The sequence below is a fragment of the Danio rerio genome, chromosome 22 (assembly GCF_052040795.2).
Source record: "Danio rerio strain M-AB ecotype USA chromosome 22, GRCz13ab, whole genome shotgun sequence".
NCBI lineage: Eukaryota > Metazoa > Chordata > Actinopteri > Cypriniformes > Danionidae > Danio > Danio rerio.
Window position 1 is genome coordinate 28,678,480 of NC_141042.1, and position 72,089 is coordinate 28,750,568.

The window sequence follows — 72,089 nt, forward strand, 5'->3', positions numbered from 1 at the left end:
ACATTATGCATTTCAAAACAACGAAAATCTGAAGGGTGACACAACGGCTGAAGCATTTCTTTTAGACAGGTATGTTTTAAAACTATTTTAGCCACACAAAGATTATGTACTGTAGACTGTGTTCTTGTTTATAAATGGATTTATATGTACAGAGGAGTTGTTCAGCCACTGAAAACGTCCAGCAAAAGTTTGGCTATTGTTCAAGTTAATGGAAAACCTTTTACAGCATCAATAATATAGTCGGTTAAATAGACCTGAGTATTGATTTAGTTGTTCAAGTGTAAAAAGAGCTGAAAACAAGCGACAGGATATTTCTGTTTTTAACAGATCTAACCTTTATTCTGATCTAACTTTTATTTAGTTTAATAACAAAACGTAAGTAAATGTGCCCTTCTGCCAAACCAGCTTTACTGAGGTGAGGTTTGATTTATATTCACACATTTGTTCATTTTTGACCAGTAACAGCCGGTGATACAGTTTTGGAGATATATAATTCCTGCACCCTCTGGTCTGTCAACAACTACGCTTGATAAAGTGCGTGTCTCCATAGAGTTTTCTAACTGGTAAATGACATGATCTAGTGTTATATATAATCAGTGCGAGTTCACGTGTCCATGACTTAGGGAGGCGTACATGCGGACGGCAGGGGAGGGTCATAAAATTTCTAAGCTATTACGCTAATGCTAGCATACTGGCAGATCTCCTACTGCACCTTTAACAGAGCAAGGAAATTTTGACAGTATGTTTGATAATATTTTTTTTCTTATTTATTTTATTTTGGCTAGAATAAAAGCAGTTTTTAATTTTTTAAAAGCCATTTTGAGGTCAAAATTATTAGCCACTTTAGGCTATTTTTTTCGATAGTCTACAGAACAAACCATCATTATTCAATAACTTGCCTAATTACCCTAACCAGCCTAGTTAATCTGATTAACCTAGTTAAGTTTTTAAATGTCACTTTAAGCTGTATAGAAGTGTCTTGAAAAATATATAGTAAAATATTATTTACAGTCATCATGGCAAAGATAAAATAAGTTAGAAATGAGTTATTAAAACAATTATTTAGAAGTGTGTTAAATAAATCTTCTCTTCGTTAAACAGAAATTAGAGAAAAAAAAAGGGGGCTAATAATTCAAGGGGGCTAATAATTTTGACTTCAACTGTATATCCATAAATAAAAGGGATGCTCTGATCGTTCGGTTGAAAATCGGTATTGTCACGTAATCAAATTTAATGACTCGATCAGTACTCATAAACCAATCGCAAGTGTTTGTTTATGAGTTTACAAGCAGAGGAAGACGCACATGTGCTCCCTTATTTTATATATAGCAGCCGCCACAACATGTGAGGAGGTAAATGATGTGTGGAGTGGTGAGCAATCGATGGCTCACGTCACCACAGCTAAAATACATATAGATGCGGTGCAAGTTGTTTATACAGTCTATTGGTGTGACTCGCCTGAGTTATGGTCTCTTTGTTGCAAGTGCAGCAATTGAGCTGCTGTGACGTGAGTGGAGCGATCGCCCCATCTTGTGTTATTCAACCTTATGACCACCCCATCTCATATATATATATACATACATACATACAATTAAAGTCAGAATTATTAGCCCTCTTTTGATTTTTTTTCTTTTTTAAATATTTCCCAAATGATGTTTAACAGAGCAAGGAAATTTTCACAGTATGTCTGATAATATTTTTTCTTCTGGAGACAGTCTTATTTGTTTTATTTCAGCAAGAATAAAAACAGTTTTTAATTTTTTAAAAACAATTTTTGGGACAAAATTATTAGCCCCTTTAAGCAATTTTTTTTCGATAGTGTACAGAACAAACCATCGTTATACAATAACTTGCCTAATTACCCTAACCTGCCTAGTTAACCTAATTAACCTAGTTAAGCCTTTAAATGTCACTTTAAGCTGTATAGAAGTCTATTGAAAAATACCAAGTAAAATATTATTTACTGTCATCATGGCAAAGATGAAATAAATCATTAAATCATCTCCATTAAACAGAAATTGGGGAAAAAAATTAACAGGGGCGCTAATAATTCTGACTTCAACTGTATGTATGTATGTATGTATGTATATATATATATGTATGTATATATATATATATATGTATATATATATATATGTATATATATATGTATATGTATATATGTATATGTATATATATAAATATATATATATATATATATATATATATATATATATATATATATATATATATATATATATATATATGTGTGTGTGTGTTAGGCAGCAAGCTAACTAATCTAACCAGCCTTGAAGGACACAAATTTCAGTGTTTAACATAACATCAGTATGAAAGAATGCATTCCATGAAACTAAAACTGCTAGTAGGTGGCAGTAAATGTTTCAATCATTAACTTATTGATTCCTTATTGAATTATTGCAAATGGTTGAATCATTTGGATATTAATAATAAATTGTTGTTTTAAATGAATGACTGAATCATTTGTTAAAAACACAGATTCATTCATGCATTATTTCTCAAATATAACAGTACTAATTTATATTTAACGTGCATATAAAATGAAGACAGAAAAGATAAAAAAAGAAAAAAAAGTAATAATATAAAAAATATTTGTAAGTATCTAGCTAGCCACAATTACCCGTTTTATGGCATTACTAGGAAGGAATATTTGGAACCTTTATTTTTAATTGCAATAATAAAATATAAAGCATGAGATGAAACTGCCAAGAAAAATAATACAAGAAGAAAAAAATAATCATTAAAGTGGTCAGAATGTCAGTCCAAACCCAATTTTTTGTGCATATCTGATATTTGTAAGCTGATCATACTTATCAAACTTGAACACCCAAAAAGAAAACTAAATTAAGCTAACTTTACAATGTTTGTGGTTTGAAATTCTACTTGAATTGCATTTCTAGAAATGTTTCAGTGTAATCACTTGGATATAGATAGCACTTATATTATATTTAAGCAGCAAAATGAATCAAGTTCTGCCACAGTAATTTAAAGGGGGAAATGTCAGTCAAGTTTACATTATTTTGTGCATTGGATTCCAATTTAATAAAAAATATTTAAAAAATTCGATTAATGTAATAATTTAGAAAAAAATGGCATGTTTTATTTTGTTTTAATTTTAGAGCTAGGGTTCTGCCATCTTGGAATGTTGCAGTGTCTGCTGGTGCAGTTCCCTTAGCTGAAAAGATACAGTGGAAGTAATGGACTAAACACGGAAAGCCTAATTTAACTCAATGCGTGAAGTTGTGGTTGTGGAGCTGGCGCAAATACAAACATCAGATGTGTGTCTAATATAAAAGAATAAATATTTATTATTTTTTTCTTTTTTTCGCTTTCAATTACAGATCAGTTGATGCACTTTGGTCCACTATACGCTGCCTGACTGCCTGTCTGGGTTTTAACCATGCTAGTAACACTGAACACAGAGACTAACTTAACCCAATGCGTGAAGTTGTGGACATGCATCGTAGAGCTGGTTTAAATACAACAAATACAAGCATTTAAGAGTCTTCAGTTGTGTATTTTTTTTGTTAACACTGTTCATTTGATGCGCTGTGGTCTACTCTCTCACAATACTCCAGCGCTGCCTGACGAGGAGATTTCCATTTAGACTAATGCAGCAATTAAAATGATACATAACTTCATGCTTTACTAAGTCATGACATTGTGGATTATGTCAACACATATTCCCTTTTCAAGTCGATCAAGTCGAATTCTCAATGTGTATGAAGGACAAAGAACTGCCATGTGAAAAAAGGCACCAATCGTAGTTTGGTTTGAATACGAGATGAGGTGAGGGCTGTAGTAGTGAAAAGTGAAAGTAGCTGCCTCCATTATGTCAGCACCGGACCTGGTTGAAACCCAGACAGGCAGTTAGGCAGCGTAATACAGAGAGTTGACCAAAGCCAGTCAAATGATCCGTAATTTAAAAAAAAATACACACATCTAATGCTTGTATCTGCACCAGCTTCACGTCCACTACTTCACGCATTTAGTTAAACTAGGCTTTCCAGTCTCCGTGTTTAGTCCTTTACTTCCATTGTATCTGTTCAGCTGAGGGAACAAACCAATCCAGAACAAACCACTTTAACATGAAATGTTTTTTTTTTACTCAGCTCTGCTCTGTAATACAGTTTTAAAAAGAGACTAACGTGAGAGTAGGTGAAGGTAAATGTTTTTATGAAATTACTAAATCATTCAGTCAATTATTTCAAAAGTTTAATTAATTCAGAAATTATTATGGTCCATTAAATAGATTTTGGTTCAAAACACAGATAAAAATGCTTTAACATCGCTCTTATCAGTAATGTCATGCAGGTAGTGAAGTGATAACTTTTGCTAATTAAAATGTTTTGAGATCGAAATAAAAGTAAAAAAAAATTAAATTAAATAACTCATTGGATGAACTCTATTTAATTGAGGGCAGGATTTCCATCAAATAAATTTGTTTAGCACCAACTAAAGAAAAAAACTATTTACACAACTAAATGCAATTGAGTTGGTCTAACATAATTTTATCAATTAAAAGTTTAAACACATTTGTATTTTATTTAACTTAAACTCAAAGGTCTCATAGTATAATGTATGTCTATTATATGTTGTACATTTCGAAGTATAAAAGTTTTATTTGAAGTTATCTTAAATTAACTAAAAGAGCCGTTTTAAGCATATTTCACAAGTTAAGTATACAGTTGATTGAGACTGATCTCTGAACTAATTTTAGGGCAGGTATTGCTCACTGAGCAAAGCAACAAACTGCATTTTGCTAATTAAGCTGCCAACACCCAAAGCATGGGTGCTTCTGCAAAGTGGTAATCTCGAAACTTTACAGTAAAATCTTCTAAATCTTCAAACTAAATTAAAGATTAAACTATAACAAGTCTTTCTATTAACTTTAAACACCTAAGACTACTTTTATTGTCAACATTTCCCTTTCTTTATTCAATACCATGCAAAGTATGCTGGGAACTACAAATACAATAGCTAGCACAAAACATTTCATTTAAGTGGACTGAAGATAAAACAAATAAACTGGCCAAAGAAATTACAAGAATCGTGTGGTTTTAGCTAATTTTTAAACAGGTAGTTTGAACAAGCAGCAGTAATCATTTTTTAAGTATAAATAATAATGACCACCCCAGCTGTAATACTAAAGCACATTAACACTTGCACTCGTGAAAGCTCTTTAACTCTCCTAATAAACTAAAAGATGCAGAATGAAATGTATGATGTGAAATGAAAGACACTATATTGCTTGTAAGCTTGCTTATAATTGACTATAATACCCATGTATATTTAAAAAGCAATAATTATATGGTGCAACCAGATAATTCTGTTTGTGAATGTTTGTTGAAATGTTTTTTTTTTTTTCATTGTTGGCAAAAAATGCTTTTGAAAAATGCATGTTCATATCCTTTTAAATGCGTTAATAAGCTGTCCTTCCACCTCATTAAAACAGATGTGCTCAGCTGTAAATTTGACACAGCCCAGAGCAGTGGTGTTGTAGCGTTGCCAGCAGCACTAAGTGACAACAGAGCAAATATAAAAGTTAAATAAACAGTGCTTTGTGTTTTTTTGGGGAGTCTAACAGTAAACAAATGTTAAAAATGTAACAATCAAATGTTAAATAACAATGGTGATCATTGTATATATAATTTTATACAACAAAATAAAATCTTTTTCTTTTAATTTTTAATAAGAAAAATTTAATCCTGCAATGTGACTATTGAAGATACTCACATTGTGATATCGAAGCTCAATTACATTGTTCAGCCCTATCATCACACAACAATAATTAGCAATCAGACGCAGAAATAATGGGATTTGGACTGATAGTGTGAACTAAACTTTACCTGCTACATTTGTGTCAGTGTTCTTTAGGGTCTTCAGTTGTGACACCTGAGAATGAAGGAGCTTTAGTTTTTTTCCAGTAAATTATGATTGAGGCTATTAAAACAATTGCTACAGGTAATAAAATCCAAAGCCAGTATAAGGAAGATGAAGTCTCCTCAGGTGTTGCTGTTGGATCAATTGCGTTTCTTTTTTGATCTGTTGATTGGCAAAAAAAAAAAAGGTTTGAAAGAACACATCACCTCAATGTGAAGAGGCAACAATTTCATCTGTAAGAAGCAGCATTCCATCTAGTCAAGTATTACATTTTTGTTATTTAATTCATCAATTATATTACATATTGCGTAATCAAGTAGTTTCACACACCTTTGATGATCAGTTGTACAGTTTTATATTCATCTGTGGGTGTGATGAAGCAGTTGAACTCTCCTGTATCCATGTGTTGTAGTTTGTTGAGTTTGATGGAGAAATTTCTTCTGGAATACTCCATAGGGAAAGAGTCAGTTCTGTCCTTGTATTGTTGGTCCTGTTCTGCAAGTGAATCTTTACCCTTGACAATTTCATACACAATCTTGCTGTTATTGTGTCTCCAAAACACAATACAATCTTGAACTTTAACATCAGGTGCAGCTGAAGAGCACGGCAGGACAACAGAACCACCGATAACACCCTCTACTGTGTCCAAAGGAGACACTGAAATGACAAACACATTAAACACAGTTCATGGCAATAATTTATATTTATAGTATGTAGTTCATATGCTCACCTGTGTTTATGAACACTGCTAACATACAGATGAAGCACTGTGATCTGTAGAAAAAAATTAAGCTAAATCAACTGAGCACAACACTGGCAAATGAATTATTTTAGATTGATTGCTTGCTCACTCAGCAATGAAAAAAAAATAATTAGGTTAAATTAATTAACCTCTTAATTAATTAGGCCCAAGGTGTTTTTTACATGCATTTTTTATTTCTCTTTGCTATTAGGGCTTATTGGAATGTAATTAGAATAAAAACCTAAGTATCATCTTTTGATATGATGTACTTTTAGAAAAAGAATTCCATATATGAGGACTTTCGGTCCGAATTTACATAAAACACTTTTTTCTTACAGTTTTTTAATGCATGTTTAACTTAGTCAAAAAAATTTCTATTAGAGAGCAAAAACTTTTTTGCTAATTTTGGAGTTAAAAATAGTTTTTGGGACATTTCATATGCTGCACAAAAGTTGCAGGACTGCACTGTATGTCTGTAACAAAATATAAAACATCCGAAGTATTTAAAATGGCCACTTAAGAGATAAAATGTGCAGTGAGGTGAGGTTAAAAAATCAGTTTCTCTGTGATCAAGTAAAACATTGTTTTTATTTATTTTGGTGATGTGATGTTTTTTTTTTAGTTTATTATTTTTTTTCAGACAGTTCATTTTAATGATTAAAAATAAAGGCTATAATATAATTATGTAATTCTGGATGATATAATGACTATTGTCCCAGGCCATACAGAGTATCCCGGGACTCAGCATATTAAAAAAAAAGAACACAATCATGATTACAGTAAGTTAATACATCACCATGATCCAACATGTTTCATACAAATATGTTTTGCAACTAAGCGGTTACAAATAAAAAGAAGCCATGTAAATATAATGATCAACTAAACTAATTAGCATTTTCCAACAGCTAAAACACAGCTTTCAAATGAATAAGAAGTGTTGGTATTTTTAATAATTTTAATAAGGTTTCATATTTTTTTTAATGTATTGTAAACCTGTTTGTTTAGTTAGGAGTGCAGTGCACTATTCTGTTAATAGGCTATGCTATTAAATGTTTCTGTCGCATAATTTCTGATGTAGACATTCGAATTTGTGTTTCACCTGGTTAGGACTCTTAGTGAGGGAAAATAATCATGGTTATTACGATTATTATGCATTGATTATTTTCAAACCCCACTAGTTTAGCAAATAAGATGAAAACTCATATTTTAAAGTGTTATTTATTGCTTAGTTTATTATTAAGTGTTAATATAATCTATACACCCACTAATGATGAATGAGCACCACTGCAACTGGTATATTAACGGATTTATTGTATTTGAAAACAACATCAATTAGGACTAACAAAAACCAGAAACAACTATCAAACTAATACTGTGATGACTTTCTAATATTTGTGCAATGATTCCAAAACGAATGTCTAATAATTATAAATTATTAATGATGAAGATGACAATAATACTAACAATCAATTACATTTCTCATTATTCTGCTGCCTTGAATGTGCTTGAATGAGAGTTATCTGCTATAAAAAGTCCTACTGTTTTGAAAAAGTTTATGAAAAATTTATTTATGGTTTGCATCAAACAAAAATGAAGCAGTAAGAAATGTTTATTTTGCACCCTTGTTTTATTTTTTTATATGCTGGTCAATTTATTAAACAGAAAAAATAAAAAAAAAGAAAGGAAGAAAAGTCTCACTTCTGCACATCTTTAAAAGTTTTGGTTTGGGTTTATGTCTTTTTAAATGCTCAGTCTCGTTATGAGCTGATTTTCATTTCTCTGTTTTTGTGGAAAACAGCAGGCGAGTCAGCAGAGCAGGGTTTTCGTGATGATCGCGAATTATTGTCCAGCCCTAGGTCAGCATATGAGTCGGCTAGGCAAACAAATCTTAAATGTTGATTAAATTACTTTTTAAAAGGTTGCCTATTATGTGTTGAATATATCCTTGTAATTAGGGATGCACCGATCCCAATACTTGGATCGGATATCGGTTTGATACAGCATGTTTTTGCTGTATCGGGTATCGGCCAGCTGGTACCGATCGAAATTAAATTTTTATGCATGTGCTATATTCTGTGTTTATAAGCAAACTAAGCCATGAAGGTAGCCTTTTATAAGGCACTAGAACGTTGTCATGTAGGCCTACTATATTCCAAATGTTCTGAAGTCGTTCTATAGTTTAATGTGAATTAAACGAATGTGAATTAAACAGATGAATACTGAAGTGCTCAAATTCATGTTCAGTTAAGCTTTTCCAGCCGCTGCACCTGTCAATCATTCTCTATTCATTCACAATTCAAACTGCTTGTCCCATTTATGACAACAGGAAAAACTCTCCAAGACTATTTGTTCCTGTTAGTTTAAAGGGAACATAGTTTATCCCTTTTTTATGATTTAATATTAATATTATGGTTCTTCTGAGTGTGCCAGTTTAGGTTCAGTTCAACACACAGTTCAGATGTTTTTTTTTTCATTATAATGTGTTAAAAAGTGTCATGTTGGGGGCATTTACACAGTTTGCTGTTTTGGGAGCGTGTTGCTTCACATGAAAATTCATTCACTGCAAAAAATGCTTTTCTTACTTAGATTTTTTGTCTTGTTTCTAGTCCAAATATCTACAATTTCTAAAATCAAGAAGCATTTTTTAGACAAGCAAAACATATTGTCTTGTTTTAAGAAATAATATGCCAAAATGAAGTGAGTTTTTCTTTAAAACAAGCAAAATAATCTGCCAATGGGGTAAGCAAAATAATCTTGTTTTTCGATTTGTGATAAGATTATTTGGTAACACTTTATAATAACTACTAGGGGTGTAACGATTTATCGTTGTACGATTTATTGCGATGCAAAAATGTCTCGATATGCATCGTGGCGTTATGACGATTTGATTACGATATGACGTCCGTTTTCTCTTATTAGTTGAGCTGTTTGCACGTGAGCTACGTTCCACCTGCTGTCACAAGTGAGTTCAGATTGCAGCAGCAGTAATGTTAGCAGACCAAGATGAGTGGAGCTGAAATAGAGGATGGCCCATCCTCTCAAAATCAGACGTCTGGCAACATTTCGGGTGTACAGTCATTGCTTTAGACTCGTCCGCTTTTTGACACGCATACTGGGTCACACATCCTAAGTTTTAAAGTCTTCACAGTGATTTACATACTTTGCACAGCGACAGGGATACCTCCTAATGGTGTTGAAAGAGTCACATACTGTATTTATAAGGTACAATTCACCCTAAAATATCATTCTGTCTTCATATAATGATGTATTGGCGGCCGCAAAATCACACATGACGTGAGCTGTTACTAGGGCGGACTATGATAGACGCGCGCGTATGGCAAGCCATTTTAGCATTTAAACCTTTGATCTGACTATCCATAAATATATTTAGAGATATCGACGAGCATAAAGCTAAATTTGAGTACAGAGGTACACAAAAATGCACGTCAACATGATACACTTGATAGCGCCGACATCAGCGACGCCGAAGAAATAGTAAACCTGCCTAAACTGCTGAAAAGAGCCACGACTGTCCTGTGTAATGATAAGACGGCCACCCTGTCACTCATCATGCCCAACATGAAGACAGCCATCCATAAAAACCTCTCAGACAGATACACATAAGTTCAGGATTATCTTATAGAACTGCTGATTACCTGGAAATGTGGATTTTTTTGCACACACAAAAAACGCAAGTGACCAAGCAAAGCCTTAAGCTCTTACTGTTAAATTCAATTGAATAGAAAGCTTATTTTTTTTGCACCTTTACTTAAATTGTTCCTTAATTTTGTCTCTGTCATTTCAATAATATTTTTAAAGAAGTTTTTTAATTGTTTTATTTTCAGGCCTGTTTAATTTATTTTCTTAAAGAAGGTTCACTTTAACAAGTTAAAACAAAAGAAATACATAAAAAATAGTTTACTTGGTAAAATTTGCATTTCAGTTAAATTTTCAATTTTTATTCCAAATATCGTGATACATATCGAATTGTGAACACTATATCGTGATACACATCGTATCGTGAGCTGAGTGTATCGTTACACCCCTAATAACTACACACTATAAATCATTTACTAAGCATTAGCAAATAGTGAATTTATTATCTGTTAAGCATTAACTCTACATTAATGAACGTTTGTAAGCAGTTTATAACTGCAGCTACAAATGCTGTATTCTTGACACAAACATATTTAAAATGTGCCTAATAATTGTACTTTCTTAGTTTCTGATTTATTTTTTATAAGTAAATTAAGTATTGCATTATTTAAAAACCAGTTGTATTTAAGAGTAGTTGCGGGTTTTTAGAATCACTCAGAATGAGTTAGTGAATGATTAATAAACTATTGAAATTAATGTTTAGATTTCTTATTATTCAGGCATATACTAATAGTTAACTAATGTGTTAATAAATACTTTATTAACTCAACTTCATCCAGTTTTGTGACCTAATCTAAAGTGAGGACTATTTATGGTTTATAAATCCCTTATAAATGACAAATAAAGTCTCAGTTAAATTCTAAATAGGAAAAAATGACATTATTCATTCCTATTAATTTAAAGATACACAAATGAAGCTGTACTTAAAATAAAAAAAATACATCTTCACAAGCTTATCTAAAATAAAATCACTGTAGAGTTAAAACATTACATTTTATTATATTGTTTAATTATGATATTGTTGTTTTATCCAGTTTTATGTCGTATTTTGACACTACTGTTATTCAGCAATGTTCAAATCTTACAGTAATTTTACTATTTAGATAATATTGCAAAGATTATTGTTCATTTGATTCAGAGCCTTTAATTGTCATTTATAAGGGATTTATAAAGCATAAATAGTCCTCATTTTAGATTAGGTCACAAACTCCATGAAGCTGAGTTAATAAAGTATTTATTAACATATTAGTTATCTATTAGTATATGCCTGAATAATAAGAAATATAAACATTAATTTCAATAGTTTATTAATCATTTACTAACTCATTCTGAATGATCCTAAAAACCGTCAACTACTCTTAAATACAATGGTTTGTAAATAATGCGATACTTAATTTAGTAATGAAAAATAAATCAATAACAAAGTATGAAAATACAATTATTAAGTACATTATATAGGTGCTTATAAGTGAAGAATAGAGCATTTGTAGCTGCAGTTATAAACTGCTTACTAACGTTTATTTATGTAGAGGTAATGCTTAACAGATAATGAATTCACTATTTGCTAATGTTTAATAAATGATTTATAGTGTGTAGCTAAAGTGTTACCGATTATTTTGCTTACCTCATTGGCAGATTATTTTGCTTGATTTAAGGAAAAAACTCACTTCATTTTGGCATAGTATTTCTTAAAACAAGACAATATGTTTTGCTTGTCTAGAAAATGCTTCTTGATTTGAGAACTTTTAGATATTTGGACTAGAAACAAGACAAAAAATCTAAGTAAGTAAGGCATTTTTTGCAGTGTTTCGGCTTCCCGCCCAACGTAACAAGGGGCGGAGCCAAGAGCTCACCCGCTCTGTGTTTTCAACAGACAGGCCAGCCTGATCTCACGAGAAAACGTAAGTATTTTACGTTTTGCCAGTTTAGTGGCTAATTCGTACGAATTTGTACGAGTTCAGTCGTACGAAATGGTACGATTTTAAAAAGGAGGCGTGGCACCTGACCCCACCCCTAACCCCAACCGTCATTGGGGGATAAGCAAATCGTACTAAATTGTACAAATTAGATCGTACGAATTCATACGAATTAGCCACTAAATGAAAAAGTTACGAATTGCCGTGAGATTGTGTTGGACAGGCAGACTATGAGAAGGAGCAGGAGTGAGAGGATCAGCATTCAGCCATACATGTACGACTCGGACACAGACCAAGCAGAGAGTACACAATCATTTGTGTCTTTGTATAGTTTTACAGACAACTGTGTGCTAGTTTAAAGTGCCGAGCTTGTACACTGAGACTAATAACCACGCACACTGAATTAACTTTGACTGAGGCACCGGATGCGCCGCGACACAGCACACCAGACACTCTCTGTGGCGCGGCAGAAACATAAAGTGACCCGAATCGTAGCGCAACACAGAGAGGTGCTTCTGGTGTGTGACCTGCAGGCAAGTTTTTTATTTTATTTCCAATGGAGAGACGCGCACATGAAGCAACGCACATGCACTTTTCCAGCTGCACCTACACTGTTAGACATTTCAAAGGGTTTTTACAGTAACTTACTGGCAACACTGTTGCCAGTAAGTTACTGTATTTTAGATTTACAGTATACAACTGTAAATCCGTTTACAGCATGTTACCGTAGTGTCTGAAAATGGTTAACTACTGTAAAAACCTAAGTTAACAGTTAGCTACTGTAAACCTTTTAATTTTGTCCTAAATATTTTATAATATAATTTTATTAATATTATTTTAATACTATAGACCTAAAAAAGACACAATTACAAAATATTAACAAAATAAACACTCTTTATTTAAAACATTGGAGATGCTTAAAACAAGCTTAAAAATGTGTAAAAACATTACATTTCAATCATTCAAAATATTTTATTTTAAGAAAAAAAACATTGAAAATGACAAAGCACATTAACATACATGTACAAAACTAATTTAAGTGTCTGACCTGCATATTGTTGAGAAAAAAAAAAAACAATTGTACTAAGTACTACTGACATTAAACCAGACACAATTACAAAATATTCCATTCTTTAAAACATTAATAATGCTTAAAGCATTTAAGGAAAATGTGTGAAAATTACATTAAGCAATAAAATCAACACATTAAAAATAAATAAATCACACAAAGCACTAGAACATACATGTACAATAAAAATTTAAACTTCTGAATTGCATATTGTTGGAAAAATAAATACTTGTAACTATTAGCCGACTCAGAAACAACCCAACTTTAAAATATTACTAGTTCTGGTGTCAAATGCTAAACAAGGTCTGAATTCACATGTTCAAATGCAATTCATCTTTATTTCTATTGCACTTTTACAATGTAGATCAATGATGTCAAAGCAGCTTAACATAGAAGTTCTTGTAAATTGAAGCTGCTTCACTGCTGAAAGTCCAAATACTGAAGAGCAAATCCACCAATCCACCAATCGTAGCCAAGCGATCCAGTGGCGACAGTGGCATGGAACAAACTTCACCAACTGACGAAAGTGTAGAATAAAATCCCTTGAGAGATACCAGGCTCAGTTGGGCACGACCAGTTCTCCTCTAGCCAAACTTGTGCAAGGCCGCAGTCTAGGCACCGGAGGCTTGAAAGTTCACCAGCGGGTGGTCAGGCTGGCCCATTGGATCAATGCGGAAACTCATTGATCACGTGTGTCTTTTAGGATTCACTCCTCCATGACCACCACAGCATCTGGTCAGGATTTGGCCCAGTCCAGGATTATGAAGAACTCTGGATAAGGACAAACAGACTAACATAAGCATAGAAGAAGCTTGTTTAAAAAAAATAAATCATATACTGGTTAATTATTTTGAAGCATGGCAGCTAGGTTGGGGTAGTTTTCAGCTGGTACTGAGCAACTGGCTCCTGCTCATAACCTGCTCACTACCATGTTTAAAAGATAACTAACCAGAATGTCCTGTTTATTTTTTTCCCTAACAAGGTTTTACAAAAACATTGTAGCATTTGTGATGGGTTGATTCACTGCAGGACAGATTAGACTATTTGTTTTATGTATTCCTAATAAACTAAAACTGACTGAATACTGATACAATTATTGAGAGTGTCTCACCTAATCCAAGTTCTCAGTTAGCTGGTGAAAGAAGGATAACTCACTGTTGTTCATGGTTGTCATTCTCTTCACTACTTCTCCTGCTATCTTCTGGCTCACTCTGGTTGTTGCTGTGCATTTTGTTTCATCCTCTGGAATTATTTATACAAAAAATTGTATTATTTTATTTATTACAAAATATTTAGGCAACATGAAATGGGGAAAAAGACATTTAATACATAGACAAATGCATGTATCCCAATACTAATTATTGTATTTTGAAATGTCTGACCCATGACAGACCTCAATCTGCTCAAAAATATTATAAACAAAGATGAAAAAAAAAACTACTAAATGGTTTAATAAAAAAGGGAAAACGATTTTTTTATTTAGCTAGCAACTAAACATGACACATTTTGTATTAAAAGTAACGTTACTATATTGAGAAACAAATAGATGTACAGTACTTACTGTTGTATGAGGTCCAGTTTGCACAGGCAGGCTCCCAGTATTCTATATTGAGACCATAAAAAAGCCAAAAATACAGATAAGAATACCATGCTACAATCCACAACCTCCACACAACTTTTTTTTTATTTGTTTACCTTGGTTGCTTACTGGTCTTGCTTATTTTTTAAGCATAAGGCTGTGCTGATCAAGATGTTCCTCCGAAATGCTGTTTGTTTCTTCAGACAAAACCTGCTGCTGTGCCAGTGCCATATCTAAACAGAAAAAAATATAATGGTAACAATTATGTTAAAACAAATGTCAAGAGTTGTGATAAAACAATAATTAGCAAACAATAAATAGCAAAAAGGTGGTTATTAGCATACTGCATAGAGGTAAAATTGGTTTTATATTAGCAGATTCAGACTTCCCCCTTAATAATTTAATTTCATAAAAGTATTATTTGCAAACTCTAAATAGCGAAATCATTTTAGCAGCTAATGACTATCAAAGTACAACATGCTCACGGTCAAATAAACAGTGTTAATGTTGATTTCAAGTCATACTGGCATGCTAATTCTGATCGAATATTCAAAGTAACATGGTAAACAGTATAGAGTCTTCTAAATGAACGAATGTGCGAATATAAAACCAACTTTACCTCTATGCATATTGTATAGATTTACGTTAACGTTCTTATAGGTTACGTCGCGATGTTATTTTCTCAAGCTAACGTTATGAGTTACTCTAAACCAGAGAAAAATAAGTTCACAACATCTAATATATATAGTATAAATCAATATAAGTTAAACGTTGCACGTTAAAATAAGTTTCAGTCCAATTCAGTATAAACTTAGCTCAGTTTAGCTAACAGTTAACATTACCATTTTAAGATCGCTTCAGCCAATGTTGCCGAGCAAACAAATGCTAATAGAGGTGCTCAAATCAATGTCGAGTGTTGTCAGCACAGACAGACGCGCTTTTACCTGGATTATTTGTTGGTCTTTCATTCATATTCTTCTGGGGGAAAACACTCTCTGCCGGACCGTTGTCTCGTGCTAAGTGTCCTCCAAAACTGTCTGCATACCTCTGGTTCCCTCCTAAACCAAAACCCGCTGCAACACCGGTTCCTATGTAAAAAATTAAAAAGATATGACGAGAACAATGGCTAATAGTCCTAAACAGTCTTATTTAAAGTAATAGTAGTGTTAATGTAATAAATTAAATAAAGGTAACATCTTAATAGATGATATATTTCTCAAATGGGCGAAATAACGCCAAGCCAGAGAAAATAATAATAGCCAACTTTATACTTTACTTTGTTCTATTCTCGTCCACAAAACATTCTGTAAAATGAAACACTGCCTCAGCTTACCAGAGTAAAGTTTGTTAAATCCAGTATGTTCTTCAGGCACACTAATAAATTGTCCTCCAGAATTGCTCCAGGGTCCTCAGGCAAAATGTGGTGCAGAGTTGTCGAATCGCCGCAAGGTGGCGTTGAAGCAGTTGTGGAAAATACAGTATAATACACGAATTTTTACAAATACAGTACATCGCTGTATATGTTGTTCGACGTCACACTAAATTCCCATAATGCAACGGTAAATACAGTTATTTACCGTAAAAGGAATTTGCAGTATTACACTGGGTGAAATACAGTAAATAACTGTGTAATTTACAGAAATGTCTAACAGTGTAGTTAAGATCACAGGGAGCTTCTGTGACCTTGAGAAATGCAAACGGCCTAAGTTTAAGGTAGACGCAATATAAAGTACATGTTTGCAAACTTGCCTAAAGATACAACCAATAATTCCGATTAGATCGATAATGTGGAGAATATTAATCTTGTGTTGAGCCCAATGAGCCTTGCATCTAAAAATAGAGCAAGGATGTTCCGTGAATCAACAAACTGAGGATATGATGACGGGCCTGTTAATCAATATTGGTGGGCAGGGGGACCACACTTCTACATCAAGTTGCGGACACTCTGAAAAACGGGTCCACCGTTTTTTTTGTTGTTAAATTGGAAAAAAAAAGGACTGGGTGTGTTTATATAACCCCAATATGATGGTCTATACACTGTACTTACACACATGTCTGTCCAAACAGCTTGAAAGGTAGATTTTTTACCATAGGTGCCCTTCAAATAATCAGTGGAGAAATGCATTTAGTTCTGCATTAAATGGGTTCATTTTGATGCAACCTGGACTTCATTGCTGTTTTTAAGTCATGTTGCTGTGTCTGTTAGATCAGCAGATCGCATACACAACTGGAGTAGAGAGGGTTGTTACCTGCTCTTCACACACAAATTGTTTAATTAGAAAAGCCTCAATAATACATTGGACAGATCCTCAACACACAGATTTCTTTCATTTGAGCTGCTGTTTTAAAAATGTCTGCAGATACCGGAGGGCTGTGCACTGTTAGAGCTGTAATCGGGCCATAAAAATTAGGCCCGATGGGGCCCGAGCCCGATAGGTACATTTTGATTGAAAGCTTTTTTTAAAGAACCTGTTTACAGCCCAACATTATTCAAATGTGCACATGCACACAGCTCTTTTGCCTTTTTTCAAGAACGAGTCATTTATGTTTTAACATAATTTATTTAAAACAAACGCAGGCTACAGGCAACTTGGAAGTTGGAACAAAGAAATAAAATAAGTCCTCTGTAACATCGTAACATTTCAGCACTCTAAATCGGTCTGGGTACATACACAGCCTTTAAATTGGTCAAGACACCAATGAAAAGAAGTCTTTCTTAACAAATTAAATTAAAATAAATTAAAAATATGATGGGTATTTGGCAATAACGAAATGAAGATAAAGGTTCTGCAATATTTGCTTCACCGTGGCCTTAATGTCAGATTGTGAAGAGAAGTGGCGAAGCTAAATAATAAAATAATAGCCTAATGCCTGTATACTCTGTCTACATTATAATTTTATGGTTTATTAATATTTATTTATAATTTAAAAACCCTTTACACACAAAGATTAGGCTACGTGTTATTGTGGAGGAACATTATTGAATCCACAGGTTTTAGTGCAGTCCTGCGCTCAGGATGGTGCCTCCAGCAGCAACGAACACCCTCTCACTGCTGCTGCTACAGGCCGAGATGCAGAGTTCTGATCTGATAAATTTTGCAAGTTTTGGGTAGAATTGATTGTTCATCTTCTACCAGCCTGTCAGCTTGCTTTTTAGCACTCTACCGTATGAGCGACCGCCAAAATACCTTGACAGCTAGAATGACTATTCTTATTGAACTAGCAGCTGGCCTGACCGCAGTCAAAATCTTTTTTTTTGACTTCTCCGTCATCATTTGTTTCACCTTTGCAGGGATGGATTTTAATGTTGTAACAAACTATTTGATTACTTTCTCGCGCTAATTTACCTACTGCGCAAGCCAAACCCAGCCCGACCCGACCCCGTCTAAAATGATAGAAATCAAACCTGAACCCACCCGTCAGCTCTACGCGTTGTGTCTCCGATGCATCAAGCACTTTTATTCACGTAAGATTAGTCTTACAATGAGTTTGTTCTCCTTCAGACTGGGTTTATTCTTCTGAGGGGAATACTTTATTGCTGCTAATAGTTTGTAAAGTCTGGCCCATTGTGGTCAAAGTAATTGATTATTTTAATAAAAGTGAAACTGACGGGTGCAATATGGAATCATGGAAAAAAACAGAAAAAAAAAATTGAGCCTATATAGGCTACTCTAAAACTAAATATTTCACTGTAGTTTTATTTATAATATATCTCTTTAGTACAGTTTGTGTTTTGGCGTCGAACCATATAAGCAGACCTTGTTTTGAACTTTCTTCATCTTACTCACAGCGAGATTTGGCGAGGGATTATTAAGTAAAACTAGCCTCAGGTGGTTTAGTTTAGTCTGCATCAAACCTGCAGGAAAATATCAGGCTTTGCTAAAAGGCTGATTATTTTACCAACAATGTTAATAGTGGTAGCCTATTGCAGAGTTCAAAGAAAAATCTTAATATTAAAAAAGGAAACATAAGCTTGACAGCACAACAGATCAATGCCACAACGAATGCTCAAATAATGTACCCTAGTTTACAGCAAGCATGTTTTTAGTTAGATTGTGCCGCCTGTCATGTATAGGCTTGGTCTGTTATTTTTTACTAAAGAAGATATATTATTTGAGGTATCACCAGAGCTATAGAACCTGTATTATGCTTGGGAATAGGAATGCTCATTTAGGTTAATTTTGCCAACTGACAACTGAAGCTCATTAACCAAATATTAACAGTTAACAGATTACTATTAAAATATTATTTAATAAAAAAAATAACTGTATTTCAAAATATTTATTTAACATGCAAACAGCATACAGAACATAACAGAGCATCTTCACACACCTTCAGTGTTTTTAGCAGCATAGAAAAACAATAAACCAAACAAAAAGAATAAAGTCAATCCTGCTCTATTTTTTCACTTGAATTACTAGGGGTGTAACGATACACTCAGCTCACGATACGATGTGTATCACGATATAGTGTTCACGATTCGATATGTATCACGAAATTTGGAATAAAAATTGAAAATTTAACTGAAATGCAAGTAAACTATTTTTTATGTATTTCTTTTAATTTCTGCTTTTAATATGATATGTGAATGACATGTGCAGCTTTATTGTAGACATTTTCTCGAGTGAAAATGACGTCGACTGCAACTTTGTCATACACCACGCCCACCAAAAGGGTACTCTTGGTAGTGGAAACGCAAGCCTGATAAAGGTGACCTGTACCGACCCAAACTGTACCGTATTGTACCAGTCAGTGGAAACGAGCCATAAGGGACTTTGCTAGCAAGTAGTGTTGTAATCATGTGGGCTTTGCACACTGGCTCTGGACGCTGCTGGATAGAACAGCTATCACGAAGTTTAATGCGCATCGGACTGCTTAAGTCGGAGATTTTTAACTAGGGTTGGTTATCGTTTGTTTTTTTTTCGATACAGGTGCTAAATCGATACTTTTAAAATGATACCGTTGCCAAAACGTTGCCTGAATCGATACTATTTAGCAACAAAATGATGATGGATGACTCTACAAAAATATTTTATTTGACAAAATATTTTTTAAAAATCATTTTAATAGAACAATATAATTACAGTTTAAAGTAAACATCAATTCATTTTGTGTTACATTAATACATTTCCTTTGATCATTTGTTGGTTAGCATGAATTTAAGATTTGCATTATGAAATTACATTAGCTTACTATTAACCTGTGGGGTTTAGGCAGGGGCCACATACTTTTAGGAGCACATTTTAACATAAATATCACAAAATACTTAAAACATTATTCGAAGTAATTTTTTTTCATGCATCACTCTGCAGTCTTCATACAAGATAATTAAATAACTTAAACTCAAAATAATCTTCCTTGTTTATTTATTTGACAAGTAACGTTATACTGGTGTAGGAGAACACATTTCTAACATTCAAGTACATCAAGGCACATTGTTGCACCTGTAAACTTTAACAGGCCTACAGTTGAAGTCAATTTAATTTGCCCTCCCATTAATTTAAAATAATGTTTCTGAAAACTTTTACAGTGTTTCCCAAAATTATTATTCTGGAGTCATAATAAGTTTGCATTGATAATGACCAAAACAAATTGAATGACAGTAAAAAGTAGCAATTTTACCCAATAAATGCGTTAATAATATCAACTGATTTATATATAGTCAATCAAATGAACATAAATGATTAAAAACTGCAGCAAACATTTATTTAGGCCCGAACTACAAAACCAAATATGAAAAAATTTTAGTATCAATTTTGCTTAAATTGCAGGCTTGTGTTGTAGGAGAGGGGAGTTGTTGCTTTAAGACTTGCTATTAAAGGGAGTTGTAGTTCATTGCGAAGTGGGTAGTGTAGTTCGACACGCATGCTGGATGATGTAAACTCGTTGTGTGCTGTGCAGCTGAAGCAGAGGAAAAAAAGTTTTACTCTGTTTTGTTTTTTGTTCACTCATGTTATTCCACCCAGGAGCTGTTTGCACCGTGAACCTGACAACACGAAAATAAGTAAAAGAAGGGCATGCATTGATTAATTTTGTCCGTCTCATCCTTTGCACGAGCTGTTACTCTGCCGCTGGACATTACTGAAGCGGAGAGAGTAACACTAGTTTGATCATGTATAAATATCATTATAACTATATTATATTATAACAGTGAAATAGAGATAGATTTATCTCTGCTGCAGCTGCGTGCTGCAGACGCAGCTGATGTGAAAGGCAAACGCCTGTGTGCTGCTTCTGCTCTCCATACGCGCTGCTCACGCACTGCTTTCGCTTGAGGTCTGAAACAGGCGTTACACGCAACTTTTGTAAAGACAGTTGCTGTGTAAGAATCCTTGCTTGTAAAATACACTTTAGAATGCTTAGTTTAAGCAAACTGGACAAACGTGATCACGTGTGTAGATCTGAAGAGTGTCGCTCTCGCTCACCGAAAACCAGGCTAAATGCTCTGTACTACGTTGCGTGCGTCTGTTCCCTAGCGACAATAACAAACGCCTGATGTCGCTTGTTTCTCAAAGTTGTTCAAAATTGTTTATTAGTGATGGTGTGACACAACGCCTATGTGTGCCTATTTTCATGCACCCCTTTGATGCTTCTTACGTTTTTGCCGCAGCACCGAAATAGGTACCGAAATTCATACGCTTATTTATTACCGGTACATACCGGTTACCAAGGTACCGGTGCTATAATGGCACAGGGTTTCGGTACCCAACCCTATTTTTAACGCAGTCCAATATAGTTTTTTTGGACTGATATCGGGCCTACTTCCGATATCAATATTGGATCAGGACCTCCCTATCTGACACTGGCGAATACACATTGTAATAGACATGCCAGGCACAAAAGCTTGACAGGCATAGCAACAGTAACTAAGGAGGACGGGGCTTAGCGTATCGTGGCACATCCAGTGTGATACCCAATTCAACACCAGCGATTCCCACACAGACTCTACCTGGGGGCCCTGGTTCTTTATTCCTGAAAAACTGATAACACTCTAACACAGACTTGCATGCTCTGCAGACCGACAGAGACACACTGGATACAGAACTGCTGTTCTGACTTTGGTAACTGTAATAGCTTTGAGAAGAGAAAAGAAAACACTTTTACTAAATAGGCTGATCTAGCTCATGCGCCACCGCTTCGCCACTGCTTAAATGATAAATAATTATTAAACACTATTTAAGCTGATATACAGTAAAATAAAACCTAGTGTAATTATTATATTCAATTGAATGACACTGCTTTGCTTTTAAAGATCTTTTCATGTATATTTATTAGGCAAAAACACTATTTATTTTATACATTTTCACTGCGCTCCTAAAATTCTTTAATGTGCTTCTAAATTTTTCCACTTAGGATCGCATGTGCTACTCCTGAAAACAGTGTGTTAAGCCCTGTCCTATGCGATAGTATGGTGTATCGGCGATCTCACAGCGGGACGAATTGGCAATTTGAATAACTAATTTCTAATAACTGATTTATTTTATCTTTGCCATGATGACAGTAAATATTTCATAAGATATTTTTTCAAGACACTTCTATACAGCTTAAAGTGACATTTAAAGGCTTAACTAGGTAATTAGGTTATAGACTGGATAGGGTAATTAGGCAAGTTATTGTATAATGATGGTTTGTTCTGTAGACTATGGAAAAAGCATATAGCTTAAAGGGGCTAATAATTTTGACCTTAAAATGGTTTTTAAAAAAAATTAAAAACTGCTTTTATTCTAATCGAAATAAAACAAACAAGACTTTTTCCAGAATATAAAATATTTTATAAATATATAATATAATATATTTATAAATATAAATATATTTTTAATTATTTTATTTATTTATTTTTCACAATTGTAATTTTTTAAGTGTCAGTTGTATTTAAAGAAACGTTATGCTGAATAAAAAGTGTATGTATAGAGTTGTTTGGCTTTTCACATATTATTTAAAATATGTGGTTAAGAAATAAGAGTTAGCTATTAACTTACCCGATCGGGGCAGTAGAAGAAATGTGTGTGTGTGTATATATATACATATATACCTGTAAGCACAGGGCTATTTTTTTTAACTTACAAACAGTGACAGACAATAATAAATATTTTTACAGGGAGTGCAGAATTATTAGGCAAATGAGTATTTTGACCACATCATCCTCTTTATGCATGTTGTCTTACTCTGTATCGGCTCGAAAGCCAACTACCAATTAAGAATATTAGGTGATGTGCATCTCTGTAATGAGAAGGGGTGTGGTCTAATGACATCAACACCCTATATCAGGTGTGCATAATTATTATGCAACTTCCTTTCCTTTGGCAAAATGGGTCAAAAGAAGAACTTGACAGGCTCAGAAAAGTCAAATATAGTGAGATATCTTGCAGAGGGATGCAATACTCTTAAAATTGCACAGCTTCTGAAGCGTGATCATCGCACAATCAAGCGTTTCATTCAAAATAGTCAACAGGGTCGCAAGAAGCGTTTGGAAAAACCAAGGCGCAAAATAACTGCCCATGAACTGAGAAAAGTCAAGCGTGCAGCTGCCAAGATGCCACTTGCCACCAGTTTGGTCAAATTTCAGAGCTGCAACATCACTGGAGTGCCTAAAAGCACAAGGTGTGCAATACTCAGAGACATGGCCAAGGTAAGAAAGGCTAAAAGACGACCACCACTGAACAAGACACACAAGCTGAAACGTCAAGACTGGACCAAGAAATATCTCAAGACTGATTTTTCTAAGGTTTTATGGACTGATGAAATGAGAGTGAGTCTTGATGGGCCAGATGGATGGGCCCGTGGCTGTATTGGTAAAGGGCTGAGAGTTCCAGTTCGACTCAGACGCCAGCAAGGTGGAGGTGGAGTACTGGTTTGGGCTGGTATCATCAAAAATGAGCTTGTGGGGCCTTTTCGGGTTGAGGATGGAATCAAGCTCAACTCCCAGTCTTACTGCCAGTTTCTGGAAGACACCTTCTTCAAGCAGTGGTACAGGAAAAAGTCTGCATCCTTCAAGAAACACATGACTTTCATGCAGGACAATACTCCATCACACCAACCAAATACTCCACATCGTGGCTGGCGAGAAAGGGTATAAAAGAAGATAAACTAATGGCATGGCCTCCTTGTTCACCTGCTCTGAACCCCATTGAGAACCTGTGGTCCATCATCAAATGTGAGATTTACAAAGAGGGAAAACGGTACACCTCTCTGAACAGTGTCTGGGAGGCTGTGGTTGCTGCTGCACGCAATGTTGGTGCTGAACAGGTCAGAACACTGACAGAATCCATGGATGGCAGGCTTTTGAGTGTCCTTGCAAAGAAAGGTGGCTATATTCAAAGTCAAAGTCAGCTTTATTGTCAATTCAATCACATGTACAAGACATATAGAGAATCGAAATTGCGTTACTCTCAGACCCAAGGTGCTTAACATTAATATAAAAAAATATATATAAATATAAAAAATAGTAGAGTTTTAAGAAAAAGAAAATTTACAGTATACACATTGTACATAAAATGTGGTCTAAAAATATACATAGGTAATAAAGTTGTAAACAATACAATGACATTAAGGGCATATAGCAAATGAGTGCAAAATAAACCAGAGTTGTGCAGATAAAGAACAGTATAGTGCAAAAAGAACTTGTGTGTGTGTGTGTGTGTGTGTTGGTCTATATTGGTCACTGATTAGTTTTTGTTTTGTTTTTGAATGTCAGAAATTTATATTTGTGAATGTGGAGATGTTATATTGGTTTCACTGGTAAAAATAAATAATTGAAATGGGTATATATTTGTTTTTTGTTAAGCTGCCTAATAATTATGCACAGTAATAATCACCTGCACACACAGATACCCCCCTAAAATAGCTAAAACTAAAAACAATCTAAAAACTACTTCCAAAAATATTCAGCTTTGATATGCCTAATGCAGTACTGTATTTTGTTCCTCTTTGTTATGCTAATTGCTAATACTAAACTGCTAATGCAGTAAAATGATCAAAATACAAAATACCATCATTTGCTGCAGATGTAACGTTACATATAAATCGCAACTTAATAAGTATACATTTGGTGTATGAATTACGTCAACGGGTTTCTTTGTTTGTGAATGTTAGCATGTGGTAGTAGCTAAGTTACGCGGGTGTAAGTACAAACCAAAACAAACCAGGCCACGAAAACATCAGAGCTTTGTTCGCGTCGCAAGGGAAAGTATTACTTGCTCTGTGAAAAGTCATTGATCGTAAACATACCTGATGATCATGATGATAATATTGGACGATCAAAACAAAATCTCAGAAGTTTGATATCTTGTATATTAGAGTATGCTTAGGCTTTAGCGCATTTGTTGACAAAGGCGGAAGCTGAGAAACTGATGACGTCCCAAGCCTAAATTTTTAAACTATTTTTGTTTATTATCTTATTTATTTTTTGGACGTCTGTTACAAGCGTATATATTTTTACTGTTGCTTTTTTTCGTATTAAACCGTAAAACAATTTCAAAAAGTTATGTAAAAGTGTAATGGGCGTGGTTTAAGTTTATTTAAAGTCCCCAAGATATAAAAAAATAACCATATGGTTTTGTTAGCCCACATTGCTAGTTTTGCGGTGAACAATTCATCTGTACATGTAATTAAGAAAAAAATGTTTGTAATCTTTAATAGAAATCTGAAATGCACTTTCTGGTTTTTTTTTTAGTTAAATTGTCAGATTACGTATATCTTAGCAAATGGGCGTGGCTAACATATTTAATCACGGTATATGTGCTGGGATCTGTTCTTCGTATGTTGATTACTCAGTTAGCTGGGTTTGGTTATTGATGATTTGACACAATCCAGGATAATTTCGTTCTTCAAAAATTATCGGAGAGCAACAGTTCTGGTAATGCAGAGTTCAGACTGCATGATTTTCAAAGTAGTCGTGTCACAGATGTTTTCACACAGCATGACTATCTGGGCTAGCATTTTGTCGCTGCTGTGTTTACACTGCAAGATAGATCTGCAATAGTTGGATTCAATTCACGACTTACGGAAGAAATTGCTCTGTCCAAACTACGTCCCACAACCAAAAAGTATATATTTTGTTATTATATACATAACGAGAAAGTGGCCTTTAATGAGGTAGAAAATGTGCATGTTTTCTCACCTGGGTTTGAAGGGAATTAGCAATTTCTTCTCAACTTTTTACTTGACCGGTTGTGACATTGCTCAGATGACACGTAAAACGGACACGGTGCTCCTGCCAAATTTTCACTAGTTAATTTATCCGAATAAATTGAAAATGAGCGCTTATAACTTCTCCCACTGCCTCCCGCTGGCCTGCAGGTATTCACACAAGTGGATGCTGCTCTCTCATTGGCTGAAGGTGATCGCTGATGTTATTTTCGATCAGAACACATTTTACATGGCATGATTTGAATCGGCGACAGCTCCAGATATTTAGCATGCCAAATATCCACGCATCCTTAATAGTTCACACTGTGTGATTTTCACTCACACAGTGTCACTCACTGTCAGCTAGTCAACATCGGTACTAAAATTATGCCGTCTGAACTCGCCAAAACTCAAACCTGCTTGGGAGTAAGCTCATTTCATATTTAAACAGAATTAGATCGGATCAGTTCAAGGAAAGGTAAAACTGAAAGTATGAACAGAATGCAGATATGTTCTTACAGTAGTAGTTATATACACTTGGGAAAATAAGAAATATATATATATTTTTTAACTATATAAAGTAAAAAAAAATATAGGCTAATTAAACTTATGCAATCTGCACTCCGAAATAAAAGACATACAAGATGCAAAGATACAAGATAAAAAGACTATCCCCTGGTAATTTAAAGAGAAAATGTATTGATATGAACTTTTTAGATACAAATGGGTACAATCAGTTTAGTACACTTTGTTTGATAATAGATATGCACGATATGCAGTTTTTTGTTTAAAGGAATAATACATTTATGCAGTCATGAACATGTTTTGACAGCTAATATGATGGTGATTTGATGGATCACAAAAGTTGCAGACAACTTTACCAACATCAAAATGCTTTTGTAAACATCCACCGATTCATAAACCTGCTACAATAACACTACTGTGGCTACTAAAATAAAGAAAATCCACTCTAACTGTAAAACTAGATTGTTTAAGCGAGTTAAGAAGAATGGACCACAGGAGGTCTGTTGGGTTGTAATAACTCTCCTCGAACACTTTCCCCAATCTTTCTGAATGAAATAACTTACTTCATTACAATCAGCTTGCAGTAAAAAAAAAAAAAAAAAAAAAATCATGAGGAACACATTTAATTTTATTGTCTCCATTGAAATACAAGTCAAATAAATTTAGAAATCACTACTTTCTTTTTTATTTGCTTTTTCCATACTGTCCCAACCTTTTCTGATTTATGGTTGTGTGTGTATATATATATATATATATATATATATATATATATATATATATATATATATATATATATATATATACATATATATATATATATATATATATATATATATATATATATATATATATACATATATATATATATATATATATATATATATATATATATACATATATATATATATATATATATATATATATATATATATATATATATATATATATATATATATATAGATTCTCTTTCTTAAAATAACAAATAAAAAACTAAACAAAGAAGTATGAAGATCTAATTTCAAAATACATGAAATAATTCAAGAAAAATACTATAAATACATTAAATCTTACAAACACAACATAAAGGAAAACCTGTGGTACAAAAGAAAAATGACAAATGCGTAAGCTAAAATGTTTAAAAAATCTTCTTTGGCTATACAAAAACATATATATTGTTCATATACAAGAACAACACAATGCTTAAAGCAAGGATGTAACAGCTAAAACTGCATCAAAAGCACTGGAAAGACCCCTGAGAAATCTGCAAAAGATATCTGCCTATATAAAACTTTACTAGTGAAAAAACAGGATATGTCATTTGTATCAGTATTCTTTGTCTTTACTCTGTAAAGAACTAAAGCACTTGATCATTTTTTCCTGCATCTTAGTAACTTGGGCTTTTTGCAATAACTCTTCGCATTAGTGTTGTGTTTTGGAGTTGTTTTCTTCTTCGCCTTTTGATTCTGCAACAAAATCTATCCATCTATCTATCTATCTATCTATCTATCTATCTATCTATCTATCTATCTATCTATCTATCTATCTATCTGTCTGTCTGTCTGTCTGTCTGTCTGTCTGTCTGTCTGTCTGTCTGTCTGTCTGTCTGTCTGTCTGCCTGCCTGCCTGCCTGCCTGCCTGCCTGCCTGCCTGCCTGCCTGCCTGCCTGCCTGCCTGCCTGTCTATTTATCTATCTATTTCTATTTACACACACACAGACACACTACTGACAGCCATCAGTTTTACTTTTTTAAAATTCAAATAATCAACCAGTTTCACGCACCTTGGATTTTGAGCATTACAATCTCCTGTTTATCTGAATGTGTGATGAAGCAGCATCTGCTGGAAAGTCTGATGGAAAAGCTTCCTCCTAGGTATTCACCAGGGAATGATTCAACTCTGTTCTTGTACTGTTTATCCTGAAACTGATTCTTCACCCTTGATTATATCATACACATTCTTACTATTATTGTGTCTCCAGTGCACTTCAATGTCTTGACGTTAATGATCAGGTTCAGTTGAAGCACAAGGCAGAACGACAGAACCACCAATAAAACCAGTGACCTGCAGAGACACTGAAAGAATCTTGTACACACAAAGCGTGGCATTAATCAAATTTTATATGTGCTGTTCAGGTGCTTACCTTTATTTGTCAGCCGTGCAAATACACAGATGAAGCACAGAGATCTGTAAGAGCAAAAGAAAATTAAGTAGTTTTCACTTCCTGTATTGTTACCAGTTCGCTAAGTTGCTTTACAGGCAAATGTGAGGTCCATTTTTATGTTCCCTTAAACCCATAGTTGGTGCAGACTAAACCAAAACTTCTCTGAATAAGGAGCTTCATGGAACAGGAACACCACATTAAAGAGGAACTGAAGGATCATGCTCATATTGAGAAGATAATATTTAATGTTCACTTATAGACTAAGTGTGAACTTATTCAATCTGAATATGTAGAATACTTCATTAAAATACAAATACAAATATAGCTGCGAGCAGCAATTAACGGGGGTCAAGCGGTTTAGCAGGATAAGGTCATATAGCAGTTAGGATGCCTGTAAGTAGTTTATTCGACAACGAAATATACGATTAGAGTGTTAGAGTTTATAGATTGAGCTAACAAATGTTTGATTAAACACTCCAGAGAAGCAACTTCGATTTTTACATATTGACAAATTTTTAATGAACATTTCGAGTGACCGCTTTTATGTCAAAGTGACCAGTATAAGCAGCCCTATGATATAATGTGTAGATCGAGTCATGGCACCTTAGACAAAGACACGACATGTCAAATTTTAAGTTAATCAGATAAATGGTTACTCAGATACAGTGATTTTACAATGTATAGCGCCATCATGTGGCCATTGTCTACGAGTTTTATGCTATGACCTTAGACCGACCTCTTGCATATGTGTAACAAGTTTGGTGAAGATATTTTAATTCCTTTATGAGTTATGGCTATTTTAGCTCTTCTTAATAAAAATGACAAAAGAGCAGTGAATAAGCTATTAGTGATCTCCTACTGCCATCTAGTGGCCACAGGGTAATTTATTTATGTGATTACAGCCATTTAGGTGTGCATAAACATATCCCTTCTATAATTGAGCATGTTCTAACTATATAAAATGAAAAATTTGTATTTTATTAAAATAATTAAAAATCTACAGAGTAAAAAGTGTGAAAAGCTTTAACTAAATTTGATCTTAAATGCATTAACTGTGTTCATGACATGTCAGTTTGGGATTCAGAAAGCATTACATAACATTTCATTACATTCTTTGCTACAGAGCAGTAAAATAAACAATACGTGGTCTGTTACTGCCATCTAGAAGCCACAGTTGTGATTTTCTTTACATGTTTTAAAACAAGGTGTTTAATTATAGAAGCAGTTTTACCTATTAGAATTATTATGAAGAGGTTAACTGGGACCAAATTAGATGTTTAATGCATAACCGTGTTTACATCAGGTCAAAATATGATTCAGAATGATCCTAAATGCAATTTCCCTGACTTTAAACTCAAAAAATGTAAAACAACAAAGGTATGCAAATGTTATGAACAATAAATAAGTGGTCTTGTTGTGACATCTAGTGGTTAGAAATGGTAGGTGACAGTTAAAAGTCTGTGTTATAGTGGCTAAAATGATAGAATATTGAAAATGTGTTTTTAAGACCTTTAAACATCCAAGATGGACAAAAAAAAACTTATAAATCATTTCAGTGATAAGTGTGTAAATGAAGCACATTTACTTCATTTTTAAGCCGTTTTAGCATGTTTTTAGAACCATTTCCACTATTATAGCGCCACCTATTGCCCAATCTCCACAAGATTTTGCATGTTTATTCACATTGATATGCCACATGTGCTCACCAATTTCTGTGATGTTTTGGGTTTTCCTTATTGGTTTACAGGCATGTAGGTTCGTGTAGACACGCCCCTTTTATAAATGAGCCAGTTACAGCTATCTAAAATGGAAAGTTCAACTTTTTTTTGATAATTATTGATCTACTCAGTCCAGAGGTTCATACAACACTGGTTTCGTTGCGATTGAGTTAAAAACCAGGGACTAGTTCGCAAAAGTAGGTTTTGTTTATATTGATGGTTTTTTAATGAACAGTTTGAGTAACAGCAGTGGTTTTAGTCTCAAACTGTTCAGTATGAGCAGACCTATCATATGATATGTAGATTAAGTTTATTTGTGAAATAGTGTTTAAATGAAGCACATTTACTTTATTTTTAAGCCATTTGGCATGTTTTTAAGACTATTTTTGCTATTATAGCGCCACCTATGGTTTGATCTTCACAAAATTTTGCAAGTTTCATCTCGTTGATATGCCACATGTGCTCACCAATTTCTGTGTTGTTTTGGGCTTTCCTTATTGGTTTACAGGCATGTAGGTTCGTGTGGACACGCCCCTTTTGTAAATTAGCCTGTTACAGCTAGCCAAAGTAAAAAGTTCCACTTTTTTTTGATAATTATTGATCTACACAGTCCAGAGATTCTAACAACACTGGTTTCGTTGCGATTGAACTAAAAACCAGGGACTAGTTCGCAAAAGTAGGTTTTTCCTATATTGATGAATATTTAACAAACGGTGTGAGTGAGAGCAGTGGTTTGAGTGTCAAACTGTTCGGTATGAGCAGGCCTATCATACGATATGTATTTTGTGTGGTTGCGCAAAAGGTTGTGTGATACACAACCCATTACACACTAAAAATACGTAAAATCGCCCCCTAGTGGCCGATTTCTTTCAAAATTCTTACAGACCTCTAGGACCATGAGTCGAACATGCCCAGCGAGTTTCGTTTTGATCACTCATCGTTAACCTTGTTAAATGGCTGCTCAATTTTAATTGGCCACTGGCAGCCATGTTTTTTGAGATATCCCAACGTCCTTATAGTATGTTATGACAACTTGGTCAAAGACACTGCATGCCAAATTTCAAGCTGATTGGACTAGTGGCTGTAAGGTTAGAGTAATTTTTATGTTTTTTTAGCTTTATAGCGCCACCATGTGGCCAAAGTCTGCGGGTTTTGCAATGTCACCTCAAATTGAGCTTATGCATGTGTGTACCAAGTTTGGTGATGATATCTCATTTCGTTCAAAAGTTATAGCTCAAATTAGCATTTAGCTTCAATTAGCGTCAAACATTGTTGTGTACTGTTTCGAGTGAGAATACAAATGTCAACTTTTTTTTGATAATTATTGATATTCAGTGTCCAGAGAACATTTGAGAGCTGGTTTGGTTTAGATTGAGTGAAAAACCTAGGACTAGTTCGCAAAAGTAGGTTTCGGACAAATCGCGATGTAGCGCGAAAACGGTGCGTCGTAGAGCAAAAAGTTCAGCTGTGCACTTTTGTTGGGGCTAACCCAAGGATTGGAAAAATGTAAAGTTTTTGAGTCTACGACAAACGGTGAACGTATAGCAGGCAAAAATGTCTAAAATCTTGGTTTTTGGCGCCATAGCGCCACCTATGGTCCGATTTGGCTGATCTTTTGTGAGAATGTAGTGTACCGGGGTACTACGATCTGGCCAAGTTTCAGCTCTCTCGGCCTTACGGTTTGGTCTGGGCAATAGTGACTTCGGCAGAATAATAATAATAATAATAATAATAATAATAATAATAAAAATTTTAACAAAAACAATAGGGTTTCAGCGCTTCGCGCTTGACCCCCTAAATATGAAATTAATATAAAAATATAAGTGTAATGTACAATGTGTATATTTTATATGTAATTTTACTATAATGTAATTAAGATTATAAACTCAGGTATTTTGGTTAAATGTCAAAATACATCAATTTAGAATACCTATAATGTCTAAAAATGTTATCATTTAGCATGTTCTCAGCAGATAGCTTCAGGTCAACAAGTTTACAATTTTGAATAGTCTAAAATGAGCCATGTAATGACATGAATCAGATTATTATTTAAAACATTAAGTTATAGATGCATGTGGCCATACAATGCTAACTGCTAAATATGCTAGTAATGCAAAATTAAATTAATAAATAAACACATACAGAAACTTATTTATAGGCACATATGTAAATAATAAACATTGTTTATTAATAAGAGCTGCACAGTGGCACAGTGGGTAGGTTGATCAGTTGGCGTTTCTGTGTGTAGTTTACATGTTCGCGTGGGTTTCCTCAGGGTGCTCCGGTTTACCCAACATGCCCTCATAATCTTTTATGAAATACCATAACCTTCTTTGCCCCCTTGGAATGACTTTTCTTTTTTTCTTGTCACATGAAATGCTCATTTTTGCTTTGCCTTCTTCCATTCATTACTCTTCCTCCGTTTTGTTAGCAACACCTATCTTCCGATGTTTCCAATGGATAAAATCATGCACTGTCCTACATTCCTTCTTATTTCAGGATTGTTTCCTTTGGATGTACATCCTAATAATTCAATTAAATTCAATTCAGCTTTATTTGTATAGCGCTTTTACAATGTAGATTGTGTCAAAGCAGCTTCACATAAATGGTCATAGTAACTGGAACAGTGTGGTTCAGGTTTTAGTGTTTAAGTTCAGTTCAGTTCAGTTTAGCTCAGTTCAGTGTGATTTAATCATTACTGAGAGTTCAAACACTGAAGAGCCAATTCATCGATGCGTAGCTCTACCAATCCTGAACCATGCGAGGCAGTGGCGACAGCGGAGAGGGAAAAAAAACTTCACCTGATGGGAGTGAAGAAAAAAAACCTTGAGGGAACCAGACTCAGTTGGGCACGACCATTTTAATTTCTCCGCTGGCCAAAAGTCTTGTGCAGAGCTTCATTCGCCGTGGTTTAGGCAGGAAGATGGCCTCAGCGAAGACTCATCTGTCCCTGGAACGTCGCTGGAATCAGACTCATGTTCTCCACTCCCCACGACCATCAGCGCAGCAGCAGCTCAGGATATGGCCTGGTCCCGGATATGGAATCCTTGGGATCATCGAACTGGTCTTGGATCCAATCAGTTACTCTGCATAATCTGAGGACCTCGGGATGAGTATCCCCTGGTGAAAATAGAGAATAAAGAGAATAATTAGCGTAGCTGCTGTTCATCGTGTATATAAGCAAGATGCAGAAGCCTGTGTGGAACCCGCTAGGTGATGCATTGAGTGTATGCTTTACTAAACAGATAGGACTTTAATCTAGTTTTGAACTGGGAGAGTGTGTCTGAGCCTCGGACGTTATCAGAAAGCCTATTCCAGAGTGTAGGAGCCATGAAAGAGAAGGCTCGACCTCCTTTACTTGATTTTGCTATTCTAGGTGCTACCAGAAGCCCTGAATTTTGAGATCTTAAAGAGCGAGTTGGTTTGTAGTGAGACAGAAGGTTGGTTAGATAAACAGGAGCTAGATTATTTAGAGCTTTATAGGTGAGAAGTAATATTTTAATTTATAATAAAAATATTATAATAAAAAAAAAACTGCTTTCATGACAGCTTTAATCTGATTCGCACACTTGATTGAAGAACCAAATCAGCCAGTTATCAGTTATTAAGTTTAAAAGATCATCTACTGGGCCACTTCTCCAACTCACTACAAAATTCTCTTCAGTAATCTTTTTTTTTTTTTTTGGTTCTTTTCACTCCACTTAATTCTGCTTGAGCAGTTTTCTACTCCAGTCAATTTTAAAAGTTATGTATTTTTGTCTTTTTTATGCTTTCCTTTTTCTGGCTTTTCTGCATTTTATTATTCCACCAATAAACTATTTTCATCTCCCCCCTTTGCTTTTTGGTATATTCTGTTGCCCCATAATTATTGCAACTGTATTGCAACATAATTATTGCAAAATAAATATTAATATAAATAGAGTCTTGTGCGTTCAATGTTCAACTCACTCTCTCACTATCCTTCAGCTTAGTCCCTGATTATTAGGGGTCGCCCAGGGAATGCCATAATATTGCAGCCCAAACCATCACTGATACACCCCCATGGTTCTTTGGGGCTTCTCCACACAGTAACTCTCTCAGATGTAGGAAACACAGTGAAGGTGGACTCATAAGAAAACAATACATGTTCTACACTGTACACCAATGTTTGGCATTGGCACGGATGACCAAAGGTTTGGTTATAGCAGCTCAGCCATGAACATTGTGAATATTGACCCTATGGAGCCCCCAATGAACAGTTTTGGTGGAAACAGGAGAGATGAGGTGCACATTTAGTTGTGCTAACTGAGTAGTTAGCTGAGTTAGGCAGCTGTGGTTGGATGTTTTTTGGATACAATCTGAGTTAGCACCCAGACACCCCTTTCAGACAGTTTCCTCTTGTGTCCTCAGTTGCTCCTGTTGGATGTGGTTTGTCCTTCTTGGTGGTATGCTGACATTACCCTGGATACAATGTTTCTTGATTTTTTAACAATTGAAATTCTGATATGTTACCAATAATGTTGTGTGCATTACAATATTTCAAGCAAAATGGCACTATTACTCTGCTAATAAAACCTTCACACTCTGCTCTTACTTGTGGAATGTGCAATCAATGAAGATTGGCCATGAGGCTGGGTAAATTTAGCCATGAAACCTTCAACACTAAAACAGCAAGTTTTTCAGTTTCATCGTCCAACCCCTGTATTTGTATCAAGTTTGGTAAAGACATCTCATTCTGTTATAGCTACAAAGTTACAGCTACAAATGGCTTTCAGCTAATATTAGCTAGGAGTGTGACAAGAAGCTTACTGCACAAGATGAGATGAGATGAGACACAAGATAGTGTTTATGAGAACAAGAAGAGATTTTTACACCGTTTTAAAAAAAAATTCAATGATGAAATATATAAATAGTGTTTTATTCAACAAAAAAATCACAAAAGACAAACTGAAAAATACAATGAAAGTTATGTAATGAAAGTTATTTTACTTCTATTTTAAAGAATTCTTTGGAGTAAAGGACATGCAAATACTGCAAGTTTGCTCCCTGTAAATAACCCTGTATTTCTCATAAGAAATCAAACTACTTTCATGCTAACATCAGAACTCACAGGACAACTTTTCATCTTGACGAGAAAGCTTATTGCGATTTAATTTTGTGAAATCTCGTCACACCCCAGCATAAAATATTTTTATGTGCAGTTTCATAAGAAAATCAAAATTTCTTTAGTTTAAAATTGTTATGCTAATTATTGATATTGAGTGTCAAGTGAAAATTTCTGCACTGGTTTGGTTTCTGTTAAAAAAAGCCTATGACTAGTTTGCAAAAGTAGGTTTTAAACATACGATTTTGCAAAAAACAAAAAAAAAAACAAAGGTTTATCTGAGAGAAAATGTGCACCACTTGATTGAACTCTGGTGATTTTATTTGGTTTAAACACACTCACTCATTGCATGGTAAATCTACAGCATATTTGTACTGATATAATGTTCACATGTGTCAGTGCTTTTAGACAAACATTTTATTCAACATAATTTCATTATTTCATATGCACGCTATTTTTATCTAAAGATTTGCTCTTAATCAAGCAACATCATGCACCGTTAGACATTCAAATACTGATTATATATATGAGATTAAGAGTATTGAACATTTTAGTGACTAACAATGGGAAAGTGTAAAACTTTTACACCAAAGTGTGTTTTTTAAAAGTAGTTTTAAAAATAGCTTCCCTCTTAAATGTAAGTCTGGAGCCTTGCACAATGCACTTATCCACTAAACCATATATTGTATAAGTTTAGTGTTGTACTAAATGAAACATTAATGTTTTTTTACTAAACATACATTCAAACCTTTTACCAGACAATGTTTAACGGTTGCAAATATTCCAATCTCAGAGCAAAATTATCAAAATATAAGTTACCATCATTGCTGCAGATGCACATATAAATCGCAACTTAATAAGTATACATTTGGTGTATTATTTACGTCAATGGGTTTCTTTGTTTGTGAATGTTAGCACGTGGTAGTAGCTAAGTTACGTGGGCAAACAAACCAAAACAAACCAGGCTACGAAAACATTAGAAAACATCTGAAAACATCAGCTTTGTTCATGTCGCAGGGGAAAGTATTACTTGCTTGGTGCAAAATCATTGATCGTAAACTTACCTGAGGATCATGATGACCTGATAATATTGGATGATCAACACAGAATCTCGGAAGTTTGATGAATAATGTTATTATTTTATAGTATTATAAGCTTCAGCGCATGTGTAGAGAAACTCGGAAGAAGAGGAATGATACCACTGATGAATTCCGAAGCATTGCATTTGCCTCGTTTTATTTTTATCTAAAAAGATAAAAGTGTAACAAGTGTTAATAAACAAGATAAATAAGTCTACCAAGAGTTTAATAAATGGCACGTGTCAAGAAACCTGGAAGCCTCGCATTTGTATGACCCATTCAAACTTGTATTTTATAAAATTTTATTTTTGTTAATTGAATTTTATCCTATTTAATTTAATATTGTTTACTTTTTTGCATGTCTGTTAGAATTGTATGTTGTTGTGTTTTGCTTTTGTTTTGGATTAAAAAAGGTGATAAAAATCAGTAAGCATTGAAATCTGTAATCTCTAAGACCTATTTAAAGTAAGGGCATGATTTACATTTTTACAAATTTTACGTGAATAAAGTCGAGTCAACATAAAATAGCAGCTGGTGATGTCATCAATAAAACACAAGCTAGCACAAACACTGAGCTAGCATTCTCTGTTATTTTTGTTTTAGCAGCCATACATTTACAAAATAACATTAAGTTTTCAGATCTAATATGGTAAAAATCCAAAAAGATTCCTGAAATCCTTGGCTAAAATTTGTGGTCTTTGTTCATTGGTTTGACATATCCCCTGACAGTTGCTTAATGGTCGTTGAAATCAGAAGTTCAGGCAGTGTCAAAAGATTTCAGACACTTTTTCCTGCAGTGTGACAACAGCTGCGATGAGTGTCAGTACAAGAACCAATTTATAGCTTGTGCTATTGATGTTTGTTGGCTGCCTCTGGTTCACTTTGGACCAAAAAGCTGTGCATGAACATACCAAGCACACTGTAAAAAATTCTGTAAAAAAAACGAAGAATGTACAGAAAATTACCAGCACAATCTCTGTTTTTTATGGAATTTCCTTCTTTTAGTAAACTAAAAATTCTGTAAAACTTCTGAAAAAAAAAAAAACAGAAAAATGTACTGGTAATTTTCTGCCAGTACATTCTCAGATTTTTTTTTTACGAAATTTTCTTCTTTTAAAAAATGAGTTAAATTTTATGAAAAAATACCAGCAGCTGTGGTTGCTGGAATTAGTCCGTAAAAAATACAGAGATTTAAATTTTGTGGAAGGTAACCACTTATTAATACAATTTTCAGTTAACAAAAACGTTAAGTCATTAAATGCATTAATGTATTCATGTGTGTTAACAATTAACAAACAAATTTTCACTGTATTAGTAACTACACATTTACCTTTAATGCAGCATAACATTAACCACTCTTAGTTCATCTTGGACTTGTACCCAGATGCTACTATCCTCCACAACGGTGACACAAAAAATGTTTTACAGTATTTTGCAGTTTTTTGTCTAGATTTTACAGAAACATTCCGGCAGCTGTGGTTGCCAGTAATTCACTGTTTTGAACATTTTTATTACCTAAATTCAGTTTACAGAATATTTCTGTTAAAAATACATTCCACAGTCTGTATTTTTTATCGAACACATTTAACCCCTCAAATCCCAGAGCAAAATCCTCACTAGTGTCCTCACTACAGAGGGCTGAACACTCAGACAGGGATGAAGTCAATAAAATAATTGTCTAATTAAAGGAGGATTGAGAATTATTGATGAATAACTGTTAACAGCAGAATCACTGAAGGAAATAAAAACACAAATTACAGCCAAGACCAAAGATGAAATCAACTGAAAATAAAACTTTAAATAAAATAATAATTAATAAAAATAAAACAAAATACAAAATAAAAATGTAATTTCTCAAGATCTCAGTAGAGATCATTAAAACAACTCCACAAAAATCAGGAGCTTCACGTATTACTGACCTTTGACTTTATTTCTGTCACATGAACAAAAGCTCTTCATTAAATTTTTGTTGTCCATTTGAAGTCACCATGGTGGAGGACAGAGTCTGCTTTAGTCGAGCTATTCAACTGTTCTGACACTAGTTTTTACTTTGGCTGTTGTAATTAATTGTGGTAATCACACTATTTGCATAACATGAAAAAAAACAATAAATCTAATAAGATTAACTATAATATCAAAACCACTTTCATCTGCTTGTGCACTCATAGAATTTCTAATAAGTTACAGTATTAACTGAGACTGTTTAACAGGTCTAAATACACCATTCACAATGAAAATGTTTGGTTAACTAAATATTCAAAAACACACATACATCAACATTTAGTCTTTAAATCTCAACAATCGTAACAAACAAAAATAAAAATTTTATAAAAAACAACCCAGAACAGTAAAAACAATCTACTGAAATATTACCCCAAAAAACAACATAAAATAAAGGAAAAGAAAGAAATTGTAAGAACTTTAAGCTGCATAATATATTCGTGCTGCAATGCATGCTGGGATTTTTGTACTATGTTGGCACCCAGCATGCATTGCAGCATGAATAAATGAATCAGCTTTTTTGCAACTATATCCTGATTCTTGATGTCTGTGTGTTTTAATGTGCAGCTAGTCATCTCAACGTTTTGTGGATGAATTAAATTTCTTATTCATTTCTTGATAATTGTTTGTTAAACCTCTATGGGAAGCTGTAACACATTCTAAAAAATACCAAATAAAACAAATTTTTATGGCTTAACTTACAAAATATGCAAAATTATTTATGTTAAATTTAAGGTCACACAGTGTAGTTTCTCATTGCCTTTCTTGCTATAACTGATGAGTTTCAGAAAAACAGTTATAACAGTCAGAGAACCATTAAAGGGCACATAGTTTACCCCTTTTATATGATTTAATATTAACATTATGGTTCTTCTGAGTGTGCCAGTTTAGGTTCAGCTCAAGGTAGATGTTTAGATGTTTAGGTTCAGATGTTTTTTATTATAATGTGTTAAAAAGTGTCATGTTGGGGGCAGTTTGCTGTTTAGGGGCGTGTTGCTTCACAGTTTCGGCTTCCCGTCCAACGTAACAAGGGGGCGGAGCCACGAGCTCCCACGCTCTGTATTTGCAACAGACAGGCTGACAGACAGACCCGCAGCACATACGTTTTAGGCACACACAATCTAGGACAGGGGTTTTCAAACTTTTTAATCTCAGGGACCCCCAAATATGATGATTATTTGCAGGGGACCCCTTTGCCTAAGGTTTAAAGAAATTTACGTATTATTACGGAAAGTATAAATACGTAAACTAAAATTCTGTACAACAAAAAGACATTATAATTCATATTTCACAGGCATGCAAAATGGTATTGTTCTTAAACTATTTATTTTATTAGTTGGCAACTCACTATAGCCAGAATGATTGTCGAAATTTTATATTTCATAAAATAAAAAAAACAACAACAAAATATTTACATTAACTGAACAAGATAGCTTTTCAAAATAAGGCAACGGTAGATCAAAAGTTAAACCTAGACATTTGTAATTTCTGTAGTTTTTTTCCCCTGTCTTGTATTTATGGAAAACTGCAACATATTTACATGGAACTGGGTACCTTTTCTAATTAAGGCACTGCTTAATTGCTGCTATATTTTCATTAAGTGAAAAAGGAACCTTCTTTCACAGCATTATAATGTGACAAGTTAAACCTGAAGAACAGCATTTGCATTACAAACACAATCAAACCAGTTTGAATCATTCACTGATTCAAAACTCCTAATGGGACGGATGAGCTTGGTGGCTTCTACATAGTTTGTCATAACGTGGCTTCATTTTAGTGAGAGCCAGACGCATGTCACTTTCAACCTCCAGACGGGCTCTGTGCTTTGACTGAAGTACTTTCAGTGCTGAAAATCCAGCTTCACACATAAGTTGTGGCAAAAGGTAAAAGACATTTTATTGCCTTCTCTGACAACATAGGGTAGTCCTCTCTCACAGACATCCAAAACTCTGATAGAGGAAGAGATGGGAACCTTGTTTTTCTCCCACCATCATTTGACAAGTCAATCAGTTGCTCCTTGGCTGCCAGATCCAGATAAGTGCCAACTCCTGGTGCAAACGGGTCCCTGACAAAGTCAAGGTGGTTATTGTTCAAATCAGGGAAATACTGTTTAAAATAGCCCTGAAGATGTGACAGGTGAGACTGAATTATGGGTGTTATGTTGTCTGCAGTGGTGGAGATGCGCTCCTGGTTGTAGAGAGGAAACATTTCTGTTACTCCTTCTTCCAGTTTGCTTTCCCACAGTGACAATTTTTGCGTGAATGCACGCACCTTGTCTTGTGCGTTCAGTATGTGAACATTGTGCCCTTGCATGCTCTGATTGAGGAAACTAAGATGCTGGAAAAAATCTGCCATGTATGACAACTTTAGTATCCAAGTGTCATCTTCAAAACATTTGGCAAGTTCTAGGTTTTCATCGGAGAGAAACTCTCTCAGCTCTTTGCGCAGCGCGTACACGCGACTTAACACGGCGCCGCGGGAAAGCCAGCGCACCTCTGAGTGGAGCAGCAAACCCTCGTAATCTGTACCCATTTCTTTGCAGAGTAAACGGAAGAGTCTTTGTTTCAATGGGCGTGATTTTACATAGTTCACAGTTCTTATTACATCCTTTAACACTTGATGCAAGTCATCTTCAATGCGCTTGGCCACGAGAGCCTCACGGTGAAGCATGCAGTGTGTGCCAACGGCGTTGGGAGCTTTCTCTTTGATCAGTCACGACGCCGCTGTGCTTCCCGGTCATAGCGGCAGCACCGTCAGTGCACGCTCCAATACACCGAGACCAGTCTACAGAATTGTCCGTCATGAACTGATCCATCATATTAAATATGTCCTGACCTGTGGTTCTGCCTTCAAGGGGTTTACAGAAGAGAAGTTCCTCAATAAATGTGTCCTTACCGAGAAAACGCACGTAGACCATTAGCTGCGCTTGATTTGCTATATCAGTACGTTCGTCCGACTGCAGTGAAAAGTATTCACTGGCTTGCAGCTGTTCTAAAAGTTGTGACGAAATATCATCGGCCATCTCACTTATGCGTCTGCTTACTGTGTTATCTGACAAAGGCACACAATCTATCTTCCGTGCCGCTTCCTCTCCAAATAACTCTTTGACGATGTCTTTGGTAGCTGGTAATAGCAATGCTTCGCCTACTGTGTGCGGCTTCTTAGCACGCGCGATGTGAAGTGATGCCAAATATGACGCTTTTAAACACCTCTCAGGGACTGATGCTTGCTGCCGAAAAAGACTGGCCTGCCGGGCCAAACACAACTCCTGATGTTTGAAATAGTCTGTCGATTTTTCTGCCTCATTGGGATGTTTTTGCTGTAGATGACGTTTGAGCTTGGATGGTTTCATGCATTCATTGGAGAGAATCTCTTGACAAAGAACACACTGGGGTCTATCGACTCCCTGCTTTAAAGTACAGGTAAAACCAAACGCAATGTAAGATTTGTCATATTTTCTGCTTTTTGCCTTAGCATTCGCCAAGTCAGATTTGCATAAGTTGCTTGCAGGAGCGGGGTTCTTTAAAAATCTTTCCATCATCTGTAGCTACTGCACAGCCGCTAATTGCTCCATTCAACTGTAACGTTACGTTATGCAAAATGTTAAAGAGCGCAAAGGATTTCGGGATAAACACATTGCAATTAATAATAAACTTATATAAATACTAAAACTAAATATAGATTATTAATTTAGTCATTAATAATTTTAGAATTGGAATTTTTTTTTATATTATTTTAAAAAATAATATGTTTTGTTTCTGCCAAGTTTTCGCGGACCCCCTAGCGCCCTCTCGCGGCCCACTGGGGGTCCGCGGACCCCAGTTTGAAAACCCCTGATCTAGGACACACGATTTACAGTAGGCAAACTATATATGGTCGCCACCTATTGAATCTCACAAGTATGGTTTCCCATTTCAGTCATTATTATTATTATATCGTTACGATCATTTTAACATCTCTGCAGTTTCTGAACTCAAATTATGTAAATAAAAATAATTGGTTAAAGACAATTATGATTTCATTCATGTGTCCACAGAAACAAAGAAATCATATACCGTCTAATTGTTGGATTAAGTGTAATAAATTAATTCAAAATCTTAATATTATCATACTTGGTTAAAATCACTTTGTTGTAAAATATAAAAAGCAAACAATAATATGTCACTTTAAAATAAATTAGCCTACTTTAGTTAATAATTTAAACAATATATATATATATATATATATATATATATATATATATATATATATATATATATATATATATATATATATATATTATTTTTTATTATTAATAGTTAATTTGTTCCTATGGCTAAATTTTGGTTTAAAAACTATTTATTGCTAACTATAAATTACTACACTATTAAATGTGGGAAATCATTAATTAAAAGATTATTAGAAAGTTAAGCAAATAAATAAACACTATTCAATCGCTTGAGTAAAATATTAATATAGTGTTATACATTTGTTACATGTAAAAATATTTTTATTACATATTATTGCCTATATTAACTTGCTATTATTTCCTTCATCAAAAATTAATGCATTATATAAACTAAACCTGTCCAAATTAGATCGTTCAGCAAGGCCAGCAAACGAGTATCTGCTATATTATTGTCAGATAATAATGACTGATCAGCTATAATGACTGATTAAAAACTGTTCAGTCTATTATATTGAATGGCGATCGGAAACAATGCTCCCCATTCGGCCGTCTCGATTGCAATATTTGTGAAATAAAGTAAAGTAAACACTATTGTTTATTGTGTACAATATTTATTAACCACATATATCAAAATATATCGATGACGATGTTCAAAAAGACGTTAATAACATTAACATCCGTCGTAACCTTAAATGGTTTGCCTAGATTGTGTGTCCTAGATTGTGTGTGCCTAAAACGTGTGTGGTTCTGTGGGCCTGCAGCTAAATACGCCTAAATCAGCCTTGTACGAGTCGGACACAGACCAAGCAGAGAGTACAAAATCATTTGTGTCTTTGTATAGTCTCGGTGTAGAAGTGCTGAGCTTGTACACAGAGACTAATAACCACACACACTGAATTAATTTAAGCTCGTGCATGCCGACAGAAACCCACGCAGCACCGAGCCGCTGACCCAAAGCTCGCTGTGTGCAGCCCGACAGAAACCATTTTTGTTGTTAAATTGAAAAAAAAGGACTGTTTGTGTTTATTTCACCCCAATATGATGGTCTATACACTATACCTACACACATGTCTGTCCAAACAGCTTGAAAAGTAGATTTTTCACCATAAGTGTCCTTTAAGATAGAAATGTAAAGGTTCAAGAGCTCAACTAAAGCAGCCTCTGATGTCCATGATGGTGAGTTCAAATTAAACATTTTCAAAAAAATATATAAAAATTACCTCATAAATAAAACGATATAGCTAGACTAAGGGAACAAGACTATGGTGAATTAATATTAAAGACAAGATCATAAATCAAAAATTCCTTCAGTTTTGTAGGAATGTGGTGATGTTGTGAACAGCAAAAAGCAGGACTCCATGTGTATGTTCTCTCGGCTTCCAAGCTGTTCCGCCGAGATTCTTGCTCCCGCGATGCAGTGCGTAACTGAAAATACAGGTAAAACTGCTGTAAAATAAAAATACAGAAAGTTCTTTTACAATTATACGGTAGTTTTTCGTGTAATTTTACGGATTTTTTTACAGTGCAGGCAATAGCTGACTGAAATGAAAATGTGTTTTGCTTGAAAGGATATATCTTTCCCACAGGTGTCAGTAGCCTGGTCATTCCAGAAAAGAAAACTGGAACTAGTGCTGCACACATTCAAACCACAAACAAAGCAGAGTTACATACTACCCTACAATAATACAAAGGCAACACTTCTAAAGATACAGCTCAGCAAACCAGTCAGTAACTGGTGTGACCACCATTTGCTCATGCAGTGCAACATCTCCTCTGCATAGACTCGTTTCGACACAATACTGGGCCTCATGATCTCTGCCCTAAAAATGGCATCAATAAAGACATAGATAAAGGTGGGTAACGATGGTAGGTAACGGTGATGCAGATAAGTTTCCCTGAGATGATTTCAGACCGTTTGTGCAGAAATTCTCATTATCAAACCAATTGTTGCAGCAGCTGTTTGGGTGGCTGGTCTTAGACAATCTTGGAGGTGATGATACTGAATGTCCATATTGAAAGTCCTGGGCTGGTGAGGTTACACATGGTCGGCAGTTGTGGGGTAGGTTTGATGTACTGCCAAATTCCCTGAAATACTTTGGGGATGGCTTTTGGTAGAGAAATGAACATTAAACTCACATGGAACAGCTCTGGTGGATAGTACAGTAGTCTGTATGGCAATTGCATCTCCCTCAAAACTTGCAATAAGTGTAATAAAACTGCACATTTTAGAGTGGCTTTTTATTGTGGCCAGTGATGTGGACATGACATTTTTAACCCAAATATCAAAGCAAAAAAGAAAAATTATACTCTACCATAACATTAGTAACTGCATCATACATATAGGTGATCTAATCTGATTGGTTAAAACAAATGAGACATATATGCAATGACACACATATCATTCCAGTTTTACTCTAAAGAGGAAGAATACTTAGGTCATTATAGGCCAATCAACACAAAAATTTTATTATTAATCAAAGTAATAAGAAAGGACATGTGTTACTCTATCCTGGGGGGACATCCATCAGAAAATCCACTCCTTCACCAACCTAAAGTGCGTCTCACACCGGATGTGACTCACGGCGTGCACATGAAAGTATCACACACCACACGCGCACATTTGCATGTTATTTAAAATACCAATTCAGATGGCACTCTGTGGTGCGGCAGAAATATGAACAGTGTCGTGAGTCGTGGCTGGGCGCTATGGTTAGCTGCCGACTTGCGGTGCCGGTGTGTCTACCCTGATAGAAACCTATGTTTACAATTCTGAAATGCATGGCGCAGCTAGGTGTGATGCGGTGCGACGCCAAGCGGTGCTTCAATAATCATGCTGTCTAATAAGCATTGTGATATATCGTACCTGTGAGGTGGATAGATTATTTCAGCAAAGACGAAGTGCTCACTAATAAAGATTCAGATGAATGTGTGAATAATATTTGAGAGAAATATGTCTTTTGTGTACACAGAATGTTTTAGCCCATGAAAAAGTGTTGCAGTTTGTGTTAGAATCAAGACTAAGAGAAGATTGTGTTGAAACCAAATATGATTTTAGACCGCAAAGTTTAATCTCTCAAATTTAGTGAGTAGTGAATATCAACAAAATATCCTGTATTGGTAAAGAATGAAGTCAATGGGTTGTGGCTTTGGGTTTGAATGCAGTCAAACATGAATCAAACAGGCCTTTAATAAATGAAAGTGGACAGGCTCATGAAGTACAAACCCTGATCACACCTGTGTTTATTTTTGTCCACTGGTGTTTAGATTAACATAAAATGCACCGTAATTCCAGGTTGTATTTTAATACAAGATGGCTGTTCAGACTGGTGCCGTTCAGTTCCAGTCATCCTATGATGAATCTCTGTTTTTTAAATGTTTCAGGGCTTTAAATGTCTGTATTTTGAGACTTTTGGTGGTTCATGGAGCCTCAGCAGCTGAAATTGGTACAGAAACAGCTTTACAATTGTGGCAGTGTTTGTATCTGCAGCATCCTGGAGCTCACATGTCTTTTTTAAACCAATTGTGACACATCTGTGTGTTTATGAACCAGTCTGATCAATATGAGAACAAACTTTAGTCCATACAATTCAACATAATATGGGAATAATATTATGCGTACAAAACAAAATGCTCTGAAGAGTGTTCAGCTCTTTAGCTTGAGGAGGTACTTTATATTTGTTTATATTCAGTTATCGACGACTTTTAAACTACTGATTGACGAAAGCATGCCTTTCCATGAACTTAAAATTCATTGTGGTAAACTTCTGAATTTCTTGTAAAAGACCCAGCTTTTGCTAATTATGCCAAGATAATATATTCTATAATTCAACTCAGGTGACACAAAAGTGCTAATTCTCTTGTTTTTACCAAATCTAATGTCATGATTATATCAAACATATGCTCAGTACTGAGGACAACTTGCATTGTGAGTTAATCCATGTTTAAAGTATCAATAAAGTCCAAAGGCTTTATTTGTTAATGATAGTTTATGAAGGATGAAGGCCAAAACAAATCAGGTCAATGCAAATATGAACAAGTTAGAAACAAGGGGCCTCATGTATCAACGGTGCGTACGCACAAAAACTTTGCATGCGCCAGAATTCATGCTCACATTTGGATTTACTGATGATGTAATGAACGTGAGAATGTGCGTTGGTCCACGCTAACTTCATGCCTGGCGTACATACAGTTCTTGTGTGTGTTTTATTTCCATTGGCGACTCCTTAAGGCAATTATGTTAAATTGCACACTACAAATGTGACGGGTTCATCTGCATGTCTAGCAGGTATTATAAGGTTTTCATATCATACAGCAGACCAGCCAAACATTAAAGCACAAAAGCAGCGATTGCCGGTTTTCCCAATGTAATCGGAGCCATCTACTGCACGCACATTGCTATAAAGGCACCATCTGAAGACGGATTTGCATATGTGAATCAGAAACATTTCCATTCAATAAATGTGCAAATAATATGTTATGCTCAAATGTGCTTAACATAATACACACACTTATTAAAGATTTTTACTTGCCATGCGTGTTACGAGCAACGCCACTCACGCTGCTGATGTCTGCCCTCTTCAGCTTTGTTGTCTCTGTCAATCAAACGGGCGGAAATCACTCAACTAGCTCATTCCAACGAAAAACTTGAAAATAACACAGTTTTTCTACCGTCCATTCAGGGCCATAGTGGGACTCCTTTTCAGCCCTGGAGTTTCAAGTCTTATAGACCGGCACATCTCAGTTCACAACTGACTATAAAATATGGTTATTTCCAATTCAGTTTCTAATGACACTATCATATCTTTTTCAAGAAAACAGCTGCTTTATAACTAAAAAATATTCCTCAACCCTAACATTATTATATGTCTTAACAATAAAAATGAAAATAATAATAATAATAATAATTACTCAAGTAAGGTTCGAACAGGGGTCAGTGGTGTTGTAAAACAACGTGCTGACCACTGTATCACAATGGCGCTGTTACGATTGTGCTAAGATGCTTTTTTTAACCACAGTATTACTCTCTATTGATGGATTTCTGATCAAGTTATGTCAGATTTATTAATGTAGTGAATCATTGAGCAGGTGTAATAATCATTAACCCTCTACCGCACGCATTATGATAAACCTGTAAAAAAAATATTTGACTGTTTTTCTTTTCTTAAAATGGCTTAAAAATGGCTTAATTTTTAAGGTACTTTATGGAATATTACCGTATGGCAACATTGTCCAACAGTGGATCTACCTGAGAAATTTCAAATTTAAAACTTTCCTTATAATTAATATTTTTTTGTATTTTGAAATGATTTATTTGGTGTTGCAGCATTATGAGCTTTAAAGGGTCACGAAACACCAAAACACATTTTTTGAGCTGTTGACAGTCGTATATGTGTCCCACACTGCTAAAAACACTATTAGGACACCTATATTTCACTAAAAAGTGTAAACTGGTTGTTTTTGCGTTATTTCAAGCAAATTCGTTCTTCCGGTTTGAAATGAATTTTTAAAGCTGCGTCACGGTCATGACATAATAGCGTTGTATTCCAGCGTGCAGACTGGGCGTCTGTGCCAGAGTGTGTCTTATTACGTCTTACAGTGTGATGCAATGATGCATGAGTAAAGCTTGGTTCAAACCAATCAGCGCGCTCTATTGTGCAACTTCATTAATATTCATTACTGTCACAGTGTTTAGATGACAGACACACCACGTTGTATTGGCAAAACAAGCATTAAGTGTTGCTTTTATAGTTTGCTGCAGTTAAGTTTCGTTTTCATTTTCTCTCTGTGAGAGCTCAGCTGGAGTCATGCGTGGATTACAGTGTACGCGACGCGCGACAACAATAACTTACGTGTCTAAGGAGGAACATTGTTTACCTGAGAGCTGTTCTCATCTGCAAACGCTGAGATCCGGATTCGCTTGTAGTCTTCTCTTAATAAAAATGCGGCTCTAGTTGCTGGTGATTGTCCTGTCTCTACAGATTTGGGAAGTGAGCGACCAGTGCTCTTTGTTTATTCACATGTAAACATGTTAGCACCACAACCAAACTTTAACCTCGTGTAGGGTTTTCACCGCATTTTGTGACTGGAATAACACACACAGCTTTCTGACATTACCTGCTGTGTGCATCTAAGTTTCCGGGATATGCAAAGTTTTTTTTCTCTCATTCGCCGTGCGGTATCAAACATTGCATGAAAAATACACGCTTAGAGCAGTTCCTCGAATCAAATATCTCGTTTGTCGCGAGAGGCATGAATGAATTCCCGAATGAAAGAACCAAACTGCAGTTAAAGTCCACCATTTAATAATTTGGCAAATAATTCAACTACAGATGTCCATGTAGGTTAAACACCATCACTTTCTACTGTGTGTTTGTGTGTGTGTGTGTGTGTGTGTGTGTGTGTGTGTGTGTGTGTGTGTGTGTGTTATTTTGACTCTGAAACTCGCACATGCCCAAATAGACACTCCCACACCCTCCCACTTTAGTTCCTCTGACACTCCCCCCTAAACAGAGCTGGACACACCCACTTTTCCAAAGTAGAGGTGTAAAAACACCCTGCTGAAACGAGGGGGTTTCATGGCCCTTTAACACAAAACTTATAAATGACACCTTATACATACTTTACCACAACTCATAGTCCAACAGCTTTCATTTGTTCCATTCTTTTTGCTGAATATTATTGAAAACAATCATAATATTGTAAGATCATATATACAACAGTAAATATAAATATTTTCTCCAGATAATATTATAACAAATAAATAACAAGTCTAGTATATCCAGATGCATCAGAATAATAACAATCTAGCTAACAATGTTTAGATATATATATATATATATATATATATATATATATATATATATATATATATATATATATATATATGGGTTAGCTAGCTAGCAAGGTCAGCTGTGAACTTTTAGGTTGTAACAGTAACAACATATTAACACAGATAAGTGTAGTATAGTATATAGTATAATATATATATACTACGCTTATCTGTGTTAATATGTTGTTACTGTTACAACCTAAAAGTTCACAGCTGACCTTGCTAGCTAGCTAACCCATTGCAATATTGCATGTTTCACCATTGCACAGTACGTGTTGCCATTTGGTAACACATACATTTGATCTATTTACAAAAAAAAAAAAAACTAATTTGATTTGTAAATATGTCATCATAACTTACTGGAGGTGATGTTTTAGATTTTTTTGTGGATCTGACATAATTTGATCCTTTGTTTTTATTGACTTTTACATTTGCATTTAGCAACTATTCACAATAAACGCCTGTTAGTCTGTCAGAAATCCCACTACAGAAAAACACTGGATGTCATGTGACTTAACCAAAGCACATCATTGGCTACTCTAAGGTCTTCTCTTTCCAACAACAACAAAAAAAAATATGTTGGTCTTAAAGAAACAGTGGCTGGGAAATGAACATGAGTATCATGTTTTCATATGGTTATGCCGTGCAGTAGACGGTTCATATTAATTATTTGAATTTTTATATTCACTAAGGTGCCGTTGTTTGGGGTTGAATGATAGTTACATCATCATTATCCTGCAGGCTGCATTTTGCTCACGGGGCTGCTAGAAAATAAATAAGAAGAGCGGAGTTGCGGCAAAATAATGAATAAAAAGAGTGAGGCTATGGTCAAATAAATAAATAAATGAAAAAAGTGCGACTGCTGAGAGTGCAAGCAGCTAGGGACACCAGCCCTCGCGGCCAAAAAAACAGTCTGGCCCAACGGCCAATCCGAGCCTGCCTCCAATTCACATTCTGTTCAAAGTTTCTATTCTTGCTTACTTTTGCCATTGCTTTTTCAATTGGTTCTGCCAAAGTAGAGTCATTGGCATATTTGTACGGGATAGGAGGCAGGGAGGGGTTTTGCGCTCGTGGATGTTGCACTCAGTTTTATGTTAATTCGCAAGTATAAAGAGAATATGTGTGTTATTTGGCGTACGAAGTGTTTTATACATCTGAATTTTTTACTGTGTTCGCACATTTACAGCTTTGAGCATACGCAATGTTTTAGTATGAATTCAACGCAAGTCTTCGTACAAGAGACCCAAATGTCTTTTTGCATGGATCATAGAAATTAAGTGGAATATGTGGGAAGTTTTGTGTAAATAAAATAAACGTATATAGACTGTATAAATACACCCAATGTTGATGGTCTCTGGTTTCAAGATTATTATTGTTTACTATATTTCCGGGATTCTTAGTATCAAAAATCAATTCATATTTGGTAATAATTGTATTTCCATAATAAATTATTTCATGTGTCCATATTTTTATTGTACATCATACATTTTTTTCACTTGTAACATAATTTAAATTAGTTATTTCAATGAATACACTGGAGCATGGGTGCCCAAACTCTGTCCTGCATAGAGGGCAGATTTTAGCTCCAACTTGCCTTAACACACCTGCATGGGCCTTGACTTGCTAGCACAGGTGTGTCCGATTGGGTTGGAACTAAACTTTGCAGGACACCGGCCTTTTGGGCACCCCTGCACTACACGGCACTTAGTAATAAGCTTCTCTTGGGCTGGATATCAGCAGCAGAATTTGTTAGACAAATGCTGGAGCTATTTCTATTTTGGCGTTTGCATTTCCTTCATCCTGGAGACGTGTGTCACCATAATAACACCACTCATTAGTAAACATAAAACCTCAAATAATGGCATCAGGTGACATTATTCAGCAAACTCAATGAGACGCATCTGTGTGTTTATGAACCAGTCTGATCACTAAGAGAACTTAAAAAAAATCATTGTTGTATTGTGTTTCTCCATAATATGATGTAATATAGAAACATAATAAAACAATAAAAGCTCTGCCTTGTCGGGTATTTGTTGGATGAATAATATAAAGCTAAATGTTAAGATAATAATGAAAAATAATAGAAAAGATAAAAACTATATGATCTGTATCAAAGAGCTTGATTGAATTCAAACAAGGATAAATGATCAAACAACCAAACCCATGTCTGTACACAAATGTCAATGAGATTTGAATGGCAAACAGATGAAAATGTTTGCATGTTTGACTCTTTTGTTTTTCTCTTTCAGTTTCTGCGTCACTGGAAAATCTGCATTCTTGATTTTGGGTTCATCTATATACAGTCAAACACAAACAGCCGGAATGTGTGCAGAAATACTTTTATATTTACATGTGTGAGATATAAATGTTGTAAAGTGATATCTCATAATAATTCATTGTCCTTGTTTAACCTCTGTTTACTAAATAAAACGAGTATTGAACTACTTTAAAACAGCTGTTGTCCTAGATTTCCCAGTGAATACACTACTTAAAGTTGCCTCTGTAAATGTGATCTCTGATGGCCTCTGGTGGTGTAAACATTAATAGACGTTGTTTCAAACGAGCCTGAAGGACTCAGTTAGTCTGTTTAGTTAGGGTAAACTGTCCAATTTTTTTATTGTTGGAATTAAATTCAAACATGATGATTTACCACGAGTTTACGAAGAAACAATGCACAGGAAAACAAGATCAGATCTTCATTTTTATATATATTTACATTTTATGTAATGCTTCTGTTTCCATTTGAGTTTTAAACCGTAAGAACTATGTAAATATATTGTAAAAATACTGTAATTGGTTTAAGCTTGTACCTAAATAATGATGACACATCCAGTTAATTGTCAGTTAGGAAGTGACCAAGTGACCAACTCAAACTTAAAGTCATGTTTTGGCACTTTAGCACTAGTTAAGTTGAGTTTAACGACACACACTGTTAAAAATTGTCCCGTTAAAAACGGTAAAATACTGGCAGCTGCAGTTGCCAGCAATGTACTGTTATTTTACAGTATGTTGCTGTAAAAATACATGGACTACATGGATATACACAATACTCAAGTGAACTCATTTTGTTCACTGAAAGCAACTGCTTCAAATTGGCCAAATGCTGAATGAGTTTATGAAGTATTGTGCTATATATGCTTTGATAACTTATTTTAGTTAATTGGAAAAGTTTTTTTTTAACCCAAATGTATTTCACAGCAGCACACATACATGGAATCAACAAAGAGGGATTCTGACTGCATCAGCAACTAAACAGCTGCTGTCTTTAAATAAAGAAACATACAGAATAACATCAGCAGTTCATTGTTCATCTTTAACTCATACACTGGCTCTACTCTCCTCCACAACGGTGACACACAGAAGAAATTTACTTCAGGTTTAACAGTAAAATACTGTTTTTTTCCTTTATTTAACAGTAAACTACTGGCAGCTGTGGTTGCCAGCAATCTACTGATTTTTTACAGTCTACTTCCATAGTTGAAATTAACAGCATATTACTGTTAAAATACATTTTTTAAACTGTGTTTTTACTTTCACACCTTTAACCCTTTACACCCCAGAGCATATACTTCAGTTTTAATTGAAGTGTCCACACTACTGAGTGTTCAAAAAACGTGGCAAAGCTGAAGTAAATTAATTAATTAAATGATAATTGAGGATTAGCAGTGAACAAATGAAGAAATACTAAAGGGAAAAAACAAGAACAGAACATGCAAAACTACAATTTTAGTCACAGCTTTGAAATGAAATAACCTGAAGGTCAACAAATTATTAAATCATTTAAATTATCAGTGGATGATTAAACAACTCTACAAACAGCATAACCAGCAACACTTATTACTGAAACATTTATTTTTGTATAACATCTACTAAAGTTCTTCTTGAGAGAAAGGTTAACATTTTACGTCACCATCATGGAGAACAGAGTTTGCTTTAGTTGGTCTCTTAGCCCTGACATTTTTATCATTAATGTAGTTTGACTGCTACAATTGTCAAGAACTTTGTTTAAAAAGCTCTTTTGATGAGGCAAGCCATCCAAAAACCTATATAAGATCTGGTGATGTTCATGTTGCTAATAAATGGCATATTCTGTTCTAATATAATATAATTTACTGCTCCTATTCAATGTTTAATCTATTGTTTCACATCATATGTGGCAATGATTTCTGAAAGTTTTTAAGAATATCTTGGACAAAAACACTGCTCTATGATGTACGTTGCACTCAAACAGACATCAACTATCAGCGTATGAACCTCAGTAATGGTAACAACTAATAAAATTAACAGTTTAACTCACAAACAGGCAACTGATAGTCTAAACATAAACAGCAGCAGAATAAAATGCAAGTAAAGAAAACTGTAAGATTATTATACTACATTTATTCATACCGCAATGCATGCTGGGATATTTGTACTGTGCCACAACCAGCATGCATTGCAGCATAAAACATTTGAATTGTTACCATTGTTGAGGTACAAGGTCTGATTCATGATCACTGTTGCATGAGGCCCTTCCTCCAGACCTAACCAAAACATTCATTAAAACAAATTTCAGACAGCTAGATTTATCTATCTATTGACTTTCCCACTTTATTGCTATAGTACAAACATTTTGTAAACTTTATATTACAGCATTTGGAAAGTCTAATTAAATGAGTTCAAGGGTGAAGAGCCCAACTAAATCAGCCTCTCAATCTATTACGGTGACACAAAAAACACCTCAATTTCTGTTGGATCTCAATAAGAATGGTATGGAAGTCCAAGCAGTCAGTAATAAGTGTGTTTGCTGTTGTTTGTGGAGTTGTTTAATGATCCTCTGCTGAGACTAAAGGTGTTTTATTTTACTTGATTTTATTTAATGTTGTAACTCAAGTCACTGTTTGCATTTCTTGTTTCTTTCCTTCAGTAATTGAGATTATTAACACCAGGTGTTCATCAGTGTCTGAATTCACTTATTAGTGTTCATTAACTCTGTCAGGTGAACTATATTGGTGAACTAGTTGATGGAATAATGAACAAGAGCACAAAATGTGATTTCAAACACAGACTTCAAAACGTCGAATCTGAACTCTGTTAGCTCAGTTTTCTGCAGTTGGTTACTTTCTCGAAAACAAAAATGTTACCCAGAATGCAGAATATTTTTAACAGAATAGTGAAAAGTTTTAGTGAAAAAATATTATTTTATTAAATACAAACAAGTAAAAATTCTGTCTGAAGCAAATCAAAAACTAAGATAGATCGCCAGTACAACAATGGTCTCAAACTTAATTCCTGGAAGGCCGCAGCTCTGCACAGTTTAGCTCCAACCACCTCCAACTCACACCTGCTTAATAGTCTCTAGTGGCCTTAAACACCTTGATTAGTTAGATTTGGGTTGGAGCAAAACTGTGCAGAGCTGCGGCCCTTCAAGAGTCCAGTTTGAGATGCCAGTAGAACATCAGATGAAAACTGAAAATCCAACAAAATTGTCTTCTTTTTTTTTGTCTTCTAATGTAAAAACATCAAAAACTATGTATACATTGCATTTAATGAAATTGTTCCATAAAAGAAGACAATTTTGACATGAGTTCAATGTTTTAACATTTTTTTTCAAACATTTGCATATTATCCACCTCAGTGAACTGAAAGAACAACAATAAAAGCAATATTAATATTCAGATCCAGCTGATAAATGAACTTACACAAAAAATACAGTAATTGTGTTAAAATAACATCAATAATCCATAATAACAATTAGAATTAACATCAATGACATGTTTATTCTGCAGTGCTGCTGTTTTCGTTTGAGCTTCAGAAAACTATGAGAACTGACAGTCATAAGTGTATAAAGGTCTTGACTCTTGGATTCTGGTTAAGCCTTCAGTCGGACAGAGGTGAAAGATGCAGTTTGTCTTTAACCATCATCTGACCGCTTAATGGAACACATGTATGGTTTTGGTTTTAGCAGTTCAGCACACACTTTAAAAAATGCTGGGTTCCACACAATAGATTTTTCTCAAGAAAACATGAAGGAATTGAGTTAACTTATTAGTTTTTACAAATTTAAATGGATTAAACATTCAGCTCATTTTGAACAAGTTGTTTAAACAAACAGCGAATATATATTTTCGAGTGCAAATATAGACTAAATACAATAATATGCAAATACAATTTCAAATAAATATTTCTACATTATATAAGCTTCAATAGCATTACAGTATATGCTTTTTGAAACAATTTTATAATAATTTATTTTTAGTTTTGTTTATTTTTTTTTGTTTAATTCATATGACTATTTTGGATTTAATGAATATTATACAAACAATAACAACAACAATAATATTAATGTTAATGATAGTATTATTATTAATAATGGTAGTAGTACATTTTATAGTAAGGTTCATTAGTTAATAGTAGGCAATGGATTAATAATCATTAGAAATGTATTTTGCAGTAAGTACTAATCCGTGACCCCGGATTAATAAAGGGACTAAGCCGACAAGAAAATGAATGAATGAATGAATGAATGTTAACCAACATATTTACCTAAAAAGGCAACCGAAAAGTTTTACAACAATACCAACACTAATAAGTTCAAGCCTATTAGTCTCCTACTACACAAACCTAAAATGGGCTAAACAGCTAAATAAATAAAAAACAAATGCAAATAACTCAAACAGATTAAGAGATTTTACAATAATATGACTTGATAACTCTATACAGTATGCAGCACTGTACGGTATATTTTTCCAGATCAACGATTGTGGAAATGTACAAAATATTTAGTAGCCAAAGTTTAGAAGATTTAATTGTGGTGACAACTCTACAAATTATCTGAGTGGATATAAAATGTACTTGTATTAACGTATAACTGTAAATAACATATGTGTTAATCAAATATCACTAGTTTAGATGGTTCCACTTTGTAGTAAGTGGCTTTAATTACTTTGTGATTACATTTAAATTAATAATTGAGTACAATGCAATGAGTACAACCTATTTACAAATCTCTTATTTAAATTAGTATTTTCTATTGGAAGCTTTTCAATATTATATTTGTGAATAAACATTAGATTAGTCAGTACTGAAGTCAAATCTTGAGCTTATCTAACAAAATGAATTATTGATAGCAGTCCAAAATTAGCACACCTAAATTTATATGTTAGGAAAAATTATTAAATAAAATGTTTTAAATAGAGCAAAATTCAAGAGGAACAACAAATATATAAAATCTTGTTGAAATTTAAATGCATTATCGTTTTATTTCCAAAGATGTTCAGTGACAAAAATATTATTTTAATAAATATATCTGTTTAATAAATATGTTTTGTTTAAATGGACCAAAATATATTAGCAATATTCACTGGGAAATTGATAAAAATATTAATTTTCAAAATGGAGTACACTCAATTATGTTGAGCATATGTTTTTACATTGTACCATTTTAAACATGATCTGCTTGTAAATACATCTGTAATTCTGATCTAAATTTTCTGAACCAAAAGTGTTGTGCTGTACTATATGAACACACACACATATATATTATAATAAAACTGTAATAATTGAGACCATTTGATATAAAGTGGGACCAATCTGGTCTCCTAACCAACGGTAATGAATTTGACTTATAATGCCTTCACACAGTTTACCTTGTTATGATGGTATTTTGTTTATATCTTGAAGCTGATAAAAAAACTTGTGTTTGCAGAAGATCATCATAATTTTCTAAACATTCTGTTTTCTTCACTGCAAAACCTGAGAATGATAACAAAGCATTTGTACAGGAGATTCAATTATTCTTTCAAAACTTGTTAAAAATATGCTGTATTAGGATACAATAAAAGCCAAAATAGAAAAAACATCATCAAAATTTCTGCCTGAGAACAGGATCATATTGAAATATTAACAGTATTTCTGAACTCACGGATCAGCAGAATGAGCAGTAGGCCGTTCATCACAGCAGATATGATGATGATAATAGTCTGATATTGTGTTTGATTCTGCTCAAAAAACTCCAGCACTGTCTGATTCTGACACACAGTTTGTTGATCTGCTTCTGTAATAACATTGTAAAGTTTAAAAGGCAAATAAGCACTGATTATCAATATATCTCGATCACTGAAGGAGTAAATGAAATCACCGGTGATGTAGAATCTGCTGCAGTTGTTGAATTTTGGAGGAGTGCCTGTTTTCATGCAGTATAAACTCCTAATTCATCAGCAGTGACATTACTAATAAATAGACGATGTTTAAACTGCACTGAATATTTACTTCTGAATGATTTATTAAAGTAAAATGCTGCTGGTGTTTAGAATGATCGTAGAATGACTGTTGGAGGTTCTGGAGTTTTCTGTACAATCCAGTAAACTTCGTTTTTTTTTTCAAGATCACAGTTTATGCTCACATTTGATCCCAGATCAGTTAGCAGACAAGACACTGCAGCTTGACAGTGGACAAGTAAATCTGTATAAAATAAATATGCATCATAATTAAGATGATCTGCTTATAGCATATTAAACAAGAATGTACAGCTGAATTAAGTTTGTAAGTCATGAATGTAATAAACTGATAATAAAATCACAGAGCTGAAACTCAACAATCTTCATCGTCAGGTCAATGAAATAAAATCTGCTTTCCTCCACACAGAAGTTAAGATGAATCTTAAGCTAAAATGGGAGAATTGCCACTGGAATTAAGAAGGAAGCAGTTGATGGCTAATTATTGGATAGGTTTACAAGGGCATACAAATTCACATATCACTAAAGCAGTATTACAGGATAGTTGGGAAAATGGGAAAAGTCAAAAGGAGAATTTTGGTCGGTGTGGAAACATGGTGGCAAAAGAATTAAGAGTGTTTAATTTAAGAATAAGTTCTACTGTCATCTATCCAGAAATTGTTCCATGGAGGCTAGTGTGGCCTGAGGTAGACTGGCTTATTTTAGAGGAAAAGAATGAGGCAAGAGATAGCATACATCTGTAAAAAAATATTTAATCAAAGGGTTGAAGAAAAATACAATGAGTACACACAGATTTTTACAGATAGAGCAAAAAACCCAGAAACTGGAGTGTCTGGATTGGGGGTAATTATATCAGAAAAAATTGAAATAAATAGAAGTACATCTGATTATGTGGGAGTGTACACAGAGGAGATGCCAGCTATGTTAGTAGCATTAAGATGGGTACAATTGACAGGGCAGGACAAAATCTCGGTATGTTTAGACTCCGCATCAGCTCTTGAAAGTCTAAGGTCATTTTCCTTAAGTAGATAAGATATTTTATATGGAGTACTCAAGTGAATAATAAAAAATAACTAGAATTGTACATTTCCTTAAGAAAATGTGAGTGGGGTTTGCGTGGCAAATTGATGGGGTACAAAATGGTACTAAACTGGGCAATATAAGTAAATGTGGATAAATGGTTAAATTCATGTGTTTATGTGGTTACTAAGGTAATGTAAATGGTTGCTAGGGTGTGGAAACGCCATTTTATCAGTCTGCATCAAAGAGGCCAAACCCTGCCTTTCTATCATATTTCTGTGCTGAAATATGGCTTATGTTGTTATATGGTTGTTAGGGGGTTTAAAGTGGTTGCTAGGGGGTGTTTACAAATTTGTTAGGTCACTACTTAATACCGACTTGAAAGACCGAGTAAAATGAGCCCACTCTCAAGCTTTTACGACTTACTAGATATCTAGATATTGATATCAGCCATTTTGTGTCCATGTTAAGTCAATGGGGATTTTTGAAAGTCAGCCATTTTGTGACAATGTCAGCCATTTTGTGCCAATGTTATGTCTATGGAACCATTTTTGCCTGTAAAGGGAGCACTTTATATATAAAGATATAGCTGTTGATGAATGGTTGCTAGGGTACTCTGTTTTGTTGCTATGGGCGAGGTTACAGAGTGAACTTGAACGTGGTTGGCTGTCTTAGTCAAATGAACCAACCCCCATGTCTCTATGACACTGCTATGCAAAGATATGCATCTAGGCCTATTTAATGGAAGTCTATGGAATCAATTTGGGGCGTGGCTTGTGAGCTTCATTATCATATTGAGATGCTCATTGGTTGTCTGAGTCAGATGAGCCATCCCCCAAGTCAATAGGACACTGCTAAGCAAAGACATGCATGTAGGCCAGTTATAATGGCAGTCTATGGGACCAGTTTGGGGGCGTGGCTTGTGAGCTTCATTATCATATTGAGATGCTCATTGGTTGTCTGAGTCCAATGTGTGATCAGTTCTCTCCGCTCGCTCGCTGGTTCTTCTCTCTGCTCGCTCGAAACATTTTGGAGTTTTGTCAGTCCTGGGGCGGGACTTGGTGTACTTGTTATCTCTAACGCTATTGGCTACTCTGCCTTTCCGCAAGTTAGCCGGGATTGGATGCAGGTTAAAAGATCACGCCAATAAATATATATACAATTTGCAAGTCATAATCATAAGAAACTTTCTGAGAACTTTATGAACTTTATGAGGATTCAATCTCGAGAAACAGTCAAATAATGATAATTAATCTTCTAAAATAATGACTTGCATTCTTGTAACATGACTTTCTGAACCCATTTGATTTGTCCCGTGCAGCACTTGTCCGGTTTGTTGTATTTTACTTCATTATTAACCACAACAGCAGAGCTCATTATAACACTTGGGGATGATCTTTCTAGGAAATATTATCTTCAGAAGAGTTTATTTGGTTTTTAGATCTTTCCATACAATGCATACTATATGTGCAGTGCAGCTTTGTATATTATTATAATTATTAACATTTTTTGTAAAATAGATCAGTGGGGAAAAAAAAAAAATATATATATATATATATATATATATATATATATATATATATATATATATATATATATATATATATATATAATTATTTTTTATTTTTGTTTATTCATTTTAAGTTAATGATTGAATAACCTGCATATAAAGACTTCATTACAATCAAAAATGATTAGCCCAATCAAACAAATAATACAGTGACAGACATTCAGATGGGTGTTTATCGCCACCTATTGAGCAACAATTTAATTTCTACAATCTTTGTTTGGCTTTACTCACTATTCATTACATTATTCCAATTCAGAGGCATACAACGTCCTCAGACGTCCTAGCACCCCAGGGGTACAACTTATACCCCGTTTCAAGGTATGATCTCATATAGGCTGCAACCCCCTACAGATGTTGCGAATCCCATATTTCTACGAATTTCACACTTGGCGCTATAACGCTTTAAAGTTTGTCCCATTTCGCGGCGCTTTTAGTGCTCTCCTAGAAAAATGAATAGGAGTCAATGGGGCCAATGTTAGTCAAGGGAGCACTTTGGGACGTCCTAGAGCCCCAGGGGTGCAACTTATACCCCCTTGCGAGGTATGTTCTCACTTAGGCAGCAACGCCCTACAGATGCTGTTAATCCCATATTTCTATGAAATTCACACTCGGCACTGTGATTCGTCTAAGTTCGGCTCAATGTTAAGTCTATGGGATTTTGGGGTTATAAAAGTCATAGCACACCATTCACGATAAAACCAGATGATTTGACCCCACTTTCAAGGGTCTGGGACGAAAGCTGCGGGACGAGTTACGTGCCGAACTTTGGGCGGAATTAAGAAAAATAAACCAGCACAATTGTAAGAGTGGAATTTGCCCTAAGGGCAAACCCCACTAATGAGTCAGGGAAAGGAGTTTAAGTTTTTATGGGTTTCAGGTCATGAAGGGATAAAGGGAAATAAAATGGCTAACAAATTAACAAAAATGGCGTTAACAAAATAAAATGTAGAAATGCAAACAAGGGTTAGTAAAGCAGAAGTGAAAAATCTAATATGGGTAAGATTTAATTAAAAGCGGCAAGAGAAGTGGGACAGAGAAAAGAAAGAAAGGCATTTGTATGCAATTCATTAGGTTGTTATACACAAAAAAGTACGTAGAGGTAACAGGCAAGGAAAAATAGTGATAACAAGATTAAGACTGGGTCATTGTTTATTAAATAAAACACTTAAATTGATAGGAAAGCATGAAACTGGATTATGTGAGGAATGTAGGGAAGAGGAGTCAGTAGAATATGTGATACTAAAATGCAAAAGGTATAAAAAGCAGAGGGAGGAAATGAGAAATGATCTGAGGGAGATAGGGATTCAGGAAATAACATTAAGAGGTTTACTAAGTACAAAGGACAGGATTCAGACCAGAATACTTGTAAAGTTTCTGAGAACAACAGATGTTTATGATAGGATATAAAATGAATAAATATTTAAATTATATTGGAAGGTAAAGGGAATAGAGTTCAAACAAGTATTAGAAGTAGTAGAAGTAAAAGTAGGAGTAAGAGTACTGTGGTGGTTATTATTATGGTATTCAGGTACATTGTAGTATTAGAGTATTATGGTTATTATTATAACACAGGAGTAGGGGAGAGATGTGTATGTAAGTAAGTATGTGTGTGTATGAGAAGGGGTGGGAAAGAGAAAATTGTGTGTGGGGGTTGGGGGGGGGGGTGATTAATCTGTAAACCTAACCTCTGGTCTGAGAAAAACCAAGTCAGACATGGACCCAGAGGCACTCAGTACCAAAGATCTGTTGGCAGTGATTGGCTTCCAGTGTTCTAGCGTCATGAAAACGTCCTCCGTCGTCAAGAGGAGTTGTTGACAAAACACTCAGAGCTCCTTGCTGATGTCATGTTGTCCATTCGGCAACTCTTTGAAAGCCTCACTGGTGCTTCTTCTCCTGCTACACCACTTCTAAGTACCAACAGTCCTCCCATAGCTCCAGTCTTCCACCCAGTCTTTCACAATTAGCTGAATCTCTTCAAGATGAGTTGGCCACCTGGGAACCAGCCAAAGATCTTGAATCCCTTATTGATATGGCCATTCACCTTGATATTTACCTGAAAGAACGAAGAATGACTCGAGGCAAAGCCTCTAAGTCCCAAGCTCCTGTTCACAAACTTGCATCCTCAGTTCATGCCCCACCAGTCAAACTTCTCCCAGTCAAAGAAACAGGCTCCCGAGCCTTCAGAAGATATGCAGCTAGGTTGTGCCAGAATCTCTCCCAGTGAAAGGGACCGATGTATGAGGGAGCGACGATGCCTTTACTGTGGTATGTCTGGTCACTTTCGATCCACTTGTCCAGAACTGTCGGGAAATGATGGTCCCCACCTAGTTACAGGAGGACTGTGATGGGGACAATAAGAGTTCCTACTGCCAACACCATTCTAGCACTCAAAGCTATTCTGTCCTGGGAGAGCCATCAGTTCCCAGTCCAGGCAATGATCGATTCAGGGGCTGCAGGTAATTTCATAGATCTGTCCTTGGCCAATAAACTTAGGATTCCTCTCCACCTTATCCCTCATCCCCAGGCAGTAAGTGCATTGGATGGTAGACCCCTTGAACCCGGCAAACTAACTGAGGCCACTAAGTCCTTGAACTTTATCATTGCTAAACATCAGCAGGAGGAAACTTTCTACCTTATTGACTTTCCCGAGTATCCGGTCATTATAGGTCATCTCTGGCTGCACAGATATAATCCCCATATCAACTGGTCTACTGGTTCCATTCTAGATTGGAGTCCTTCTTGTCACTTCACCTGTTTTCTTGTCACTTCACCTGTTTGCTTCACCAGAGCCTCTCGGCCCCTCATCCCGAGCCTCAAGAGTCTTTAGATCTGTCTCAAGGCCCTGCTGTCTATCATAGGTTTAGAGCAGTGTTCAGTAAGTCTCGAGCCAACTCTTTTCCACCTCACTGCCCATCCGACTGTGCAAATGACCTTCTCCCTGGTTCCTCCCCTCCTAGAGGCAGAGTCTTCTCCTTATCACCCCCTGATTAAGCTGCTATGAATGCTTATTAATCCAAGCCTCCACTTCCCCTGCTGGTGCTGGCTTCTTCTTTGTGGGGAAGAAGGATGGGGGGCTTAGGCCATGTATCGACTACCGAGGTCTCAACAAGATCCGTCGGAATCGATATCCCCTGCCTCTTATGACTACTGCTTTTGAGCTGCTGCAAAGAGTTTCCATTTTTACCAAGCTCAACCTTCACTATGCCTACCATCTGGTGCGGATATGGCAAGGAGATGAATAGAAGACTGCTTTTAACACCCCCACAGGCCACTATGAATATCTGGTGATGCCTTTCGGGCTTACCAATGCCCCTGCCGTGTTCCAGGCACTTATCAACAACGTCCCCCGAGACATGTTAAATATATTTGTATTCATTTATCTGGACGATATACTAATATTTTCCAAGTCCGTGGAGAAGCACGAGGGTCATGTCAGCAGGGTTCTCCAAAGACTTCTTGAAAATCATTTCTTTGTCAAGCCAGAAAAATTGGAGTTTCATGTTGCTCTGACTAAGTTTCTTGGGTATATTGGGTCACCTGGAGATGGACCCTAGCAAGATTAAAGCTATTCTCAATTGACCTATTTTAACCACAGTAAAAAAGGTGCAACGGTTTGTGGGTTTTGCAAACTTTTACAGAAAGTTTATTAGGAATTTCGGCTCGGTTGTGGCTCCCATGACAGCACTGACAAAGAGAGGAGTCAAGATTGACTGGCACCCTGAAGCAGCAGCTGCCTTTCAGGATCTTAAGTATTGATTCACCTCAGCTCCCATACTCTCTATGCCTAATCCAGACATACCCTTTATGGTGGAGGTGGATGCCTCAGATGTGGGTGTAGGAGCCATTTTATCACAGAGGAATGAGGATGGAAAACTACCCCCCGTGCTTTCATGTCACGTCGCCTGTCTAATGCCAAACGCAACTGCCATGTGGGGGACCGAGAGCTCCTTGCTGTATAGTTGGCCTTGTAAGAGTGGCGCCATTGGCTTGAGGGTGCTCAACATCCTTTCCAGGTACTACCTCATTTTAAAAAAAAATCTAAGTTGATTTTTTTAAAATAAATCCTTGTTTTCTGGATTCCCTCTTGGAGTGTTTTTATTTGTGGCCAACACAACTGCCCCTGTGGATTAGTGGTATGCACACCAGTTTCCAAACCAGAGACATGGGTTCAAGACCCGACCGTGACACTGTCAGTGGAGTTATTGGCAGTTCTGTGCTTCTGCAGTTTCTTCCACTAAACACAATCTTCAACTTCAAGATATTAACATCCACTGGAGACATAATGATTGTGAGATTGTGTGGGAAATAATTAAAGGTGAAGATTTGGTACAAAATCAAGACCAGCACTACAAGAACAGGGTTGAGTCCTTCTCTGAACAGTACAACTCAGGAAACGGCTCAATCAAAATCAACAAGCTTCAGTATAGTGATAAAGGAATGTACACCTGCTTCATCACATACTCCAAAAATTTTAAAGAGACTGTCCAGTTGACTGTCAACGGTATGAAAATGAAACTGAATAGAGCATGATTTCAATTTAAAAAGTTTGTATGCCATCCGAATGAGTGTTTGACCAATTTTTTTTCTGTGCTTTTGTGTTGTAGAATCAAGACCCACTCCACCAGAAAACCAAGTAAAAGACACAGGAGAAGAGAGTGGAGGAAAAGCATTGCTTAACTTTGTGTTAGCTGTACTATTGTTAGTTTTAGTGTCACAAGTCAGGTTTGATTTAATTTTCTGTCTTGTTAACTTCAGCTGTTTTTCCTTCAATCAGCGCTGGTGCGCAAGCATTACTCACCTTTTTCCATTTGAGTCTATTTGTCTCTCCATGTATACCTGCCCCTTGTTATTCTTTGTCGGTTTATTGTGCTAAATTAAAACCTATGGACCTTCTCTTGGTTTCTAGTGAACTGTACATTTTATCCAGTCTAGTCTAGTCCAGTCTGGTAACTTTGATCACCCATTTATCGCTTTTGCTTACCTGTGATCTGCGCAGTCTCCTAGCGGCTGATCCCCAGCTCCTCACCTGCGCTTACCAGCTACAGCCCTCGCTCCGCTCTGAGGGAGCTGAGGCAGATTACCAGTTTCTCTCTCCAGTCTGCGTTCTCCCACGGGTGGTCGAGGATCGGCAGCTGCCTTATTTCATCCTTTTGAAAATAAAACTCCTGATTTTGAACTGAACTCTCTCTGTCCGAGGCTGACATTTAGTGCTTGTTTAATCATAATTTGCTATAGATAAAGACTCCAAGCTGGCTTATTCTCTTCTGTCAACACTGAAGAAAAACTTACAATACAGAAACAAAGTGGGTAGCACAATCACCTCACAGCAAGAAGGTCGCTGATTTAAGCCCCCCTCGATCAGTTGGCGTTTCAGTGTGGAGTTTGCATGTTCTCCTCATGTTGGTATGGGTTTTCTCCGCGTGCTCCGGTTTTCCCCACAAGTCGACAAACATTTGGTATAGGTGAATTGCGTTAAGCTAAATTGTCTGTAGTGTGTGTGAATGAGTGTGTATGGATGTTTCCCAGTGATGGGTTGCAGCTGGAAGGGCATCTGCTGCATAAAACATATGCTGGATTAGTTGGCGGTTCATTCCGCTGTGGCGACCCTAGATTAATAAAGGCACTGAGCCGAAAAGAAAATAAATGAATGTTAAATCTTCATCCCCAACAGTTTCTTCATTTAATTGTGAGATAAATAAAGCGTACTAGCACAAGAACCAACTGCTGACCCTGTCTTCTTACTCACCACATAATGACCAGTTGGTGTGTTTTTTTACCACACCAGACTCAGTGACCTGGTCTAAGGCACAACTTCAGTTAAATCAGTGCTTCTCAATTCTGGTTTCTCTGGACCCCCACTTTGCACATTCTGTATGTCTTACTTAAACACACCTGATTCAGATCATCAGCTCTTTAACAAAGAGATCCATCAACTGATCATTGTATGTCAAATAAGAGGAATGTGCAGGGCAGGGGGACCCAAGGACCAGAAGTGGGAACCGCTTGTTTAAGGGTAAAGTTCCCCCACAAATTAAAGTTCTCACTCAGTCACTTTCCCTTAGCTTATTAGTGGTCACCACAGTGAAATGAAGCACCAATTATTCTGGCAATTGTTTTTATACAGAAGATGCCTGCATCTTCACTCATCCTCCATGTGCCTCAAACCTTTATAAGCTTCTTTATTCTGTTGAGCACTAAAGGAGATGCTTAAAAGAAAGCTGGAAACCATCATCAAACCAAAATCAGTAGTTACAGGTTTTCAACTGTCTTTAAAATATCTGTTTAACAGAATAAAGAAACACGTTAAATTTTGCAAAAATGGAAGGAAATTTAATTTTTGGGGAACAATCCCAGTACATATTTTTATTCACAATTTAAAACAGTTAAATTTTGTGTTTATAGTGCAATATGAGGATTACCTGTTTTTTTTTTTTTTTTTCTTTGTTAGTGTTTAGAGTTGCACAAGGTCACCCTCTGGCCGTTGAAGGAAATTTATTACTGATCACAGTTTTTTTCAAAGACAAGGTGTGTGTGACAATGGGTTGTATGCACAGCCAGTGTTTTTCAGCCAATGATAAACCTCCCGTGAAAGCTTTAAGCATCCAGGGCCGGATTAACCAATGGGCATTATGGGCACAGGCCCAGGGGCTCAAGCGCAGGGGGAAAGGCAGATTTTAGGGTGTCTATTCAGGCTAAGTGCAAATGGCACACCTTGTTGGAAAAAGCTAGTTGAGTAATTCCCGCCCATCACCATTTGATTGGCAGAGGTAATATAAGAAAAGAGCGCAGCAGAGGGCAGCCTGAGTGGCATTGCTCATAAAGTGCATGGCAACATGTTTTGACGAGATCGATCATGAACCAGCTTCAAATCCAGCGTTTGATGGACACATTCTTTTTTTTTTCCCCCATTACATATCACAATTTGCTGACTCTTCATCACGAGGAAGACAAGTAGGAATCATTAATAAGTGTGTGTATTATGGAGGACTCTTAACACTGGAGAGGTTTTAAATCATATGCATTATAAGTTTATAAAAGTTAAACATTAAAAATACCCTTAAATATAATTTTTTTGGCAATATGTGGGTGTCACACAACCAGTGATCGCTCTCCAGAGATCACTGGTTCTCACACGAACACCAGGACTACACTTCCGCATTTTCCAGGACTACACATTCATACATGCACTTCTCCTAGACACGCACGCCTGTTCATTCATCTAGCTTGATTACGCTCACCAGCTGAACTCTGTCAGAAACTGAATACACACCATTCATAAGCCACTCTTGCACCCATCCAGTTTGCCGAGTCTTGTTTGCTTTCAAGTGACATTACAACGCGTTTCTCCCTGTCTTGTTTCTCCGTGTTAGACCCTTGCCTTGTTTACCTTTGTTATCCTGTTTAGCCGCCTGCCTAACGACCTGTTGCCTGTTATACTGACTATGATTCTGGACTGCCTGAATATACCCGTTTGCACCTGTTTGATCATTGCTTGCCTGACGCTGAATAAACCTGCATATTGGATCTTACCTCCAGTTGTCTCTGTCACTCCCCCCAGTCGTTACAGTGGGCAATACATTATAGATTAATTTTATTTTAAAAATATGATATTAATCCTATTCAACAGGTAGGGGGCCTGCAAGATTGTGCCCAGGGGCCTCTGAATTCTTAATTCGGGCCTGCCAGCATCAATGTTGTAATGTAATTCAAATATAATCAGTTAAATAGACTTAAGCATCCATTTAGTTGTTAAAGCATAAAAAGAGACAAACACAGAGGCAGTGAAGATTGCTGTTTTTTTTTTTTTTTTTTAAAGAAATCAGCTCTAAAATGTGGCGATTTTGTATGGGATGACAATCTGTGTGCAAATACCCCATTGCAGCTTTGCTCAGTTGAGTTTGCAATATCATTTCAATTATTCATCCAGCACTAATATCCATTCCTGATCTAGATCCAAAATCATTTACACTTATTTTAATTTTATTTGACACTGCAGTGCACAGATTTGCATCTATCTATTAGCATCTATCTATTAGCCAAATGACGAAACTAACAGCATGGTCGAAAGTTAAATGCATGTAAGCCTTTTCTAGTGCTTCTAAAAAGAATTGTGTTATTTTTTAGAATTTATTCATATTTGTTTTTTAGCTCCAAATTTAATCTAACTCCAATATAAAGTGTCTGACACATTTAGATTGTGTTTCTACTGGTAAGACCGGTTCACATTCATCATTTATGACTCAATTTAAAGTTTTGATCTATATCTGTTCCCATACTCTTCAGTTATTCGTTCATTAGGGACCAAAGGCCGCACAGATTTTCATGCCCCAGGTTTGCGTGTCTTCTCACAGACAGTATGTCGACACTCCGAAGTTAGTCAGAGGATGTAGGGTTAGCTAATACTTAAATAGTCTGGTTGCCAACTGCTCACTCATCATTACAAAATGGTAGATTTAGCCACTTCCATACAACTTGCTAAAATCAGTGATTAGATGATTAAAGATCTCCATGCTGTCTTGCCAAAATGGCTCCGTACAGTCAAATGTGTAATTAGAATCAAAAGTCTAATCATGTCGAATCAAAAATCTATAAATATAGAATGAATATATAAAAACAGAATGAATCAAAACTTAACATTTTATTTGTTGGATAAAATTGTATTATGCTTATTACATAATAAAACCATCTGAAAGCAAATTTAGACATGATACTGTAATAATACAACATCCATTACTTAAAGATAAATCAAAGAGTTAGAGATGCATACCTGGCCAGAGAAGTACGTTGCAACATAAGTCTCAGAGTTGATGCAACAGGGTGTCTTGGCTGCAAATTACCAATGGTATTTGTCCACATTTCCTTTAAATACTCAACTCAGAACAAACAGCCATAAATTCACGACATAGAAGCGTCACTAAGACCCTTGCCTGGTAAATTTGAGGTGTTAATCATCTCTAAGAAGGTGGAGCTTTTGGCAAAGATTTTATCAAAGCCAAAAAACCAAATCAACATATACAAGTGAAATATTACAGTGAAATTAAGACCATTTTACCAATCACACAGAGACATTTAAAATGATACCAAACATGAATATAAGGCTACAAGATTCACCATATTAAAACCTTGGACATTTTATGTGAAAATGTAGATGACCTGCTCTGATCAGAAGGTAACTTAAGGGTCAAGAAGGGGCGCTTGAGGTGACAGGAGAAGGGTAAAATGTCTTGCATTCCCCCCTGGTGAGGTGTAGCTCTGTGTTGCCAGCCTATTGTCAACTGTCTCAGGTTGATTTGAAAAAAAAACTAACGTTATGCTTCTTACACTTTACATATCTGAAACTTGCCTACAGCACTTATTCATTGTTGCTCTTATAGTTGTGTAAATTGCTTCCTTGTCCACATTTGTAAGTCGCTTTGGATGAAAGCGTCTGCTAAATGACTAAATGTAAATGTAAACGTAAATGTAACATTCTAAAATGACAAAACATACTGCAGAGCATTTTACATCCAGTAGAAAGTGATATGATGTAGCAGAATTACTGTGATCTATCCAGGCTACTAACAATATAGTATATAATTAGAAATGTGAAAAATGAAATGCTCAAGACTCAAAGGATGACAGACAGAATCACAAATGTTCTAAGTCTGTTAAAAGTATGGTAGAAGTACCATAACAAGATATTTACAGTTTCAAACACTTTATGGACTCTATTTTGACGGTCCATGCGCAGAGCGCAAAACGCAGGGCGCAAACGCTTTCAGGGCGTGTCAGGACGCGTTTTTGCTAATTTAAGGACGGGGAAATCTCCCTTGCGCAGTGGCGCATGGTCTAAAAGGGTTGAGTTTATTTTATTAATGAGTTATAGGTGTGTTTTGAGAATAAACCAATTAGAGTCTCATCTCCCATTCCCTTTAAGACCCAGCTGCGTCGCGCCAAGAGCGCATTCGCTATTTACAGGACGCAAAGTAAGTCTAAGTGGAAAAAAATGAGCATTTTACAAGCAAACAGTTAACAGTTAACATTTTGGCTGATCATTCAGAGTATTTATACACCACACATGCACCAGTTTAGTATGGAGTCTTTGATGTTGATGTACGTACCTTGCATGTCCCAGCATCTAGTTGTTTTGCCTGCTTTTTGACTTTAGTCTTGCTTATTGTTTGATCCTATTTGCCACCTATTTTTGACCTTATGGCAGTTTTTTGACTACATTTTTGGTTTGCCGTTTCGGTTTGTCCCTGTTTTGCTGAAATATAATCTTATTGTACCTGGACTTGGATCCTTGTCTCTGTTGTTCCTTGCTTTGATCCCCATTCATGACAAAAAGACACCGTCATTATGGATCCAGCGGAGAGTAAGATTATATGCCTTTGTCAAGGTAATCGCCCCATTAAGGAGTATGTGAAGGAATTTTTGCAGTTAGTTCATTTAACCAACATGGACAATTTATGTTTAATGATTTTTTTCAGGGAGGACATTCACAATCACTCCTTTTTGTTACGCCAATACACCAGCCACACTGGAGTATTTTTCAGTTTACTGGCTCTTTTATTGGCAGGCTCTGCCTTCACTGTTGCAGTGGAGGAATCCCCTAATAATTTTTGGTGAGGGGGCAAGGGATTACAAGACCAGTTGGTGATTGGGCTTGCGGCTCACCCCACAGTTACAAGGATAAGGGCATCACTTGTACTCCGTTCTTCTACTCGAGAGCCAAGTTCACAGCCACAGCTTCCAGATTCCCCATCACAGCCAGAACCTCCAGATTCCCCGTCACAGTCAGAGCTTCTACAATCCCTGTCACAGCCAGAGCTTCTAGATTTCTTGTCACAGCCAGTCCCAGAAAGGTCGGAGTGACTTCCCAGTGCTGCCAGAGCAGCCACCTGAGTCCCACGAAGTTTTGCCATTATTAAAATCTGAATGAAAAAAGTGATTAGAAATGGAATACAATGGAATTTTTACAACCCTCTCATTCAAAATGACGGACAATGACAGCGACCTGTGATATATATATATATATATATATACAGGGCTTTACATTAAACCCACCAACCCGCCAAATGCGGGTAGATTTTAGCTCTGGTGGGTTAGACAGACACCTCCACTAGCCACTTTGGCTGGTTGTAAATCTGCTACAAAGTGTAGTTTTCTTAAAAGCAGGGTTCGACAACAAGTATGGCCCAATGTTCGTGCAAAATGAGATCTTAGAATCGAGAAGCAGCACGACTGACAAAAATAACTGTTCGCGCAAGCAAAAAAGAAGGTAAATACTGAACGATAGGATGATCACTCGCGATGATCACTGTTAAAAAATGTGCACACTCCCATTTACTTGTGCAAAGCACACATGAAGAAGCGCAACTGGTGCGATTTGTTCCCTTTGAAATAGACTGGAGTCTGGACAAAGAGTGATGGCTGTTTACCCACAGACAGTCCTGCTGCTTTCAAGAGCTCAAGATAAAAAAAATACACATTCTTTAATTAGCTGCAGCAGTCAATGCTTTAATTTTAATTATTCTTTGAACAGATTATTAAAAAGTCTATATTAACCGTGTACATGTGAACATCCTTTCATTATTAAACAAGGTATGTTTCACCTGCTTTCTTTTGCTTGCAATTATTTTTGTAAATATGGTTTACTTATATTTTTTACAATAGCATTGCTTTAATGGGAGATTGTCTTGAAAAATATCTAGTAAAATATTATTTACTGTCATCATGGAAAAGAGTA

General features: G+C 35.5%; 1 protein-coding gene and 1 long non-coding RNA gene across 2 annotated transcripts; both read right to left on the reverse strand.

Moving 5' to 3' along the window:
* Nucleotides 1-4,722: 4,722 nt before the first annotated feature.
* LOC137488954 (V-set domain-containing T-cell activation inhibitor 1-like) lies at nt 4,723-25,212 on the reverse strand. Its single transcript, XM_087304478.1, has 4 exons — nt 25,092-25,212; nt 6,632-6,675; nt 6,232-6,558; nt 4,723-6,063 (listed from the first exon to the last, which is right to left on the reverse strand). The coding sequence occupies exons 1-4, from the start codon at nt 25,100-25,102 to the stop codon at nt 5,882-5,884; spliced, it is 564 nt and encodes a 187-aa protein (XP_087160604.1). The 5' UTR covers nt 25,103-25,212; the 3' UTR covers nt 4,723-5,881.
* LOC147838548 (uncharacterized) lies at nt 13,093-16,518 on the reverse strand. Its single transcript, XR_015522097.1, has 6 exons — nt 16,198-16,518; nt 15,809-15,952; nt 14,981-15,097; nt 14,847-14,888; nt 14,441-14,527; nt 13,093-14,056 (listed from the first exon to the last, which is right to left on the reverse strand). It is a non-coding gene; the product is annotated as an uncharacterized LOC147838548 (long non-coding RNA).
* Nucleotides 25,213-72,089: the final 46,877 nt, after the last annotated feature.

What these genes read in the sequence shown, in the direction of transcription:
- LOC137488954 (XM_087304478.1), bottom strand. An exon ending in AGCAGTGTTCATAAACACAG is followed by an intron (nt 6,559 to 6,631) that starts GTGAGCATATGA and finishes TTGTCATTTCAG; the next exon opens with TGTCTCCTTTGGACACAGTA. An exon ending in TGTACAACTGATCATCAAAG is followed by an intron (nt 6,064 to 6,231) that starts GTGTGTGAAACT and finishes GCCAATCAACAG; the next exon opens with ATCAAAAAAGAAACGCAATT.